At 33.6% G+C, this 72,089-nt stretch overlaps 4 protein-coding genes, 2 long non-coding RNA genes and 2 other non-coding genes across 9 annotated transcripts; 5 read left to right on the top strand and 3 right to left on the bottom strand.

The window, feature by feature from the left end:
• Positions 1 to 3,456: 3,456 nt before the first annotated feature.
• Positions 3,457 to 4,302, bottom strand: LOC136971629 (uncharacterized). Its single transcript, XM_067266107.1, has 5 exons — positions 4,200 to 4,302; positions 4,080 to 4,135; positions 3,906 to 4,001; positions 3,753 to 3,836; positions 3,457 to 3,638 (listed from the first exon to the last, which is right to left on the bottom strand). Exons 1-5 carry the CDS (start codon positions 4,288 to 4,290, stop codon positions 3,612 to 3,614), a joined length of 354 nt encoding a protein of 117 aa, XP_067122208.1. The 5' UTR covers positions 4,291 to 4,302; the 3' UTR covers positions 3,457 to 3,611.
• A 9,554-nt stretch (positions 4,303 to 13,856) lies between these two features.
• On the bottom strand, positions 13,857 to 14,884 carry LOC136971627 (uncharacterized). Its single transcript, XR_010880195.1, has 3 exons — positions 14,792 to 14,884; positions 14,386 to 14,433; positions 13,857 to 14,000 (listed from the first exon to the last, which is right to left on the bottom strand). It is a non-coding gene; the product is annotated as an uncharacterized lncRNA (long non-coding RNA).
• A 6,625-nt stretch (positions 14,885 to 21,509) lies between these two features.
• On the top strand, positions 21,510 to 22,527 carry LOC136971630 (uncharacterized). Its single transcript, XR_010880196.1, has 5 exons — positions 21,510 to 21,623; positions 21,673 to 21,735; positions 22,058 to 22,153; positions 22,220 to 22,303; positions 22,393 to 22,527. It is a non-coding gene; the product is annotated as an uncharacterized lncRNA (long non-coding RNA).
• Positions 22,528 to 30,252: 7,725 nt separating this feature from the next.
• Positions 30,253 to 32,915, top strand: LOC136971626 (defense protein l(2)34Fc-like). Its single transcript, XM_067266105.1, has 3 exons — positions 30,253 to 30,466; positions 32,416 to 32,623; positions 32,711 to 32,915. Exons 1-3 carry the CDS (start codon positions 30,256 to 30,258, stop codon positions 32,793 to 32,795), a joined length of 504 nt encoding a protein of 167 aa, XP_067122206.1. The 5' UTR covers positions 30,253 to 30,255; the 3' UTR covers positions 32,796 to 32,915.
• Positions 32,916 to 37,636: 4,721 nt separating this feature from the next.
• TRNAT-UGU (transfer RNA threonine (anticodon UGU)) lies at positions 37,637 to 37,710 on the top strand. The gene has a single exon. It is a non-coding gene; the product is annotated as a tRNA-Thr (tRNA).
• Positions 37,711 to 41,932: 4,222 nt separating this feature from the next.
• Positions 41,933 to 42,006, top strand: TRNAT-UGU (transfer RNA threonine (anticodon UGU)). The gene has a single exon. It is a non-coding gene; the product is annotated as a tRNA-Thr (tRNA).
• A 2,121-nt stretch (positions 42,007 to 44,127) lies between these two features.
• On the top strand, positions 44,128 to 63,200 carry LOC136971625 (uncharacterized). Of its 2 annotated transcripts, none has more exons than XM_067266104.1 (5): positions 44,128 to 44,241; positions 58,924 to 58,979; positions 62,613 to 62,708; positions 62,793 to 62,876; positions 62,956 to 63,200. In XM_067266104.1, exons 1-5 carry the CDS (start codon positions 44,154 to 44,156, stop codon positions 62,986 to 62,988), a joined length of 357 nt encoding a protein of 118 aa, XP_067122205.1. In that variant the 5' UTR covers positions 44,128 to 44,153; the 3' UTR covers positions 62,989 to 63,200. The 2 variants fall into 2 exon arrangements, with proteins under 2 accessions (XP_067122205.1, XP_067122204.1); XM_067266103.1 differs by lacking the exon at positions 44,128 to 44,241 and adding an exon at positions 58,677 to 58,860.
• Positions 63,201 to 69,823: 6,623 nt separating this feature from the next.
• LOC136971624 (paramyosin-like) lies at positions 69,824 to 71,981 on the bottom strand. The gene is made up of 11 exons (XM_067266102.1): positions 71,785 to 71,981; positions 71,594 to 71,671; positions 71,470 to 71,523; positions 71,039 to 71,179; positions 70,910 to 70,966; positions 70,798 to 70,831; positions 70,575 to 70,606; positions 70,254 to 70,499; positions 70,107 to 70,183; positions 69,958 to 70,032; positions 69,824 to 69,883 (listed from the first exon to the last, which is right to left on the bottom strand). Exons 1-9 carry the CDS (start codon positions 71,848 to 71,850, stop codon positions 70,109 to 70,111), a joined length of 783 nt encoding a protein of 260 aa, XP_067122203.1. The 5' UTR covers positions 71,851 to 71,981; the 3' UTR covers positions 69,824 to 69,883; positions 69,958 to 70,032; positions 70,107 to 70,108.
• Positions 71,982 to 72,089: the final 108 nt, after the last annotated feature.

Raw genomic sequence — 72,089 nt, 5'->3', positions numbered from 1 at the left:
ATCAATAAGAAATACGCGAATATGTTAAATTTATAAACGGTTTTAATAAAAGTAATTTAAAACTGATTCAAGTAAACGAAAATATAACTTCTAAAACATGAAATAATTAACAATTTTTGAGCTATCAACAATATCAAAATTGATGAGATTATGAAAAGTAATGATTGAAATTTTTAATGCATAAAAAATATTGTTATAGCTTCAGAAAAATAAAATAAAATAATGCAACAACGATTTTCTTAACCTTCCCGGCGGCATTCAAAACGGCGTGTTTGGTGCCATCTGTTGCAATATTTTATTTAAAAAGTTTTTATATTTTTTAATTATTATAAAATGGCAAAAGTCTTAACTTTGAGGGTAGGGATGGGTTTTATAAAAAATTGTAAATGCTAATAACGAGTAAAATTGACATTACGTCCGTCCCTACTCGAGACTGGACACACGATCCCCATCATCTCCCCACCCCTCGACCTTTAACTACCAAAAGTCAACAGCATCTGTGAGGACCCGAACGGGGGTCGACTAAAAGGGACGAAATTGGAGATTTACATTGTTTAATGGAAGTTTTTTTCGAGGTATTTAAACAATGGAAAAGAACGAATTCGAGAAACACGCGCCGCGAGAGGAATCAAGTTCTGTCGCGACGATGACCTCTCCCGCGCCCTCCATCGGGTTTCGAATTGGCACCAGCTGACAACGAGAGACCAATGGACGGGCGACTTGGGGAGAAAAAGATATAAAACGATCGTTTCTCAAATGCATCGGTTGGTTGGTCTTGTTTAGAGAAGTGCGTTTCCTCTATCGGACATGTGGTTTCCCGAAATATTAGGGGTACGGACCTCTCGGACTTTGTGGAAACATTGTCTACCGTGGAGTTCCTAGCCATCTCCAGATTCGTCGGTTCATCCAGGGATCGCCGTCGAGCCTTGTTCTACGCCCCGGGGCGTAGAACAAGGCTCGACGGCGGGTAGAACAATTTTTGATAAAAAAGGAGTTATTAAGCGGGAGTTATCGAATTGGTGAACAAAATTCCCCCCCCACACACATTAACATCCATAGCCTATATATGTACAGAAAAAACTCCAAACTTTTTCGCATTTCTCGACATTTTAAGATTTCCCGAGTTCAAAAATATAAAAATCTTCGGGGGGGGTCGTGTTTTCACCGATCGCCATACTTTCCCTCTTATATGTAACAGAGCTGGAAAAGTAAAATAAATGCATGTACGGAACGTAAACCCACTCCTTTACATTAATCCATGCGGGATGCACAATGCGGAAAATTTCTGAATGAATCAAAATATTTTAAAGGTTTTTATCGATATTTAAATTAATTAATTAGCGAAAAAACTAATCGAATAGTATTTATGGTAATTAAAAGTGTATAAGTGGCGTATATCCGATACACTTTGGCACAATTAGCCACTTTGTAAAATGTCGCTGGAATATTAGATATTCGACATTGTGTAGTTCAATATTACACTATATTACACTCTGTAAGGAACTGCCGTTACCCCCGAGCAATTCGATGCGTAATGGCGAAATAAGAGTATCAGATTGGCCGGAAATGTTAAAGACTCGATATTCGTTATTCCGATATTAAGAAATGGGCTAATAATGCCAGAATGTGTCGAGTGATTACAACCAGCGTTACCTCCAAACACGGTTTAAATATCGTCAAAACACGTAGGTCGGACAATCTGTAGAATTTTATGTCGGAGTGTGTCGGCTTCACCCTTTATAGCACAATATCGAAAATCAAATAGTCGAATCTCGCGACTATACTGGAGGGTATCCATCGCTTGATTGAAGAATTTTCGTCTCGTCGGCCAATATAGATCGCACTCCTCCGCTAAGAAGGGTTGGTCATCCACCACGTAAGTTAACAATAACACGTTTACTTCTTTACTGAAGTAAAGAAGCATCATTGTAATGAAATTGTGAGATCTGGAAATCCCCTTGACATAAAATTATAATAAATTATATCCGAATTAATAATTACCCCTTTCTTATATCCGGATATAATTCGAATATAATACTACTTATAATAAAATTGTTCCTTATATCGAATCGAAAATTTTCCTATTATAAACATCCTGCCTAAAAACTGTCCTGGATATAAACATCTGCCTAAAACGGTCCTGGACGAGAAAATATGCGTCCCCGGCCGTATAACTGTCAACTATCCATTGTTCTTACGCTGAGTACAGATCATCTTGCAACTTAAGTTTATAGTTAGCGCCCGAATTCGCCGTATTGTTTCCAATCCCGGGAACACCTATGGCCTAAGCACATGCACGTGACCAAATTTCCCAGCAAAAAGCTATATAAGATGCTTCCTTCCCCCCCTCTGGGGAGTCAATCATCGATTTAGATCGAGTCGCGATCTCGTCCATTTTTGTCCTTTGTGCCTAAGGGAATATTTTACGTTGTGCCTCAAGAGTTACCGATCCTTCCCTTCAAAAGAATTACCGATCCTTGTGACAGACAGAATATTGGAAATACTGCTTGTCTAAGAGGTATGGAACCCACTTATGTGAACTCTCTCTCTCCCTTCGCGTGATAGGGATATATAGCTTTTTATATGTCACCCCTTTTATGTCAGATTTTTGTAACGTATATTTTGTTTTCCATTAAATCGTTGTTATCCTGTTAAATGGTGTCTTGTTTGCTCGAATATTCGCTTATCGCCTTACCACGACTCCACCTTCCCTCCTACACTCGACCGGATAAAAAGTAGTCCCGTCCCTACGGGATCCCTACCGTCAAATAAGCCATCTCTGACTCGTGGGCAAGTCCCTCCGACTTGTTAGCCGAAATTAGACAGAGGTCAGACTTCGTCGTCCCTCCTCGGTACCCACAAAATAGTAAAATTTTATTCTACTTATATGAAATATCTGTATAACAATTCTCTAGTAGTAAACGTTATATTGTATATTTAACATTACAGATAAGAGAGTTGTTTTTAACGAGTTTTTTAAGTATAAGATCTGGAAGTAGGATATACGAATTTTAAAAATTGTTCGGTATAATCATTTTTTAAACCAATATAGCACTGAAGAAGGAATGAAAGTATACGTCGTTCCGAAATGCATACGTAACAGTAAATTAAGCGAATAAAGTCATTGTCGTTGGAAACCTATGGATGTTAGAAGTGCCGTATCGAAACACTCAAACTCTGAAAGTTTTCAGAGAAAAGAAAGTTTTTCTATTAACCGATCTATCAATTGAATCTAAAGATCGAAATCGGCTTTAAAAATATTTTACTTGTCTGATGTAGATAGGCTTATAGCGTTGTCCTTAATTAAACATTCCGTGTATTAGCGGATGACTATTTGAATTTGTGTCTCTTTGCCGATGTGAATGAATATATTAATAAATGTATAATTATAATTTCCTTTATTATGTTTACTTAAATACCGAACAATATTTTATAAAAAATATTCAAGACTTTGAATTAATACAGTGAAAAAGTTTATTTATTTTAAGCAACTCACATTATTTCGTTTAAAAAATGGCAACCGCTACCACGAGACATTTTTAAAGCCGATTATAATAATATAAAAAGCTGATACATTAATATACTGACGAAACTTTTCTGACCTGCACTTTTTACCTTTTCGCAGTGGCCAAGCATCGCTACATGAGAAACAAAATTCAATATACATAAAGATAAGTTTCACAGATAAGTTCTGAAAATATTCTGAAATTTTACAGACAAGTTTGGCAAAAAAATTACACGATATTTCTCACCTCAATAATAGGCAAAAAATTTGCATCATACTTTATTTCAGCCTCTAGAGCACGATCTCCACAATTTTTGAAAGTTTCAAATTCCTGAAAAACAAATACATCTTTAAATAAAAGTCAAAAATATAATTACGATTATCTAAAATTATAAATTACCTCATCAGTTATACTATTGCATAAATAGACACTCATATCATCTAAGGTATGAAACTTTTTTATCTGAAGTATGCAATTTCGAAATAATTTAAATCCCTAGAAATATCGAATTGAGATTAAATTATACGTTAATTTAATTGTGGTAAATTTTTATACAAAATATTTACAACTCACTATATCTATGTTATTTTCTATGGCACAGAAACGAAGTGCTGCTTGGTTTTCAGCGGCTGAAATTTGTATCAATTACTACTAATAAGTGTTAACAATTGTTACTATTATCGTGATACTCACCGCAGTAACTTTTTCTCAATCTTTCTATCAACTGGCCTTCTGTTGGCATCAAATATATCGCAACGAAAAATATCGTAATGCAAATTTTCATGATCGTCCAGCTTGTACTACACAAGTACAAATACTTTGGTCACTGCAGTCTTTTATATACAGTTCGCTATCTTGAATTATTCATCTCCCTAAAATTTATGAGCTCATAAATTCATGATCGAGCTGATAACCTTTATGAAGGTCACTCATAAAATTAAGGGTGGTAATTTACTTCAGAAATGAACTACACCATGCCATGAAAATGTAATGTAAGTTATTTGGCTTATATAGTAGGCATACAAATACGTAATATGTCTCAGTATATTATAAATATAAAGTATTTGTTATATAATATGAATGTGAGAATCCGCGGGGCGAGAATCTACGCTCTGCATTTTGCGAAGTCGAGACGGTTAGGCCGCTCCCGTAGTCAGAAGATAGGGTTTCAGTTAACGTTTACCTGACACCAGGCAAGAATATCCGCGTCATTTAAACAAATAACAAAAGATTAATGAGGAAAAATAAAAGTTGGCAAATTACAAAGAAACTAACATTTACCTAGGTCAATAAACTAGCTAATTACACCTACTGATGAGAGGTGGACTGATGGGGTGGACTAGACCAAAAGAACTTCGAGGGGAGTTCCCAAAAACGGGATGTTTATCCTATTTATTCTCGAATCTCCTCCAATGGAGCATTAATGTATTACACATGAGATTTAGAAGAGACTCGAAGTAGCAGATGTATTATCAACATGTGACATAAGATCTTGTCATGAGAACTTGACAAACAGAATGGAAGTTCTATTTCCCTCTTTCTATTAATTTCGAAAGTAACAGAATATTTTATGCTTTATTTTCCCAATGAAATAACTTTTTTTAATCGTTAAATAATTTGTATAATATCTAAATAAATCTTCCTTAATATGTGGGTAAAATAAGTTAACTGGTCTCCAGATTCTTATATTAATATAATATAAATATTAAACAAGCAACTCTTAAAGACAATCAAGATGTTTTTAATGTCTTGTAAACATGCAAATTAATTTTTACAGTTTACGTTTAAATAATTATTCTTTTTTCAATTTATTTTTTCAAGTATTATGCACCTATTATATTTGTCTGGTTGCTGTTATTTACTTATAAGTGTAAGGTTTGGTTTAATATAATGCATTAATAATAGACAGTCTGCATTTTAGTATTAATAAAAATCGTGTAATTTTTAAATGATTTAAATGGGAGTAAACTTCTAAAAAACTCTGGAAAAAACTACATCCCACTTAAACCCATCATACATTATCAGTTTCTCAATTGAGATTCTAAGTACGTAAGGTTAACAGTGCATTCACTTAGAAATTATAACATTTGAAATTCTGCATCGAATCATAAAATATAACAAAATATGATCGCGAATATCGAATTTTTGAAATTTATTTTATTAATCATTCCAGAGATATATAATTTTAGTTTCACACAAGAATTTAACACGAAAATATTATCTTTTAAATGAAAAGTAATATAATTTTTTATAATTAAATAATTTTATAAATAGAAAAAGAGAAAGAGATGTCAACGAGGCAGTTTGATTCGTTCATTGAAAAGAAACTTTAGTGGATTTTGGAGAAAAATATAGCATTGTCTCATATTCTGGTTATAAACTAAACATTTTATTAATATTTGGTAGGAAAAAACGTAAATTATAACATAACACATGAAAAACACGCAAACGCACTTTTAATCAATGTGCTGCTTAAATTAGTTATTCGTAAAAAATTAATTAACATTAAATTCATTAATATTACAGCATTAAATATTGTTGCTAGTATGAATACGTAAGTAATTGCGCCCGTGGGCGTACACAAATGAACACAAAAGTATTAATTTCTAATTTGCCATCATTGATAGTTTGTTAATAATGAACTTACACCGTACAGAATATATTACTCAATGTACATTTATAATAATATTTTAATATATACTCATTGGACCCCTCTTTCGGCATATTCTATTCGAGAATGAAAACGAATTTATATATTTTTCTATAAGGACGAAAGTTTTTAATCCAAAGTCTGTTAAATTCATTTTCCTCCATAAAATTGTTTTCACTAGAAAAATGATTTACCTACGCATAAAAGTTATGCGTAGGTATTAAACTTTGTAAAAAATTTATAACGAATGGGCGAGAATGTTACTACGCAATGATTTTAAATGCATATTCCACCCCGGTTTAAGCAGATTTTGACCTTAACCGCCATTTCACGCTTGCTTACAGTTTAATTCGTGTTTATCACCATCTCTCTCCTTCCTAAGGTCTTTCGTTCTTTGTTCGAGTGAAAAGACTTTTACTTTCCCGTCTGTTATGTGTATTTATTAATCGTTTGATGATTTCGAATTGATTATTGACATTATTAATTGTAATTTATATTTCTGTACTTTATTCAACGATTTACATAATTAATTAATTAATTAATTGTAAATTAAATTCTAATTTTAATCGAATGTGTTTTATTTTACCAATTAGATCTAACGTTGCTGGATTAAAATCGCTATTGAGCACTCGATGTTGCGGTAGTGAAACAAATTTCCAAATTGTCCAGCATAGTGCCGTAATACGATACTTTCAAAATTGAAAAGAACTGTGAAGTAGCCTAATTACTTAAAATATAAATTACGTAAACTACTTTTTACGTTATACTATTCAATTAAACCCAGAAGCAACACAGTCGCAGAAGAATTCAAATCAATTTAGGATTTCTACAAGATATTCTGTGGCAAAGCTTGGTGTTGGATCAATTCGAGAATTTCTAAATTTATCATTTCCGTATGAAATTTAATTGATGAATAATATAAATGTAATTACCAAGAAACGTCGTAACAATTGAATTGTTACTGTAAACTATTTTATTTCTGTAATAAAGTCCCTGGTTTGAATTGGCATAGAGTTATTTCAAAATCACTAGAAATTGCCACCTTTTAAATTGTGCCCAACTGGGTTTAATCGTCTAAATTTAACTCGTTGAATTAACCGTTGATTTTTAAGAGAAACCCTCGAATTGCGTGGCACGGCATTTGCCAATGCAAGCGAATCATTTACTTTTACGTTCGAGTCAATGGATACGTTTTGCTTTGCTAACCAGAAACGGGAATATATGAGCACGTTTGTTTGTTTAGTTATGGCAACGCAACACTTGGGCGATCTGCGCAGGGGGTGTCTTCCGGGAAGTCTTTTTAAGAATGGTCCCTATTTAGGCGTTACAGGCGTGGAGCAAACTCTGAAAATTTCACGTGGCCAGCCCGTCCGAGCGAAGCGCGAACCCACCATCGAACTCCAGTGTTGAGGGAACGAAAACTGCTTGATTACTGACGAGCCTAAATGAGTATGTATTTCAAATAGGACTAATCTTAGACAATGCAATTATTGTTTTTATATGAATGATTCTGCTTGGCGTTAGAGTAGCCACTTGTGGGTACTAAAGGGGGCGATGTGGCGTTAGACATGCTAGGAGGACCCCTGTGTACACAGCACAGAGGGTGTTACTAACCAAGAGGGCGGTAATTCAAAAAACAGTTGGAAAAGCACTGGTTTAGGCGGCGAAAGTTCGAATGTCGAGTTACGAAAGACATTTGCTAGCCGCTTCGAGGGGTGGGAAATCTATTCGATATTCTTGCATTCGAATATTTACGATCTAAGACACTAATAAAAATCGATATAGGGATTTGTCTTTTTTGTAATAGTTAGTAGGGGTAATTTTTTGAACTCTTGCTTTTTTCTATAAATAATTTATAAACAATTACATTTAAGCCACCACAAAGCTGTAAAGATCACAAATGACGTCATAAATTTCGGAATACCGAATATCTTCCTGTTATCTTACGAGTTATACCTTACGAGCATTCCGTTCTAAACATTACTGTATAAATTTTTACAGAGAAATCATTCGGACTATCTAAAGATTTAACTTCTTTTCATTTTTAACTAATGGTAATTACGAACAAAGAATTCGTAATTTGTAATTATGACCAGAAAATACCACTAAACGAGTCCGGCTATTAGCGCTATTTTACGCAGCGGCATATTTTAGAACTAATACTCGCTCGGGGTCTAGACCAATGGCGTAGCGTAGATGTCAGCCGCCCCCTTATTTATGTATCTCAAGTTAAAAGACCAAAATATACAGTAATTCTAAAGAACTTTTCGGCAAGAACAATCATCATTATTGTGTATTGTACAGGTTACAAATAAAAAAGTCATGTATATATGTTTTACAATATAATAATCACATTTATTACAAAAATTTTTACAAGATATTATTATTATTTATTGTGAAATTTTGTCGTCCCCTAAAAGTGCCGCCCAGGGAGGGCTGCCTCTGCCGGCGCTACGCTACGCCACTGGTCTAGACGCTTCTGTATTTTCATTGGCTGAACTAAAAATTCGCGACAACTTCATAAATGTTCAGCTGATTTTGTATTAAATTAACAAATCGGTTCATAGTTTCTAATTTCAAAATAGAAAATTCGATTGCTCGTAATGTATATATACATTAAGGATCTATCTAATAGGAAATACAGTTGTTACTCACCTTTTTCTAATTGCAAGTTTCAAACGGCACCAGACATGTCGCATCAAAATTTACGCGACTTGCTGTAAATCGTTTAATCGCTAATTAACGGAAAACAATGCAACGGATATTATTCGAATTTTGTATTGACGTAGACGAGCAGTAAACGAACCTACTCGTAGATGACATAAACATTCATTTTTGATTATATAGGCGATATTTGCACTGTAACAACATGCCCCTTGTGACAACAATCCCCGGTCTCCCCTACATCACAACTCTTGTTTTATGCACTGATAAAAATTTAAATTATTAAAAAAGTGCTAAAAATTTATATTGTTAAAAATTTTGCTACAAAAAATCCTGGTTAGTAATTTTTTGTAATAAATTTTTATAGGAAAGATAGTATTTGTTTTGAGTTTTAAGACACGAATTTAAGTTCTTTTGTCGGATACAATTTTCGACGCCACCTTAAATTAATACTTACACATAATAAAAGTATCGAAGTGTATCGAACTGCCAACATTTCGATACTTATATCGAGCGAAATATAATCCTGTTTAAGAGCTAATCAACGATAGCTAAAGTTTTCTAACTTACATTTTTAATATTACTTCCGTAGGATTAGTGTTGTTTTCAATCGAACTTCAAATATAAAAGGAAATTGTCAAATTGATTCGCCGTCCGTGACTTTCTTTCTCTAACATTTACTCACAAGGATTTTAGAACATATGAAAACACACGATTGTTTTGCAGCGTATATTCTAAGCAAAATTCACCACTATCCGAAAAGAATTATATATATATAACACTCAATAATCCCATAATTTACAATGTATAGTATAAACCCCATAACTCGGAGGACAGCAGATCGACTCATTGCTGCGATGATATTAAAATTAAATAAGATGCATAATTATTTTTTTTAAAGATTTAAATAGAAAATTAAAATAGCAAATTTTTATTGTCAACGAATAAATAAAAAATATATTTTTGCCTAAACCATGGTATTCTGAATAATAGCACTAAAAAAGAGATATTTCTTCCGAAAAAAATAGAGATTTCTGCAATAATTAATGAAACCATAATGACGGTAAGTAATTGTTCAGAAAAAAGATTTGAACAAAATGCTAATATTGTAGATATTTTACGGCCTTTCATAAAATTTGACAAAGATGTAAATTTAGAAGATGTCCACAAACACATTGCTTCTGATTTAGGTTTATCAGACCTTGATCTAGAATATTCAGAAATGACAGAAAATAGTTCGTAAAATTTTGAAAACAAATCCTTACAAGAAATTTTTTAACGTACTGTATTTGATAAATGTAAAAAGTTGTCCTACTCTATCGATTGTATTTGCAAGAATGCTGCTAAACCTCACTGTGCGAACGTTGAAAGGTTAATTAGTTGTAACATTATTTTAAAAACGTCAGACAGATCGTTATTACAAGTATTGACAGAATTCCTATCTATATATATAATCGAGACGAGTTGATAATAATAATGATGATAATAATAATAATAATCAGTGCAGAGCCCAAAGGGCAAGGAGTTGAAAGTTGAAATTTGGTACACAGTTAGGGTACGTCACGAGGACGCACACTAAGAAGGGATTTTTCGAAATTCCTCCCCACGGGGGAGAGGGACAGGATTAAGTCTTAACACTTCCATTGTTGATGGAAGTGTTAAGTAACAATGGAAGTGTTAAAAGAAAGCAACGTGCAAGACGCAGATGCGATTTTTTCGTTTTTGCAGGAAATCGAACATATTTTTAGACCATCTAACAATTCTCTAATTAGTCTAGAAACAGGGGGACCCAATTCTTGCATTCTGTAAAACGGGTAAGGTTGACTGTAACGTAATAATCTTAATCTTCACTACCGTTACTTTTGCCCGAGTAACGCCGGGCCTACCTGCTAGTACATATATTTATTATAATATTCCTTTGTTGGATAAATGGGATTCAAGACCTGCTATATCAAGTTGGATCATGGCAAAAGATCGTAGAGATAACAGTTGCCCAAAGGCTAAGAAACAAAACTGGTACAAAGGTATATTCGATTTTTCTGATATAGAATCGACCGAACAAAAGGAAAAATATAGTCAATGTGAACCAAAGAAGAAAAAACAACGCTGCTTTTGAATTTAATTTAAAAATGCATGCCAGAAATAATAAAACAAATAATTTTAATGCCATTTTGTTTCAATAAACCTGTATTGTTTTCATATTGGAATATAAAGGAGTTAATGAGAATGCAATGAGTTTTTCGTCAACAATTTAAAAAGTTTTTAAATTAAGTTTAGCTAATTGATTTTACTACTACCGAAATTCAGATTCATCACTGCCTGTTTCGGCTTTATCACTACCTTTTTCGTCACAATTACCACTTAGAGTATACTATGTTTTTTTTTTATTCTACGAAAAGAATATTTATATGCTGTATACAATGTTACAGATATTAAAAATCCTCTTTTTAACTATGTTCAATCAAACTGTAAGAAAGCAGATTCCATATAAATGTAATTTTTTGCAGATGCAAAAATTTACGTAAGATTAATTAAATGTTTTATTATTTTACAAAGATATTAACGAACATATCGGATATTTAACTCCCATTGACGTACATAGACGTCCAAACCCGAGATAACTCGGGCAAAATTCCATAGCGTTACAAAAAAACGGTACTTTGGGACCCGAAAAAATTTTTTTGATCTTTGGAATGTTTTCTGTCTCCAAATTTTTTGAAAAATTTTTACCCGCGCGAAAAAATTTTATTGCGATTTTAATTAACCTTTAATGATTTGCGATTAACGCTTAATTGTTTTTTTATGGGATTTTTTTATGGAACTTCATTCATCCTTCTAAACTTCTAGTGCGTTGATTTTACTTCGGAAAAGTTATTTAAAGCTATTTTCTGATGTCAAAAACAACATCCAATAGTTTTTTAATTTTTTTAATTAATAGATTTTTTTATAATTACGTTTAATTAGGTCGGGGGTCGGGAATTTCAATTAAAATCGTAATTAAAAAAAAAGTTTCGAAATATACCGCCATCTAGTATTCACTCTACTTTTTACCCTTCTCCTCCCGAGAATTTCATGAGAATGTCCCGCGAAACACGACACCAGCTGTTCTCAAGGTCATCCAGCTGTGTAAACAATGACTCATTGGTGTCAAGTTTCGCGCTAAGGCGAGAAAAAGGAAATTGTACTTTGAAGCTTTTTCTTCAAAATTAACACATTTCTTTCGTTTTTTTAGTTTTGATTATTTTTAATTATAATTTAATTATTAATTATGATTTTTTTTAAAATTAGCAGGGTCGGAAAGGAGTTAAATACAAAAAAAATGCATGGAAGAATGGGGGCACTATTTGAAGTAGGCAATATAGGCTCATTCGTTGACAAAGCGTTAGGTACCGAGGAGTAAAACGTGCCAACGTAACGAGTGAGTGCAATATTATACGAAAATGGTAATTTCCGGTAAAAGCAACAGTACAATTTAAAGCAACAGTACAATTTCTACGAAGTACTAAAGGTATTTCGTAGAACTTCCGCTTGTCTGGACGTAGACCACGCAAGCTAGGCCAGACGTATCTGAGGACAGACCATCCGCCGAAAAATTCCCAGAAAGTTGCTGACCCAGGATAGGACAACACCTTAACCGAGTCGGCCATCCGATCGTTAATAATTGCTTGATGACTATTTAATCATCATTTACAGTAATTAAGAATTTTTTAATGTAATTGGAAAATTAATTTTATTAATTAATTATAAACTACCGCTATGACAAAAATATCGACACACGATCGGATTGAAAATATCGATTACAAAATATTCAAAGTAATTTTATAATTAATGAAAGTTTTATTGGAAATACTTTAAACATAGTGACTTATTTTATTCTTCCCCTTTATTTTGTCTTTACTTTTGTTTTCTCTTTTTCTTCTCTCAGCATGCATTTCTACCATTAAAAAAGTTATAATTACAGTTTCAAATTAATTATCTAAATTTCGAAATTTTTAAATTTAATTTATTATTTTAATTTTGAATATATGTGATATAGATCAGTCATCTAAGACATCTGTTTAAAATCATATAAATTGTAGTGTATAAAATTTTATTGTATGATTATTCTAATAATCGTGTCGTGTGTTCACTGTTCCAAATAATACAATTAGTGATGGGACGATACCAAAATTTCTCTCGATTCTGGTTCCGATTTTTAAAATAATTTCTAAAGTTTATTTTTGTTCAAAAAAATTAACGATTTACATGACGAGCACGGTACATTCATTAATTAATAAATATCAGTTTAAGAATGGAAAACGATTGGGAAATCCAGAATCGATCTTTCGAAAGAAACCCGAAAATTCTCCATTTATATGTAGATACTCGTGATTTTTGTATATACTATAAAACAAATTTGTAATCTTATTTCGGATAAAGTTAATATTGCAACACTACCCTCAAAGAAATTACAGCTAATTCCGTTTTACTCAAAGAACTATCCCATTGCATCACTCAGGGTCGCCATCTTTGAAAATTGCTTGGTTAGCCTACGCCAGGGGTGGCGAACCTATGGCACGCGTGCCCAAAGTGGCACGTCGGAGAAATCATCTGGCACGTAATGTATCATATGATTCCTGTCTTTTTCAATCATCCTTTCTGTTTATCACCTGACCATCATTTTTTCAATCAGATTTTTTACATTTATTCGAATTAAAGCGTATTCTTTTAATTTCTTTAAATATCATTATTCGAAGGCTAAGACTTTGGCACGCGTTAACATCTTTAAAGCTCAGTATGCTTACAATATGGCACGCAGACTCCAAAAGGTTCGCCATTCCTGGCCTACGTGATGATCGGGGGAGGAGAAAGGTAAATAAGGAAATGCGCTTTTTTTCGTGCTTCTCGCAATCGATACATCCCGTAAATGTTTTAATTCTATCGCATTTAACATTGAACGAGGTTCTGCAAATGATGCAACGTATGCTTAACAAATATATCATCATCACGAGTTAACCAATTTTTGGCTTCATTCACTTGAGCCGTGAATGTCTAGATCAGGGGTGGCCAACACGTAGACTGCGGTCGACCGCAAAGGTTTTGAAAGTAGCCCGCGAAGGTAAAGTTGAACAATTTGCTTTCACTTAAATTAATGTTTAAAAATCTTAATTCGATAATTTATTCTTACAATAATAGACTATCTGTGCAATGTGTTTTATTTTATTATGTTACCTCCTAAGCCATGGAGGGCTTTGTCTGTTTTCCCCCAAAGGGACTGTTCATACGCGTTTTGTGTGTTGAGCACCAAGGCAAGTTAGCCGTTATGGGACTCCTAATGCCTCAAGTTATAGAGGCAGTCATTCTGTACACAAATATATGTTTGTAATTTGTATTCATTGATGTTATACAATTGGCTCTCGGGTGGCACATTGTAGTCTCATATTTCACACATTCCTGTCATTCTTTTCTTTTCTTCATTCTTCTAACTTCTATAACTCTTCATGTTTCTCTTTCCAAGACTACACTTATTGGTGGAGGCCTTCTAATCCTTTGGTAAATGTAAATGTAAATGTCTGTGCAACGTACCCATACTGTTTGTATTTATCCCGATGAACAATGCAAACGAATGTTAACCTTTAAATTAATTGTAGTCGCAATGCATGCGCATATAAATGGCAATCGCCAAATTTTGAAAAACTTGCTGCACTTATGCAATGTCAGATTTCGTCCAATTAAACATTTTTATTCATTTGCTTATTCACAGTGTATTTATTTTAAGTTAATAAGTATTTCATCTCAAAATATTAAAAAATTATAATTAACATTTTCTTTATTTGCTAAAATTTTTTTCTGTAATTATTTCTTTACATTGTAATTTTTTAAATTTAACAAATATTATTGTGCTTCATAAAATAAAAAAATATAATTATTTGTCTTCTTTATTTGCCATAATAGTTTTAGTTGAAATTCTTAATTATTTATTGAAATATACATGAACAATTTGAAAAATCCTAAAATTGTTTGCCCATATTCATAGTCGCCCGCAGACTATATTTTACCGAAAAAGTAGCTCCTAAGGGTTAAACCTGACCAGACTTATGAAAAGGGGACGTGCATTCATTTAAATAAATTAACGTGTTGCCGAAAATAGTATTTAACGTGTTTTCAAGTATTTTACCACTATAAGTGAACTTACTAAATATTAAAAATAATTTTATATAATATTTTTTCAATTAAAGTATAATTTTGTTTATATTTTAAATATAAACACTCTGACGACAGTTAAATATTTGTGTTGACCCTGGCGCCAGCCGGTCAAGCCGACTCTATACAGACCGGGAAGGCGCCCAATTTCCTCTAAAATGGGTACAATTAGAACTTGCGGGCGACATGTTTGTTCGATTTCTTTAATTAATATTACTTATTCTTTATATAAGATATATCGATTTATATTATTTTAGTTTTTTTACCTGAACTATTGGCAAAAAATTTCTATCCTTTTTAACTTCATTTTCTAAAATTGGTTCCATGCATGCTTTTGCTTTGGAAAATTCCTTTTAAATATATTAAAAATTAATGTAATTAAAAATGTAAGTGATAATCATTATTTTTAATTAAATAAACTACCTCTTTATTCATGTGCTTGCAGTAAAATTCTGTCATTTCGTCTAAAGTGTGAAGAAATTTAATCTCGCGGACACACTTTCGAAATAATTCTATAGCCTATTATATTATTTTCAATTATTTAAAAAATTATATAAAAATAATTAAAATTAAAACGTAACTTACACTCTCCATTTTATTTTCTATAATGCAATACCGCGTCATTTCTGGGTGTTTTAAAACTGAAAATATATTATTTATAACTTCTATGTCACATTATTTAGGCCTAAGTTCTATTAATACTTACCACAGTAAAGTTTAGTTAATTGTTCCACCAGACTTCCTTCAATAACGTAAAATGAGAGACAGAGAACGATAAAGGCGATTCCTTTCATATTGTTAATTTCAGTTTTCGATCTTCGGGTCGATGCTTACGTTTTTATATATTGTTAATAATGCCAGAGCTATTATATAAAGTTCTGCAAGATAAAATCATTGTAATTGATTATGACTAAAAATGAGATCAAGGTTTATAGTTTTGCCTTTCGAAAAGAGAAATTATTGTTTGCAACACAACGCACGTATAATTAATGAATTTTATCTCAGACATTCCAAGCATATTTTACAAAAACATTTTTTCACTTAATCTTTAAGAATTATTAACAAAATCGTTTTTATATCTCTAAATTTGTAACTAACATTGATATAAGTAAACAACGTTTGTTGTCAAATACAATCTTCGTCGTATTTAATTAAACACTAAGATATTCGAAAGTCGGATGAAACCGGTTCGTCTTGTACTGCGCAATGTCAGATACCTTCGTAATGCGATCAAGTGTTCTTAATTTTGATATAAAATTCTGTTTATTGCGGATAACAGTTTTCGAAACTCGTTCAATCCAGATAAGGTCAAATAAATTTGACCTAGGAGCGAGTAACCTAATTTTTGGTTCATAAAAACTTTTCAAAAAACCTGTCAGTCTGATACAGAACAGACAATCGACATTAAAATACTAATATATAATTCGATACGTTGTAAATTTTACGAATTTCGTTTTCCGTTATGATTTGCATAATAATCGCTTTTAATATTTTTAGTTTTTATTTATGCAACTTGATTATTTTTCTAGAATATGTTAGACCTACATAATTATAATAAGAACCGTTTACACAACTTATAAATAAGATATTTTACATAAAATATACTGTAAATAAAACAGTACTTTATTAAACTTTATCTTATTTATAATAGTACGTACGACGAAAGATAGAAAGAATGAGATGTAAAGAAATGTAATATACTGTATTTTCCTTTAATATTATATAATAACATGAAATTAAACATTTAATTAATTAAGAAATTTACTTTTTCAATAAAATTTGAAGTAATTAGAAATTAAAATATGTAATTCACGTTAGGATTTAATTACAGTCAAATCTTTAAACGGACCTTAACAAAAAATGGACGTTGTTTAAAAGTTATTTTGTATCCATGTTTGATAAAAAAAATTCCCGAAAAAGTGGTGGCATTTTAGAGGGGCCACTTTTGGAGTTTCCATTGTACAGTAATTATATTCCTAACAGTCTATTTGATTGGTGCATTTTACTAATTGGCATTGACGATATTTAAAATGTAACGACGATTTTTAATCGCCTCGGATTATTAATTATTATTGTTGTTGTTGTTGTTTTTTAACGAGAAAGGAAGAATAAGAAAACTTGACTGTACTTAATTAGAACAAGTGTGATTAAATAATTGTGACGAGATAATAGAAATTTAACTATTTTGAGGCGTTCATCTTCGAATTTGTCTGTGCACAGCATTTTTTACTACACCGTTATTTTTTGACACATGTCAATACATATGCTAATATTAAACATGAAATTATCGTTGTTTTGAAAACAACGTACTTAATAAAAGCTAATTATACTTTCTCGACTCTGTTATTTATAACGGAGGGAATGCACTGTGATGTTGCCTGTGTGGCATTTAAAATTGCCGGTGTGGCGCCATCTGTTATGATATTTTAATAAAAGAACTTTTTGTATTTTTCATTATTATAAAATCGCAAAAAGTTTAATTTTGAGGGTGGGGACGCATTTTATAGGATTGTAAATACTAACGACGAGTAAAATCGTCATTAAATTGACCCTACTCGAGATATGACGTTTATCTCCCCACTCCTCTACCTTTAACCACAAAATTTAATAGTATCAGTCCCCTGATACATAAACCTCCAAGCAAAAAATTCAGAAATTTTCGACGAAAAGCATGAGCTATTCAAATCGGTGCTATTAAATTTTGGAGTTTAAAGGTAGAGACAGTACGGAGATAGAGGTCGTGTGTCCTATCTCGAGTAGGGTCAGACTTAATGACGATTTTACTCGTTAGCATTTACAAGTTTTTATAAAACTCGTTTCTACCGTCAAAATTAAGCTTTCTGCCATTTTATAATAATCAAAAATATTAAATTTTTTTTAGTAAAATATCATAACAGATGGCGCCACACAAGTAGTTTTAAATATTGCCGTAAAAGTTAAGCAACTCGTCGCTGGATTTCTTAAAATGGAGAATTTCAAAATATGAAAAAATGGGATGGTTTCACATGAAATTTGGAAGTAGTTCCTCGGCTCCAAACTGAACAGAGACGAAGCAAGTCTTACTTTTTACGGCATTAAAGAGGGAGGCTGTAAGAAAATATTAGTTTTATTATTAAATTTTTTATTATTAGAACATTTTCGAGTTATCGGCTCGTAAAATCTTAGATTAAACACCCTTTATACGTATACAGGAAAGAGTTAAGTTTTCTGCTGCTCACCAAATTGTAATTCTAGTCACAACTGTCAGAGTTGGGACGACAAGTCACGGGAAAGGTCTGATTCGGGGTGTCCATCTGACGCCTTTTCGATTGTTTGCTCGGAGATTGTTGATAAATTTACAAGACTCGAACTCATAATTTAGTCCGTTAATTGCGATTTCTGTCATCTAAAACTTTTACGATCAAGCGCGATGTTTTTCTATCTATTAAACTGTCCCCCCTTACAAAGTTGTCTTCTTAGATTGACTATTTATGAGCACTCGAGTCAGAATTTCACCTATTTATGAGCTTTTGTGTCATAATTCTACCCTTCCGTTTGACATAGACGGATCGTTTTTAACACGTGTTTTGGCACGTGTTCCGACACTCGTTGTTTACATTTTGCGTCGCGATGTCTATATCAAGAGTTTTTTCCCCTCTCTCTATATATATATATATATATATTACACGATTTCGGATCTCGTCTTCTCGTCTGGAAATTCACAGTTTTGTCCTGGAATCTCGGGATTGTTGAAGTTCTTCTCCCCAGAATTCTGAATTTGATTGGTCCCGAATTTCTTTCGCCGCCTTCTGATTGGTTTCTGTCCCGTTTCTGGTTAAAATTAGACCACCAGATCTGCGCGGAAAAGTTCGATCTGCGTTAATCAGTTTAACACCTCCGTTCGACTTGCCATCTCCGTACGCCACCAGTGGCCAAGCGATTCCGTTCCTTAAACACTGGGAGTTCGGTCGTGGATTCGCGCTTCGCTCGGACGGGCTGGCCACGTGGAATTTTCCGGGTTTTTTCCAGCCCAGATTTCCCTTAAAACGACCTCCCGGAAGACATCACTTGGGCGATCGCCCAAGTGTAGTGTTGCATAGCTCAAACACATTGACTTGATCTGCAAGTGTCGGTCAAAGTTTAAAACTTTCGCACGTATCTTACGCTGTATTTTTTTCTTTTTTGACATCTAATAAATTTTGTTTTCAATACTTACAACGCTATAGTTTTTCTATAAGGAAATGTTACATTTTCTGGCACGTGATAGCCACGCACCTAACAGATAAAGGGGAACTCGTTTCTTATCTCAAAATTAGATTAATAATTAATACACAGTATTAGTCTTTGAATATATTAATTCTGGACGTTCGAAATTAGAATCGTTGGAAATAGAAGGTTTCACTGCATATTTGTCTTTTATTATATATCCATTACATGTTCAAATTTTGGAAAGGTTTGTTGAGATTTGCTTTCGTTATTTTCTAATTTTATTAAATTAAGAAATATTTAATAATCGAGCTATCTGCTAATGATAAAACGGCTAATATAACTAACAGAAAACTAGAGGTTTCGCACATGACTTGTTTCACCCACATTGTAAAAAGTGTACTTACTATTTGATGTTACCACCAAATTTTATTGAAAATCATAAACTTATTTTTTCTGTAAGAACCGATATTGATCATATACAAAGTTTGTATAGCAATAATCATTGGATTTGTTCACATTACGACAAAAAACACATTCGTATATACGATTCCATTAATTATAACAAAATATCAACGGAGTACAGAATATTCTTAGAGATTGTATCCGGAAATTAATATTGACATATCTTTGAGCTTTCGGAGAGTACAACAACAACGAAATGAAATCGACTGCGTTGTACTGTACATGCAATGGCATTTGCTATCTCATCTAAATAGCTATTAAATGCTAAGTGATTTGGCATCTGCTTTTAGTGCCAAATCACTTACCATTTAATAATAGTATAGTAATGCAGCCCGGTATAATTCGTCAATCGTTTGACTTTAGCAATCATTATGCAATTCGTGTCATTTCACCATTAACGTTAGAAGTAATGTTACGAATATCAAATTGGCTATAATTTTTAGTCATCGAATTTTATCGTTCTGATACAAGGATAATAAATATTTTTGGTTTCTTGCTTTATCTCTGCTGGCGTTGTGATCTTTTGTCACCTTAAGAACTCCCAGTTACATAGAATGATTTCAAAGATACGCGAGGACTTTACCAATTTCAGATAAAAATGTATTCAAGGTTATAGAGAAGTCCAAACCATAAACGAATCGAATTCACATCTACCCTTAATCTTATGATCTTTATTAATTTAAAATTGCATTATAACTACTTAAGAATGATAAAATTGCAATTATATATTTTCTTTTAGTGATAGTTTAATTTTTATGCTTTTTATTTAAAATCATTACTCTTTTTTCTATCTTCTCAAATCCAATTTTCATAAAATCCGCTTTAATAAGCTAAAAGTAAAGTTTACCGCAGAATCGAGTGTGCCGAGCTACACGCCTCTACTTCGATCTACTTTATAAGCTACTTTTAAAAGCTCGATTTCTATATCAGATAAGATATATTTGTGTCCAATGAAATTTGTTACATAATATGCTATTTTAGATATGTCTGATGAGCAATTTCTTATATTAAGTATTTCTTCACTTTTATAATCACTTAAATGTTTTTTTTTTGTTTTTTTTTTGACGAATAAACCGAAATGTTATGTCTATCGAATCCGTCGTTCACCCCACTAATTCTTGAATTCGGGTGAACGTCAGATCCTGCAGTTAAGAATAATGTTACCGATCTCCGCTCGGTAACATTATTCTTTTTCTATTGATAACGGAAGATAATCTACTCACAATCTGTTATTGTTATTCGTGACGTATTCGTTGCAAAGTCATTATTTCTGAAGACCGTTCGTGTCGTATGGATAAAACCATAGAACACCGATGCCTAGCCAACGGGCTGATCACCTGTAGATTTTCTGGGGGTATTTTTTTCGTGTTTTACCATTATATAACTCATTAGTTCCATACAACGGAAATAAATGTCTCATAAGCGATTTCATACATCAGTTTTCGAGAAAAATCGTTGTACGAGTTTCGTATTTCTTTCCTCTCATTAAAAACATTTCTAAAATTATCCCATCAAATCATACGGTGTTATCAATTTACAGAAACAGAATATACTGTAAATAAAACTTTGTTTTTCTCAAATTTGATTTAATATTGTAATAAAAATTATAAAAAAACCGAACAAAAAGTTGCCGAGAAGGGATAGCTTCAAACGTCTACAAGGTAAGTACGACGCTGACCACGATCCATAACAATGTAGCATTTATCTTCGATTAGTAAAATAATTAATTTATATTAATACATCGAGAAGAATTTACGAATCTCCATCCTGTAAACAGAAATTATCGAGATGGACCGATGAACTTTATGATAAAACGAAATTATATAGCCTCGTCATGTTACCACGACGAAGAGTATTAGGTAAGATTAGGTAGACAAACATGAAAACCTTTATTATTTTTGCCTGTTTTACTTTTGCGTTGTCCTTTGCCGAAAAGGAAAATACTGAAGATTTAACGAAAGTATATTGTTGTAAGTATAACAGCTATTTTTATACGTTAAATAATAATTTTAATGAAAGTTTTCATTGCACAGCGTCGTCGGAACAATTAAAGATACCTGTCTGGAAAACAGAGCAGATATGGTAAGTAAATTGTTATAACGTATATTGATCACTTTGTTTATTGGGTGACGGAGAATTTACTTAACTTAGAGATTGGAGAATTTGGGCGCCTTGTATCGAAAAGTATCGATACGGAGCGAGTGCATTAATTTTCTTCTTCTAATTGGCTTTTTCTTTCTTTATGTTATTATTTGTAAAATATGTGGAATATCTCAGGATGATTCCGAACCCACCGATCCCTAGATTACCTACCGATCCCGATATAATTTCCTAGATTATTGTATATCTTACGATATGACATCTGTAAATTTATATCGATATATTATCCACGCTTGTTTTCTAGGTCATAGACATATTTCGAAACTGTGTCAATAAAATTGTCTTTTATAACACCGTAGACGAAATGTCTGAGTTCATCTGTGGAAACCCAACTGACGAGGTAACATTTTTGAATCGAACTAGCGTTAAGTACGATGATTAATTGTTCGTTTTTTTAATTTTTAAGCAATATGCAGCATACAGAAGTTGCTTCGATTCCGGAGTGATGTCGCAAAATTTAAGTAATCCAAATTTTTTGACGATAATTAAGGTAATTTTTTAATTTTCTTCTCTATCTTTAAAATTTATTTTCATCCAAGTAAAAATTTATATTGAGAAGTATCTTATTTTTATTTACAGTCATGCTTATCCAGATATACGTAAAACGCATTTTAGCAACATCGATTCAGGTTTTACGGTGTTGGTTTCCTCTTAATTGTACTTTTATGGAAATTGCATGGAAACTTTATTAAAATTATTAAAATAAATCAAAAACTTTCCATTTAGTATTTCGAATTATTCTTATCTTCTGCCATCTTTCGAAACGTTTAAATTTGGATAAATTTCAGACAGTAACGATTATGATACATTTCACGAATTTCTAACACGGAAATTTAAAATAATAATGTAAAGATGCCGACAGGGGTGAGAAATGTCAAGACGGGCGAGAGGTCACGACAAGCGTGTTTGGGAATGGCCACAATCACTGAGACAGAGTTCCATCATTTCATCGTTTAATAAGACACATGAACATTCTTATACTAAATCAATTGAATTAAAAAAGTTCACAACTCCAAATGCTAGAAGTAAGTCTGCAATAACAGTCAGAAAGTTCAAGATATTTTCTCTGTTTCGGTATCGTCATCGAAGGAAACACCAAGATCGTCGATCCTAACGGTTTCCTTCGACGACTAGGTGAATTGGAAGAACACGGCAGATGGAGGCTGGTTTCGTCGATGTCTACAATTTTTCTCGGGGGAACCCTCACAGAAGCAGCCATGTCCGAGTTAAACAAACTGTATCCTGTAAACCTCGCGTTCTTGAATTCCGCGTTTATATAAGTTTCCCCCAAAGTCGCCGTTTAATTGGTCTTTATTCGTCACCCTGGTGCCAATCGACACCTGTCGAGGGGGCGCAAAAGAGGACAACTTCGCGACTAAATCCGACTCCTCTCTAACCACGTTTCCCTCGACTTTGATCTTTTCAACACCATTCTTCCTCTGTTTTAATATTTTAGAAAAAAAATCCTTTATTGTGCAAACGAGACCTTTAACTCCTCCCTTTCGTGTTATAAAAGGAGATTTTTAAGATCTCGTTAATACCTCCATTCGGACCTCCAAGTCGACGGAGGTCCGGGTCCTTACAATAATTAGCTGTTTTATCCAAGTTTTTCAGATAATGTTTTTAATGTTTTTAAACACAAACCGAGTAAGAAAGACTCTATTTCATTTTTGCTGTGTAATAAATTTCACAGGAGAAGAGAAAATATTTATAAGTAAATTGGATTGTTAAAATTGAAGCACCGATATCAGCAAAGAATTTTGTAAATAGTAATAAAACAGCTGAAACAACAATATAATCGAACTCTGATACAGTAACGGCGACCCCCAAACAACAAACTTTTTTTTTCATAGCAATTTATACAAAATAAACATTCCTCTTATCACCATCATTACATATATACTATATATCAGGGGTGGCCAACTTTTGTGCACATAAGATCTACTTTTTATCGTAAAAATGTGTCGCGATCGACTTGTTGTCATAGGCATAGTCTAAGTGGAAAGGGGGAAGTGTGAAATACACACTATGTTTATACACTGTTTCAGTACGAAGTGCACTCACTGCTTATGAGTCGAGTCATAACTGCATGCATATAGTTGCGTTCGGTTACAAATATAATACATTAAGTCAAGACATCGCTAGCGATCGACCAAAATTGGCTTGGCCATCGACCGGTCGATCGCGATCGACTTGTTGGCCACCCCTGCTATATATAACCCATGTATATAGTACTGTCTGCGCAGCACTTTACAGTTTACATATTTGAACACAGCATGTGATTTACGTTTCCGATTTTGACAAGTTTTACTGCCTTTAAAAAAAATGTAAATTCTTTTTTACATAAAACTATAACAACTTCTGTCGCTTTCGCTAAAGGCGACAACGTCGATTTCAATTACTCTGTATGTTCACAATAGTATATTCTTAGAAACTTTACTATTTAATTATAATGTTAGTGCTTTTATTAATTATTGCAACTGTGACAAACAGAAAGAAACTTTTAACACGTGAAAGTTAAGTATAATATAAAAAATCCAGCAACGACTTGCGGATTTCCCGACATTTAAAACTCAGGGTGGCGCCATCTGTTATCAAATTTTATTAAAAATATTTTTATATTTTTAATTATTATAAAATGGCAAAAAGCTTAATTTTTACGGTAGAGATGAGTTTTATTAAAATATGTTAAATGCTATTAAGTAGCTAAAATCATCATTCAATCCGACCCTACTCCAATTACGACATTCAACACCTACTCCCCACTCCACTCCCACTTTGTCAACCTTTACCAACGGCAATGTAGTAGCATCATTCCCCTTAATACACAAACCTCCCTGCAAAATTTCAGAAATTTTCCATGAAAAACACAGGAGTTATTAAGCTTCAAAGAGGGTGAACAAAATCGTGCCCTCCCAGAAACACAAACATTCATACATACAGAAACCCCAACGTTTTTGTATTTTCGGCGTTCTCCAAGGCCAAAAATTTAAAAATCTTGGGGATCATTTTATTTGACCAACGCTCATACTTTCTGTTACATATAACAGAGCCGGGAAAGCAAAACTTCACACAGTTCTCGAAACGATTTGTCAACGGGGAACTTTCTGCATTGAATGGTCCGTTTCGATGTAAAATCAGTCACTCTTTTCGAACTTCATAACTTGAAATATTATGTAATAAAAAAATTTTATAATATGCTGTACATCGTTCAATATATTATTTACATGCGGAATTTTTTGCATACAATACTCTGTTTTACGTACGCTACGTATAGGGCCTACAAGACGAAATGTCATTCATCTGATATTTCTTAAGGTATCGTAGGACAGTATTTGTGTACATTTGTTCACCAAATTTGTAATAAATACTTTTTATGACATTAAACTGTAACGTTTTGTTGAAAATACAGTCAAAGTTAGTGTCTAAAGTTCGATTTTCCACTCTTTCATTTAGTTTTATATTCGTGACTAGATGACGCTACTTGCTTACGTATTTTCTCAAAATGGTTACTTTCGGTATATTTTAATAAATAATATAAACTTCCGGAAAAGTAATGAATATCCTCCCGAACATTTTTCTTTCTACTCTTTTCCAGCATTTCGATCCCGACCTTGTTTATCAATCCTGGCTCAATGACGTACTTACAAAATTAAAATAGGCGATTTCAAATTTCTAGATTTTGTCACAATTTGTAGCATACAGCAGGATTTAGTATTAAGTTGTCTTTTCGAGTAATACTCCTAAACTGTTACAAGACAATAAATTTACGAGGGGTTGCGGAGGAGACCAGGAGAACGAGAGAAAGGGACGAGTAAGGGAAAAAAGTGAGGAAAGACTATAGTTGGTGACGGCGCGAAAGGGACAAAAGACAAAAAGACGTTACGAAAACGAGAACATTATCGTTCTATCAAGACGGGTACAAACGCTGGACGATTATTGTCCTTTCTAGTTCTATATTTCTATCACTATTCCTACATATAGACCATTGGTCATAGTCAAAGCAATGATACAATGCCCGTCAAAAAGTCAATATGAGATCACACAAGTGCACAAAGATATAATCAAAGATTACAAAGTTGTATTACAAAATACTAATGTTTCGAAGAACGTCCCATTCTCAAAAATCAAACATTTGGTATACAAAGATACTGGTGTCATGCATAGGACATTACTACAGAAACATTTCAGTCAGTAGCTTATCATAAAGTCTATAGTACTTATAGCAGAATACCCAAAAAATGTCGCATGCCAAAGTTATAAAAAATTGATGTTGACAAACAAAAGATAAAAAATGTAATATATGTCGATGATTTAAATAAACATTAAATGTAATTGTATAGGTGCCGAGGTGGCAACACGGGTTGAAAGGGTTGAGAGAGGGTGTGGCAAAAAAAACGGACAGCGATGTTGTAGCTCGAGGTAACCAGCTGGATGTAGAACTGTTTAGTATTAATAAAGAGTTATTCGTATTATATTATCTGGTCAGTTGAGTCGTTTATAATACATGGTGGCAGCGTAGAGGAAAATGTATCAGATCCCAGCGCCAGAAGCTTTTAATTTTCGTCCCGAAGATTGGAGAATATGGATAGGGTGTTTCGAACGATTTCGAACAGCATCTGGACTCCATAATAAAGAAGAAACTGACCAGGTAAATTCTTTAATTAATTTAATGGTACAGAAAGCCGAGGAAATTTTGGAGTCATTTAGTCTCCCAGAAGAGGATAGAAAGTGACTATTCAAAAGTTAAGGCGGCATTCGAAAAATACTTCCTCCCAACTAAAAATGTTATATACGAAAGATATAAATTCTATTCTCGAAGGTTTTCAAGAAGGTTTTAAGAAGAAGGAAAAACACTGGAGAATTTCGTGACTTCCTTATATAGTCTGGTTAAAATGTGTGATTTCCCTGCTTCGTTTCAAGACGAAATGATTAGGAACAGAATAGTTTGCGGCATTAGAGACAAAAAAGTTTCGGAACGTTTGCAACTAGAAACGGAAATAACTCTGGATAAAACAATATACACTGCGAGACAGGCTGAAACAGTGAAAAAGCAGCAAGAAGCTTTTAAGAACAATTCCGGGAATAACATAAATGCATTAGGTAAAACTGCACGTAGGAAGAACGTATTTTCGAAACCGGAAGCAAAGCCTTACGCCCTGGCAGTTCCACGAAAGGTACCATTGCCCTTGAGAGATAAGCTTAAGAAAACTTTGGACGATATGGTAAATAAGGAAATAATCGAGGCAGTAAATGAACCTGCAGAATGGTGTACTCCAATGGTTTTAGTTCCGAAGAAATCAGGCAAAATAAGAATTTGCGTCGATCTGTCTAATTTGAATGAGAACACGGAGAGAGAATACTTTCCAATGGCGTCGGTAGACTATACACTCAGCCAATTTCATAACGCGAAAATCTTTAGTATTCTTGATGCTAACACAGGGTTTTGGCAGATTGCATTGGATTCAGAATTATCTTATCTTGACAACATTTATAACATCCTTTGGGAGGTTCAGATTTAAACGGTTGCCGTTTGGAATTAAGTCGGCGCCTGAAATAGTTCAGAAAAGAATATGTGAAACAATACCAGAGGGCCCTGCAATTGTAGGACTAATGAATGAATTTTTGATATTTGGGACCACAGAAGAAGATCATGATAAACGTCTTCATGAAGTTCGTACACTTCAAAATGCAAGATGGATTCTAAATGCTGAAAAATGTCAGTTCCGAACGAAAGAAGTCAAGTTTCTCGGACATGTAATCTCGCATGCAGGTATAAAACCCAATCCCAAGAAAACAGAAGTAATAGCAAAGCTCACAAGACCTAGTTCTCTCACAAATCTGAAAAGATTTTTGGGCATGAGTGGATTTCTAAACAAATTCATACCATGGATGGCTGATGTTGCAAACCATCTGTACGAACTGTTAAAGAGTAATGTAGAATGGATATGGGGGCCAGCACAGAACACATCGTTCCAAGAGATCAAGAATCAGCTATGTCAAACTCCAGGTTTATCAATGTACGATCTACAGAAAGGAAGATATATTTCCTGTGACGCATTATCTTACAGTCTTGGCACTGTATTGTATCAGAGTAAAAGTGGTCACACGTCTCCAATTTGCTACGCATCTAGGACATTGTCGGATACCGAGAAACGGTACGCGCAAATTGAGAAGGAAGCTTTGGCAATTGTTTGGGCTTGCGAGAGGTTCCACGACTACATAATGGGCAAAGTTGTGAATACTGAAACAGACCACAAACCGCTGATACCAATTTTCATGTCGAAGGCTTTGGACAGTCTTACTCCAAGACTGCAACGAATGAAGCTACGAATGATGTGATACGATTGTATCATCATATACAAACCGGGAAAGTAGTTTATAATTGCAGATGCATTATCCCGTAGCACCATACCTGAACAGGGAAATGAATTGTCCGAGGAGATTGAGGCTTACGTTCAAAATATTATCGACACCTTTCCTGCATCTGATAAACGGTTAGCGGAAATCGTGTATCTATAAGAGAGAGAACCAATTTGCAAAATGTTGATGAGATACTGCAAAGAAGGTCGGCCAAAGAGATCAACACCATTAGAAAATGGCTACAGTCCAACAGAACTGCTAATGAGCCGAAGATTGAGAACATCCCTGCCATCAAGTAATCAACAATTGATACCTCGTTTAATTGATTTTAATTGATCTTAAGAAAGAAGGAAAAGGGGAAGGCAGATAAACAGAAAACCTATTTTGATCGACGCCACGGTGTAAAAACTCTTCCACGTTTGATGATAGGACAGCCAATCTGGGTGTCAGATATGCGAACATACGGAAAGGTGAAGAAAGCTCACCATACTCCACGATCTTACATTATCGAAACTCCGAGTGGCACGTTCCGCAGGAACAGAATACATTTACACCCATCGTCTATTTCCCAGACAATCTCCCAGGAAGACGAACCGCAGATCGTCGATGATGAGAAATCGACTGGATCGTCCAACCAGAATACTCCCGAGGAAGAAACTCCCAGGACGGAAAATGGGAATAAGGAAATTTATGAACCAACACCAGAAATCATTGAAAACTCCTCACCGGGTGAAGCGGACCTTCCCAGAACTCGTAGTTGCAGACCGGTACGAATCTCAAGACGGTATCTGGATTACCAGCAGTAAAAGGGGAGATGTAATATACGTTAATGATTTAAATAAACATTAAATGTAATTGTGTAGGTGCCGATGTGGCAACACGGGTTGAAAGGGTTGAGAGAGGGTGTGGCAAAAAACGGACAGCGATGTTGTAGCTCGAAGGAACCAGCTGGATGTAGACGTGTTTAGTTGTATTAATAAAGAGTTATTCGTATTATATTATCTGGTCAGTTGAGTCGTTTATAATACAAGAAATATCAAGTCTTTATACAAATATTTTCTCAATTATGGATAGGAATTTTTAGGAAATAGTTTTCAAAAGTAATATTCAAGTCTTTTGAATGATATACTGAGTCTATTATTGAAATGTTTATTTATTGGATTAAACTAATAAAAATAAAATAGTGTTATAATACAGTGATGTTATGAACTTGTTTTTTAAATAATTTATTAGAGAAAAGTATGCAATAAGCCATATCACTATAGGAGTTAAAACTAAAAATACAGTAGTAGGTCGTGATTCTAAAATCATTTTTTTCCTACACTCTGTCTCACATTTACGTAATAACACATGCACTAAACCTGGCAAAAAACATTCTGTAGATGCAGCTAATGAATAAAATATATTAAAAAGTCTCATGTTGTGTCTCTTACCATAAAAACGTCACCGATACTTGAAATTTGTAAAGAACCTGTGACGAAAAATTGGAAAAAGTGGAGTTAGAGCATTCGGAAGTGCTACATCATTTGTAATTAAATAAATTGCTAGAGTGAGTTTTTTTGATATTAGAAATAAATTATTTATAAAACCCTTCACCAATCAGTTTAAGAGTAATAGATTATAAGACTAATAAAAAGGTATAAGTTATACTGAAATAAGCAAACTGAATTTTAACGTAAGTTGTTAAATATTTCAATTAAATCCTTCAATTTTCGTGTTTAATTTTAAATCGCTGTTTGTATTTTTAATTTAGCTACTTAAAACATGCTAAGTATACTTAATTTTCTAAATTAAAATAATAATTTATGCGCATTTAAATATTTTAAGCCTATAAAATAATATATAGTCGTGTATATTATTATTTTTTCATTCTCGTCTGATGTTCTGCGACTTTTTTGAATGATTAAAAAAGTGATGTATTTGTATTCAAAAAATGACAAAGAAGAGATATTTCTTGTCACGTCAAAAGGAAATTGACCAATTAAAGGATAATTCATTTTTCTATCATTGGTTATTTCCAGGCAATATAATGGAAAATAGGACAGAAAAAACGGCAGACGAAGTGTGGCTGTAGGAACCATGACATCTTCTAGAGGTTTCATAATTTTCGTTTTTATTTTTTCTTGTTTAAATTTCACTTTATGCTTCCCTGACGGAGCACCAGCAGAAGCCTGCGATTCTCTTCTTCCGAGACATGCTGGAACATCTCCAAGTCCAGCTGAAGAATCACCTTACGTTTTTATCGCATCGGGTGATAAATATTCTTTCAATAATCCCGAACCCTTTACAAGTAAGCTTACTTTCACATTTTATAATTTATAAATTTTTACGACTTTTTATCAGAAATATTGAAGTTATATCTACTCTAGATTTTGCATCAGGATATTATCACAATTTTTTTAATGTAAGCACTAAATTACAGTTTAATACTTATTTTTAGATGCTAGCAGAAGCATTTATTAGCTTTTTATTTAGCTACATTATTACCGTAATGTTAATAGTAAGTTTACAGTACTAGTATTACATGTAGTTTATTATAATAATTTGAAGTTATTTTTTGTTAATTGCAAAATGCTATGTAGCTGATAAATATAATCAATAATTTATAAATTATGTTTTATTAAGTAAACATTAATGAAAATTAAAATATTCGAGCTAGATTTTTCTTTATTATTACATCTCAAATTATTAATTTATTGTATAAATAAAAATAATAAAGGAATTTACTAAAAAATATTATTTTAAATATAAAAACGTTTTCTTTCCTTTGCTGCTATTACTTAGGCTATATTGAAACAATTTTTTTTTTCATAATAGTATTACATTTCTCATTCTTTACTATGATATTTTCCATATTTTCTACAGTTTTAGTAAATTATGACTTGTATTAGTTAAGGATAATAGTTTTTCAGGCTTGAATAATTAACAATGTCTTCAATAACACATCTATTAATGTAAAAATAAATTTCTGGTAAACATTTTACAATGATCTTTATGATAATTTTTGCTTCGTTATTAAACAAGAATAATATTTATTTATTTTATTGATAATGAATACAATGTTCATTTTTAAAAATTAATTAAATAATTTACATTTATATTTTTAATTACAGAATAAATAATTTATAAAGTATGCATTTATTTATAGATAATTTATCTCACTACTAAGGCAAATTAAGGTGTAGCAAAAAAAACAAAAGCCTTTTTTTTTAACTAGAAAAAAAGAAATCGAACGTATAAATCGTAGTCTGCTGACAAGTATTTTTTTCGTACAGTTATTAATGAACATCTTCGGGCAAAGCTGTCAACTTAAATAAGAAAAATGAGATTAAATCTCGTATTAAAAGACGAATGTTATATTTACACAGAAGGTAAATAGTGCAATTTTATCATCTAGATAGAGAGAGGGAAAAAGGGCCTCTCATAACTAGGTCATTTTAACTTATTTAAAATAGGGTAGACCGTGTTTTGTTTGTCTTTACTGTTTTCCTTTTTGTTTCCTTTTTTTAAAAAAGTCTGGAAAAGTTTTTATGTTTTAATGTAAACTGAATTCCGAATTTTATATTCTGTGATGATTTATAGAAACATTTTAGAATTGTTTTAATTTATTTGGAAGTAATGAGTAGTAAATGCTGTTAATGGGAGCAGAAGTTTTTCGTTTAGAACAGGAATTTCAAACTCCGAGGATTGTAACCGCCAGAAGGATCACTATCTTAGAATCGATAAATTACTAGGAATTGTTGAGGGTCTATGAATAAATTTAGTTTTATTCTATTGGAAAATATATTAAAAAATACTAATGTCCTATAATTTCTGTATATTTAGAATTCAAAAATTGTAACGTACAACTTTGAATTTAAATTACTAAACATAAATTATTAGTTTTTATTTGATTTGATTTTTAATTTATTCTTATTTTATGCTAGTGTAGAAAGAGATAAGGGTATTAAATTCTAATTTAAGAAGGAAACCAAGAACAAACAGGCTTGAAACGTCTAGTAGAAACAAACAAAGTCTACTTATAACAAGTCTATTTTTTACTTAAATAAGTTAAATTTTCGAAGATTATATTATTTATATAAATGAAACAGTTTTATTCTACCTTTGTTTATTCTAACAATGATATACAGTACTTGTATATCGTTTAATATAGATGAAATAATACCCAATTACCTCTGACACTTCTGAACTGTGGTATTAGATGTTTACGAATTTTTACTTTCGAATTCCTCTATTCAGTACAGATCTACGGAGCTCCTTTCAAAGGATTTTTGGTAGCAGCTATCGATCCGTTGTCAGGAGAACGTATAGGAAACTGGATCAAAGGAAAAGGCACGGGAACTCTACCATGCGCTGCAATAACGCATTCGGATGGTAGAGACAAAACGCACGCCGTGTTATATTGGTTACCACCTAAGAATAAAATGGAAGGAAATGTCATTTTTATGTAAGTGTTTTCCTATTCAAATATGAATTTGAAAATTATTTTCAAATGTACAGTACAATATCGAATTGAAATTTTGTATTTTCATAGGGGCACAATACTTCAATCAAAGTCGTTGTACTATGCAGGACAGATTGCAAACATAGCTAAGGATGAAACTTACCAGACAGAATAACAATTCAGCCGATAATACCATCCAATTGTTTTCGATTTACTTTATTTTCTTTTCAACTTAATATGAGTAGAATTCTATAAATTTTCGATATATGTTTGGGTATTTAAAATCGACTGGGTGTTCTGGCACTGTACTGATTTCCTATTAAATTTAAATATTGATTACATTTGTTTTTCTTCTTTATTTTTATATTTTGAGCTTGTTCAATTAATGGGTAATTCAGAAAATGCCATATATATATTGTTTCTGGTTTAACATTTAATAAATATAATGCGGGCATCGAAAGGGACTTTCATATTCATGTCTAGAAAATGTAATTATATATCTTATATTTTATGTGCGACTTAATACTTATACATTTTTACTATATTATGTAATATCTTTCATACTAACCTACGTCCGCTCAATCGCGTGATTTTTCGTCATTTATACGAGAAGTTTGTCTATTCTTCCGAATTCAAAACTCTACGCCATTGTTATATTTGGGATAATATGTTTATCATTGCAAAACCTATTGTTTGTTTGTAAAGAAAAAGAATGGAATCGAAATACACAATTTCATATTTCCATAGCTTTTAAAAATATAACCTAAATATTTAAAATGCAAGTTTATATAAAGTATGAAAGACTATAATATTTATTAAATATATTCTCTAAATGTTGACTGCAGTATTATTTTTATGTACAGTACATACTTATTGCTATCGATTTAATTTATTTTTTATCATTATATTAATAACTAGCCAAAAATGTAATTAAATTCCTGAGTAGAAGCTTCTCAAATATGAATCTATATATATAATCGAGACGAGTTGATAATAATAATAATCAGCGCAGAGCTCAAACGGTTAGGAGTTGAAAGTTGAAATTTGGTACATAGTTAGGGTACGTCACGAGAACGCACACTAAGAAGGATTTTTCGAAATTCTTCCCCACGGGGGAGAGGGACAGGATTAAGTCTTAACACTTCAATCAACGATGGAAGTGTTACGTAACAATGAAAGTGTTAAGAGAAAGAGACGTGCAAGACGCAGATGCAGTTTTTTTTTTTTTCATTTTTGCGGAAAATTGAATATATTTTTAGACCTATGTAAAAACTCTGTAATTAGTCTGAAAACAGGGAGGACTCAATTTTTGCATTCTGTGAATACGGGTAAGGTTGACTATAACGTAATAATCTCAATATTCGCTAAAACGGTTAGGAGTTGAAAGTTGAAATTTGGTATACAGTTAGTGTACTGTACCAGATTTAAGTACCAAAGTGTTAAGTAACAATGGAGAACGAGAGAAAGCGACGTGCAAGATTTCCGGGCGCTTGAAAAAAAAAGAAAAAGAGTAATATGTTGGAACATATTCACATATAACACATTCGATTTTCAAATTTAAACAGATTAGTTCGGTTTTTGTCGACCTTTCTTATTTATGATATTCGATGAAAATCGCAAAATATAATCAGAACACGTCGTGAAAATCGAACAATATTAGAACATTCGATTTTCAAATTCTACCTTTCTTTAGAAATACTTAGTTCGTTGATGAAATTACTCTCTTTTTTTGTGACTATAATGTAATAATCTCAATCTTCGCTATCGTTACTTTTGCCCGAGCAACGCCGGGCTCACATGCTAGTAATACGTAAACCTGTATTAATTCTTTTTTAAATATATCTGGATAAAGTGATTTCTAGGTTACTTTATACTAGGAATAAACATAATGAAACGTTAACTATCACTTTCTGTTTTATTTTTAGCTCTTTACGTTCCTAACAGGGCCTTTTTTTCCATATCCATGGTTGGTTCGCTGTCCGAATCCAAACTCAATGGATACGATGGACACGAAACCACGTACTGCACAATGGAGCAGGCCGGGGTGCGAGTGACGAGGCTCGACTTAACTAGGACAGATCAACCCAGAATCTCTAAGGTTTGTCGACAGCTCGGATTCGATCCTGGTTCTCCGGAGAGGTATATTGAGGCATTAACCAATTCCAAATAACCGTCAAATTATTTAGGTTATTATTTAATTATTGATTTTCGAAAGGTCATCATATAAATTATTTACATTTTTATGAAAACAAAGTATTTTGCTTCATTATCAAACTGTTTTTTGTATATTTGTTCATCACGTATAGAGTAATCTTTACGGATAGTCCATTCAGATTTATTTAGTTTATCAGTCGTTTTAATATTTATTTTATTTTTGGAGAACAGCAAGCAATTTATTATTACACGTGATCAAATATAACGTAATTAATCATATAGTGTACATACAGCTAATGTTAATGTAGGCTATATATAAATAAAAACACTTTGTATTCATTTTAGTAGAAAAATTCCACTGTAATTATAGACTTTTTCCTTAATTTTTCTCTCAAATCCAGTAAAAGAAATTTCTATAAAAATATGACCAACTTAATTAACAACTGTTCATTAACCTGAAGCCCTTTCGGTATAAAAGTATGATTATGAAAGTGAAATATTACGTTATCTTTCGTTTCTGATTGTTTTTCATGAACACAATAAAACAAAATAAAAAGTAAATGTGTATATTTTTAAAAGCATTCACCTTGGATAATTGTTACACTTATTAAAAATTATAAGTAAAATTAAGTAAAGTATAAATTAAATAAAATTTTATAATAATACTTTATATCAGGGATGTCCAACCCGCGGCTCAAGAAAAGTTCCAATGCGGCCCAATAAACGTGTAATCAAAACCGACAATTTTATTTATTTACTTCAACGACATAAACTCAAAAAGAGAAGTTTCACAAACCTTAAACCTTTATACATATTTTATTTTTGAGTGGAAAGGAAATATTTTCAAATACTTGGAAATGTGTGAATGAGGAAGGAATACTAAATAAAGCTGGAGTTGTGACTCAAAGAATTATAGACCCAAATTCGGGGAAAGGAGAGAAAGGCCAAAAGATAAAAAGTGGCGAGAAAGGTTAAATAGACCTTCTGTTATGCAAATATTGACCCTTAATTTTCCAACCTTCCTCACTTCTTTATCTTTTGTCTTTTTTCTCTTTTCCCCGCATTTGGGTCTATAATCCTTTGAGTCCCAATTCCAGCTTTATTTAGTATTCCTACCAGCGTTGCAAGATTTGGCTACCCTTTTTTTAGTTTGACGTAAAAAATATCATTTGGCGCATTGGCTACTTTTTGGGCTACATATTGTTTATAAATATATTAGTTGAATAAAAATGCACTTTAAAATGGTGTTTTGTCGTTTTTTATTAATTAGAGACCCAAATAAAACAAATATTTATGTTTTTCAAATTAATGTTTGTTTGTTTCCTTTATATACAGACAAAACCTTGCCTGTGGATAACTTTTCTAGTGCATATGCTTGGATGCTACGCAAATGTAATTTTTGAACAATTGTTTAATTAAGTGGAATCGGGAATTAAACCGAAAAATCGACTTATTAGTAGACAATAGAAATGCAAACACAAACAATTTGTCAGTGTCATAGCTAGAGTCATTTGTGCTCATGGCAACATTTTGATTTCATGCTCATTAAACTTTCTATAACAGATACAGTACTGTATATTGAAATACAGTACTGAGAATCGCTTCACTGATTGCACCGTCTGAGGTTTGCTCGTCTAGAGTATGCATATTTAGCCAGGCAATAGCTACGGTGGTACAATTTGTCATAAAAAGCATCAAAAGAATGAAGCATCGAACACTACATCGTTAATTCAGCTACGTGACAAAGCTTTAGTGCGAACTTAAAACTCTGATTACCGCAAAACACTAAATTTGCTAATTATTGATAAAGTTAATAAATTCAAAATCAATTTAAGTGCAATTGCAAATAACATTTTTCTTCTCTATGCATTGCATTTGTTAACAATGTCTTAAACATACAACTCAGAATAAAACTATCAAAACTGTTTCAAAAAAAAAAAAAAAAAAAAAAAAAGGCTTTTCTAAAATAAATGCTACAACTCAAACATAGGAAAAACAGGCGATTACAATGACAATATCAAAAATTTCTCATAACGATTCTGCCGATTACTCCGAGAAAACGAAACAGACATCACCTCTTTAAACAAAACAGACTAAAAAATGGTTCACCGTCGATTATTTAAATAAAACAGATCAAAAAATTGATCGTCTTATAAAGCAATACTGAAAAACAAGCTTCGAAACAGCAATATTCCATAAAGAATTACATTTAAAAACGAACAAAAGCCAACAAAAGACAGAAAACATTGTATACATTTTTACGTAAAATTCAGGTTATTTTCATAATCATTGCAGAAATTAATAGAATAGACAAAATAGTGTATAAAAACAATAGTTTCTTACTAAAACATTGAGTAAAATTATATATCAATACATCATACCAAATTAAATTCGGGAAAAGATATCTTTCAACCTGTTTTTACACTGATTAACAATTTATTCTAATCAAGTCCAAAAGTCCAAAAATTTTAAATCGAAATTTACAAAATTCTGTAACATTTTACAAACCAAACTTCTTATAAGTACAATCGACTGTTAATGTACACAGAGAATGCCTTTTCCATAGATCAAACTCAAGTTCAGTACAATCGAATATTCTAGTTAATTTATCAACGAAATGTTAAGTCGTTCGGCCCTGTTCTCACGGCCGTTTGTCATCCAACTTGCATTGAAATGGAATGGAATCTGTAATGCTATTTCAATTACGAATTAGTCCAACCCATCAGACATCCACTACTCGACTTTCGCAATGGATGGCAAACCATATATGCTACTTATTATGGAGATAAACAGAGACGATAACATTTAGAAAATTCCATTCTGTTTACAAGAAAAGCATGCGGAAAGTAACAAGAGAACGAAGGCGCCGTAGCTTAGTTGGTTAAAGCGCCTGTCTTGTAAACAGGAGATCGCGAGTTCGAATCTCGTCGGTGCCTCGACTTCTTTTATTGTTTCTATTTGCTTTTTCGTTTCTTATTCTGGATGAAATCAACTTCGCTGTAACTGGAATGCTGTTTTATAAAATTTTCGCGAGAAAATTACATTTACTAGTCAATCTCAGTAGTCAGATTCTGGGCTGTAGATGAAAGCTGCCTGGCATATAGCGGCATCGAATTAACTTTGGATCCAGTATCTGTATCGAAAACTGTGTTCGATCAACATCGATGTTAACAAAACATTTCTCGAAAATTGTTATCTGTTGTTGTAAGCAATAGATAGATATGTGGAAATACAACATTACTTATTGATAAGTATGTTGTAAGGTGTGTTTCAAATTTATACGGACACGAAAAAATTAAAGTGAAACACAAATTTGCTGCATTAAGTGACAAATGTTTTATTAAAAATAATATGGATTTACATGTTTCTACACTGCAAAAGAAGAATTTTAATCAAACATTAACATTTTGTCACTGAAAATAATGTTTATGAAACTCTTATACAAAAAAACTGTTACATATTTATCCGGACAGGTTTCAAATTGCAAAGTTTTCTTACAATTTAATGGCCAATGTAACCACCATTTAACTTAATTACATTAAATACTCGATTAGGTATTGTTTCAATTAGATTCTGAAGGAATTCAATCTTAAGTTTATCCCAAGCATCTGAAATTGCTGCCTTCAAATCATGAATTGTGGAAAACTGCTTTCCATTGGCATAAACTGTACGAACCATCATCCCCCAAAGATTTTCTATCGGATTCAGGTCAGGGCTTCTAGCAAGCCATGTCATCAGATTAATATTTTTACGTTTAAACCACATTTTTGTTGATTTAGAGGCATGCATAGGGGCATTGTCTTGTTGAAAGATCCAATTTGGTCCACAAATATTTGGTCCAGCTTCCAATAAATGATCTTCAAGCATGCCTTGATACTTCTTTGAATTCATTCTTTGAGTTATAAATGCTAAATCTGTGGTTTCGTTGAATCCAAACGCACCCCACACCATTATTGATCCCCCACCCATTTGGCGTTTTGAAAAAATTTGTTTTTCGGTTCTTAAATCGTGCCAATAATACTTCCAACCGTCTGGACCATCTAAGTTGAATTTTTTTTCATCACTGAACAAAACTTCAATCCATTCTTCGGACCATGTCATGTGTTTTTGTGCCCAATCAAGTCTGTCACTTTTGTGCTTTAATGAAAGTGGTGGCATTACGGCTTTTTTTCTGAATTTTAACATTGGAGATGTATTTAAAACTCTCCACATTGTTGTGCTGTTACAAGGCAAGTCTAATTCTTTTTTTATTTTTCTTACTGATGTTTGTTTTGTGGAGCAAACCTTGATGATTTGTCTACAATCTCGAGGAGTAAGCTTGGGTTTTGGACCTGTCTTGAATTTTGATACATCCTTGCCACGTCTTTTTGATAAATAATCACCAACAGTTGATTTTGGACGATTTATATATGCTGCAATTTCTCTTATTGACTTGCCTTGTGATTTATAGGCATCAATCTTCCCTTTTCATAATCAGATAAATTCTTTGTTCTACCCATTTTAGAACGTTGAACAACATAAAGAATTTGTATTACAATTAGATATGTAAGCTAATTTGCATATTTCAATGCTCGAAACTAAACAATATTCTGTTTAAGTCATAAAATGAGTGCCTGTCCGGATAAATATGTAACAGTTTTTTTGTATAAGAGTTTCATAAACATTATTTTCAGTGACAAAATGTTAATGTTTGATTAAAATTCTTCTTTTGCAGTGTAGAAACATGTAAATCCATATTATTTTTAATAAAACATTTGTCACTTAATGCAGCAAATTTGTGTTTCACTTTAATTTTTTCGTGTCCGTATAAATTTGAAACACATCTTATTTCTACATATTCAGTATAAACATAACAAAAGACAGCACATATTAATAATTTATTAACGTTCTTTTTTTTATTATTATCTTCTTTTAAATTGATATATAATTTCATGTTCATTATTATTATTATTATTCACACATTATATTTATAGTGGTTCTATCGAATTTTGTGTTTATTGATTATCAGAACTCGACCGGAATTGTTTTAAAAGAAAGTATCTACAATAATTACAATTTTCGGTGAGTTAACGTGCGCCAAAATGAACTTTTCTTAATGTTTACGTATTTATTTTTGCTATGAACTTTGTAATTCTATTACTGTGAATCTGTTAGTTATTATCTGTTTTATGTATTTTATGCTATTTAAACGGTCATGGTATCGGTAGCTGAAACTTCATATTTACAGCGACTTGAAGATAATGATAAAAGTCGTATAAGTGAGAAAAGTTATATAAAAAAGAGATTGATCAACTTGAATGAAAATTTTTAAAAATATAACTGACTATTTCAGTATTGATTATCACAGCTAAGGTCACTATTTCTTTTAAATTACCCGAAGTCACCTGAAATGAATGTGCATATTCAAATCATGCTGCAAAGATGGGCTTGGGGACCAATGTACAGTATTGTAATTTTCTTTATGTTAAAATCCCCATAGGGCAGAAACTGGAAGTACGGGTATTTTGGAAATTTCGTATGACGTTACCACTCGTTTTTTCTAAACGTATAGCCAGCAGCCATTCTCTTTCTAGAAACGGATATTATTATGTTTAGTATGATAATCCCTTTTTATGATTGACAATCACGACGGTAATGTGAGGGAAAAATACGTTAGTCTGAAACATTTGTAGCGAAGTAGAACCGACAGATTAAGAAGGAGAAGATGGAAAACTGCCGTATGGTCTGTGGTGTGCCAATATTTCGCAGCAGCGCGCCACTAGTGATAAGGTAGTAAAACGTGCAAGACACTTCTGAGGAAACTGGACGAAATTGCTGTGGCTTTCCTCTTAATAGATTTTTAAACGAATAAACAGTAATTATCAAAAAATATAATTAAAACATGCCAAGACAAAATTCATACTTTACAATATTAAATTCACAGAAGCAATCACAAAACCTTTGTGTCTTCTTTTAACGTCCTTTTCACACTCGGGAAATAACTGTCTACATATTTTACATATTTTACATATACAGTTTTACATATTGAGGCGGAAGAGTGGCCTACAAAAGAAGGTCGACTCCGCCGTAAAGACAGTTATTTCCCGAGTGTGAAAACGACGTTAAAAGAAGACACAAAGGTTTTGCGATTGCTTCTGTGAATTTAATATTGTAAATTATGAATTTTGTCCTGGCATGTTTTAATTATAATTTTTGTAAATTAAATTTAATGATTGTGCCAAAACCCTTGGAGATATTTTTAACCGTGTTTTACATATTGAAGCGGAAGAGTGGCCTACAAAAGAAGGTCGACTCCGCCGTAAAGACAGTTATTTCCCGAGTGTGAAAAGGACGTTAAAAGAAGACACAAAGGTTTTGTGATTGCTTCTGTGAATTTAATACTGTAAAGTAATTATCAAGTTAATATTGTCGCCCGCTCCCGAAATGATCAATTAATTTAGATGAAATGCAATAGATGTAGTAACACATAGAATACAACTTCATTTAAAATTTGCAAATTTTTCATATTTTTAAATACTCTATATATATGAATTATATTACACTTACTATATGATTAGAAAAAGTCTAAAAATTTAAAAATACATTCATTTTTATATTCAATAAACTATATATATGTACTGTACAGTATATTGCAAATTTGATGTACGGAAAAAGATTTGTACTCAAAATCATCAGCTTCTATAGGTAGGCCTATAGGTAATTGTAGTTGTTTTGCGTATTTCATTCGTTAAGAGCAATTTTTTAGATTATTTTTACTATAAATTTCCAAAAAGCTCTTCTGGATATTTATCCCGAAAAAAATGAAATAAAGATAATAAAGTACCGTACAGTACGTACGCAAGTCGTGTTAAAATGAAAGTTACTGGTTATTACATTTTTCAGAAAAGCAATGAATGACAAAGTTCAGTTTGTTTAGCGCTTCACAACGTCATAGAAATTATCCCATTTTTAACCTTTCGGCTTTTTCGTTATTCTTTCATTGGCCGAAGAGCTAGTTCATAGAAAAACACGTGATCGAGTGACGTAGGCATTAGCATTAGTTCACTTCCATGTTGTGTGCAGATATCCAGGAGTATGAAGATAAACAGAAGACGATAACATTTAGAAAATTCCATTCTGTTTACAAGAAAAGCATGCGGAAAGTAATAAAAGATCGAAGGCGCCGTAGCTTAGTTGGTTAAAGCGCCTGTCTTGTAAACAGGAGATCGCGAGTTCGAATCTCGTCGGTGCCTCGACTTCTTTTATTGTTTCTATTTGCTTTTTCGTTTCTTATTCTGGATGAAATTGCTGTGGCTTTCCTCTTAATGGATCTTTTATCCATTACGAGTTGTAACGGTCATTGTAAGTTTGCTACCAGGTCGGCCAACTTACATTAATAGAGATTTTACTCGTTATTAGCACTAACAAATTTTATAAAACTCGTATCTACCCTGGAAATTAGGCTGTTTGTCATTTTTTAATAACTAATAATATAAACTGTTATCATTTTTCGAGTTTTTCATCTTTTCTTTTTTTTTAATCTAAGAGAATTGAGAGAGTTGTTCAACTGAGATTCGCTCAAATGAGAGATTTTATACATTATCTCTTATAGGCTTCAACCAGGACCAGTGAAAAACGTCTAATTGAGAGAATCGCTTAAATGAAAGGTGTATAAGTGAGAGGTTATTGTATTATTAACATAAACGACGTCGTCTGTGTCTGTATGTGAATTCCTTAACATTTTTCAAAACCCCCATATGACCCATAAAAATCATATAAGACAGAGACGAAAAAAAAATACTATTAATGTAAAACACGACTCAATAAATGTAAGCAAACATCCTCTAGTAGAGATGGACCTATGACAAGGCGCTCGTATGTAAGCAATTAGAACATAGAAAATTTTGTAAAGGGGAAAAGTTAATAATAAAAAGGAACATCGCGTCAGGTCGTTAAAATTGTAAAGCGTCATAGATTAGACAAAAATGAAATGAAATATGAGCGCAGGTTTCAAAGTTCCATCAGCACCTTCTGTCTAGAGTTAACGGCTGGTGTCAGGTAGATTCTCCGAAGCGGACCTTTCTCGTGATCCGAACAGGTCTTTTCTTTCGCTTAGTGACAGACGAGGGACCAATCGGGAAGCCGGAAAAAGAGAGGTGCAGCCAATCAAAATGCATAAAAAGGGGAGATAATATCAATCTCCGATCTTCAAGGACACGACGCACACAGTTAGTGAAGTTTGGAAGCACGGAGACGCTGTGTGTCAATGTACAGTACGTAAGACGCAGTTTTCTGTCTTTGTGCTCACCCTGAAACCTGTGTCGCCGAAGCCAACCAACAGCGCCTCACCATCTGCCTTAAGAACTGATTAATATCATTGCCCCGAAGCCACCTTCGATGGGCGAACAAGATACAGTATCGACGCCCAGGACATCGGGACAACGCGATTGTTTTAAGGAAAACTATTTTTCTCCCTAGTGTAAGTTTATTTCGTGTTAAAATAAAACGGGTTTTTTGTTAGACACTTGTCTTCTTTGTCTCCTCCGCCATACCCACATGCAAAAGAACCCTAGATCATCCTGACGCGGGATTAAACGATCCTCCCCTAAAAGTCGAGAAACTTACACTGGTGGCCGAGAAGTGGGATTTTAAGCTCCCAATCTCTACCAGGTCGGCCAACTTACATTAGTAGAGATTTTACTCGTTATTAGCACTAACAAATTTTATAAAACTCGTATCTACCCTGGAAATTAGGCTGTTTGTCATTTTTTAATAACTAATAATATAAAAAGTTTTTAAATAAATTTTAGTGACAGATTATTTGTTACGATATGTTATAACACGCGTAAATTTAGATGTTTTTGTTGAAAAAGTTACTTAACTCGTTGCTGAATTTTTGCATTGCTTGACAGTTTTTACATTTGAAGTAAACTTAAGATAAAATAATAACCTTTGAAAAAAATCAGCTATAATGAATTTTTACTTTTATTTTCATTAATTATAATTATATAACTTTTCTTGTTTATATTATATCAAATACGACTAATATAACCTCTACGAGAAACCTGAACATCAAGTCACAGATATCTGTCTTTCAATTAAAATGAAAATACGATATTTTACACAAAAGTAACTCTTTTAAATATTTTATTAGTTGCTTTAACGATTTATTGCAATGTCTCAAAAATAGATTAGTTATCTTTTAAAATACGCAATGAAGTTGGCGAGGTATAGTTAGCCAATATTCTCTTTTATTTCCTTATCGAATATAAATCTGAAAACCTGTCGAGACCATCAAGGTCGACATTTCAATTAAAAATCAGCTTTGCCAATATACGTATTTAAAGTCCTTTATTAATAAACTGTTTAAACCTTAATTGACACAGAGGAGAGCGATATCATGAAGGCTTTGATACTCGTAATTGCTATCTCTTGTTTCGCACTTTTAGATGCTCAGCCTACTCCAAAGGCACACCCACAATATTGCGGTAAGTAAAATTACAAATAGTAATAGGTAAATCAGATAATTTCTCATAAAAAGCACTTTTCAGCTTTGAAAAAACCCGATGTTGCGCGATTTTGCTTGATGGAGAACAGAGCAACTGTTGTAAGTACTTCTAGTTTAGTAAAATTTTCAAGTTTAATTATAGTGTATAATTCGAAACAGTCTTCCGAATAAATAGCTACTAGTTAATTTTTTTTTATTTTTTGTAAACTTGCAGTTTTTAATTAACATTAATTCATTATGTGTATATATACATACATACAGTACATACATACAAGAAAGACTTCGGGCGTACACGAGGTGTTTAGCCGGCGGAAAAGAGGGAAAGTGAAAGGGGATGGGAAGGAGGGAGAGGAGATAGATAGTAGAGAAAGGTAAGATCCCTCTGAACGGCGTACGTATGGCTACAGTACCTTCTATATTTGATGTCGGCGTGCACTTTTCAGGCTGCATGGCCGTAGTCCCTCGAAGGGTCTAAAAACAACCTGAGTGTAGTGAACATCAATAATGAGTGCCACTACGAATAACTAAGTGTAGAAGTTAGTACCAAGTGACTGTTATTAGGAAGACTACTTAATACTAATAAATCTGAACGCGATCGCGAATCTTAATACTACTTAACAGCCGGACAGACAGCGCGAAGAGCAAACGAACACAAAGACAAACTAGACAAGACGAATAGACCAACAGAAGACGAACCAGCAAGGCCCAAATTCTTTTTTTTGCTTTTTATATTTTATTTTTTTAAACATTAACTTACTCACTAACTACAGTAACCTATCATAACCTAACCGGAAACCAAGCTGAGTCCCTAATTTAACTTACAACTAGGACTAACTTAAACTAACCGAATTTACACTGAAAAAGAAGATGGAAAATAGGAATTAAAATTATAAACTTGAAAGGCAGCTATATACCGACAGATGAAACAAAGCAAGGGAAAGCTAACTGCCATCCGTGCCCCCGGAGTGAGCGCTCTCAAGAGCCCCAGAAAGGGATATGAATGCGAGTAGATGATGAAACATTGTACATGTCTGAATGACATAGTGCGGGTTGCAAGGCCAGTTGTACCCTTCAAGAATAGCAGCTCTCATTAAACTATCCCTAATGTGATTGTATCTATTGCAGCGAAAAACTAAGTGAAGTAATGTTTGGTCCTCCTGAATACCACATGGAGGACTCGGTATGTGCATATATACCGGGACATAATATAAAAATAAGTTTTCACTCTAAAAATTAGAAAAAATTTTATACATGACTAAATAAATTCGAATATATTTTGTAGACAAGTCAAAATTAATGCTGTTTCTCATTATGACTGACTGAATAGACAGGATAAATCTTATAATCGACTTGTGAGAACAACTAATGTTCAAATGAAATGGTGGAAAAGTCTTCTCAGTCTTTTTCACCATCCCATTTCAATATTCACCAATATTGGCTACCTAAACATTAAATTAACGTGAAACTATTTACTTGTTAAAATCCTTTTTTTATTGTTTTATTTTTAACATTTTCTTTTAAAAACAAGAACATAAAAATAACAAATGGCAAATCAATTTTTAAAAAGGTGTTTAATTCGGTTGTGTTGAGTGGTGTTACGAACTGGCTAAAGTGACCTTCAGTTTTCAGAAAGTTGGCCTCGTTCTTATTTCAAAAAACAATTTTTGCTTTTTTCTACTAGTTGACTAGTTTTCTTTCGAACAGTGTAAATGTTTTCCATATACATTAGATGATTTCTTCAAGAATTTCAGATCTGTAACGTTTTCATAACATTGCGAATTTCGAACTGCCATTCGCTAAATTTCCTCTGTAACACAAAATGGTCGATGCTCGTTATTACTTTCTATACACGAAAACGAATATTTTAAAAGCTCTTTAACACAATTTTGTTTTATACTTGTTGAATTTTTTGGATAATTTAATTTTGTTTACATATTTCTAATATTGGCAGCGTATTTTCTTCTTGTTTCTTTTTTTTGCAGTTGGCATATATTGCTAATTCTTTTAGCTCTTTCTTAATTATTGATCTATCAACACGTTTCTGGAGAAAAACTGTTATAAACGTCACAAAAATTATTAATATGTTTATAAGAAATATACATGTATATAATTTTCATATATTTAATACACTTCGCCAACGCATTCGGACAGAGCAGTCATACAATCGATGCTAAATTCAGGTCAAAAAAATTATGAGTTCTTTACTTAAGATCATCTCGAATATTAAATATATTCAAAATTGCTTGTTCAACGCAAACCAACGTCACTGAATGCGTACATTTAATTTTCTCGTTATATATAGCCTATAACTATCAACTCTTCTCATTGATCTGAACTTATAAAACTAGGCTTTTTTATTGGACCGTTTTCACACGAATGTTGTCTTAGTTCTTCTCTGGATGTCAAAATTTAATCAGTAGTTGTAAATTAAATGAAACCGCTTTAAAAACTTATCAGAAAAGTTATATTTGCAATCTATAAAAATAGCGAACACGTGAGTTCGTGCCTGAGTTCGGGAGGCTGGATATATGGAGTTTTTCGGTTTTTTTATGCGTTTAATGTTATTCAAGTATTTTGTATGTATGCCATTTTAACACAGCAAATGTCATTTTAAGACATTTTTATAAAAGCATTTGTATCTTCATCTTGGAAGAAGACCAATAATCCATTGTTAAGTTGTAAAAAACGGGCATAGTTGTTTATCCTGGAATAACCATCTTACTTTAGTATGTTACTTTAGCTAACATTTGTACAGTTCCCATAAATATTCAATTTATTTAAAACGGCGTGTTTTTTAGTGATCTTCACTCGATGTAATTTAACATATTTAAATTTCTATGTATATCCTGTCTACTTGGACCTTGTTTATTAATAGGACTTAATATACTGGTGAGGTTTCTAATTAGCAAAGAGAGGAAATCTTATTCAAAAGTCAAAACAAAATATCTTTATTCCCAGCTGATATTTTGTTTTCACTTATGACTAAGATCTCCTCTATTTGCTGATCAGAAACTAGAATAATGTCTATTAATAAACAAGGTCCAAGTAGACAGGATATACATAGAAACTTAAGAGTAAGGATATAAAGACAAATAGAATTAACATATTTATAAGCTTGGTCTAGTACAGGTTTTAACGTAGCCGACAACTTATTGTTTTTGAAACTAGGAATTCTCTGTGCAAAACACATTGCTTAGATATGATATTTGAGTTTCTAGTTTTTGCAAGAGTAACAAGAGCTGGTCACTCCAAAATGCAAGTTGCATCTTGTCTGCGTTGTAAACTGCGAATTTACGCTAAAGTTCGTCCAACTATAGTTTCAACTAGTGTGTGGTTTCACAATTTCTCGGAATATTTGTAACAAGTTGGCGCAACACGGTTAAGAACCACTTATTTACAATGAATGATAATTTAAATAGTAATAAGCGATCTGGTTGGTTATAAAAATTTACCAGCGATAAATTAAATATTCAGTGTGATTCTTACCCTTATCATGCGATTCGATTACAGCAGCGATTCCCAAACATGGAGAGTCGACTCCAGGAACCAGGAAGTAAAAATTTCGTTACAATTTTCAAAATAACATTTGTGTGATCTCACAATCACCGATATAAAACACACACAAACTAGAAAGACTTACTAATATAAGCGACGAAATGAGGGTATATATATATCATCATATTAGACCCGATATTGATAAAACCTGCAAATGCCGACAATGATCATGAGTATTTTTGTTATTAAAATCTTAGCGACTTTGCTTTTACGCAAATTTTTCTTCTATGCAAAAGTGGTTCGTGATTTCAGAAAGGTCAAGAACTACTGATCTAAGCGAAAAGCAATACTTTCGGATCAGGTTCTCGCATTCTTTAATTTTTGTGAAGTTCATTTGTGAAGTCCATGTGCGTGTATTATTGTTTTTATGTCGCCTTTATTGGTTTGACGAATATCGTACATCTCTGAATGTTATCTTATTTTATTTATTAAATTTCCTGGAAAAAAGTTATTTTACTGTTCTCAGTTTCCCTACATTTTACACTTTTATATCAATCTCTGATTAGTCACAACTCCAAAGCTGAATGCTCCGATTCGACTACAGATATTTAACTTTTTAAATCTGTCCTACCGGAGTATCTTGTCGTTTTGCCTACTGCGCAACTCGCTTTTGAACTGGTGAAAATGTATAAACCTATAGATGTAAATAGTCTTCTAACTTTATTGAAAAAAACAGGGCGACGAGAAGAAGAGAAAGACAAAACTGTTGTCCTGTGCCTGAGCATATAGAGTCCGAAACCGTTTAATAAAATTTTAATTATAGTCTGTAGAAAATGATTTTATGTAATTTAGAGTGTATAATGAAAGGCCCTAGTCAAGAGTCGTCCATCCCTTGCAGCTGCACAATAAAACCTTTCAATCACAAAGCTTTCTTACTGACGAATTCTGCTTCTGTGCTCGACAGAGCAGCACTTTGTTGTTTCCTACTGCACCAGCTTAATGCTTTCCTGCTAAGGTAGGCTATACACACACTCCATTAGGGATTTGCGATTGGTTGGATCACTTCTCAAGACTGCATCTGTGTAGCCTCGAAGAGTTGTTTTTTAGGCTCGAAACGTTTCTTATAATCAAGTGTCTTTCTAAGATAAAGAAGAACGCGTTTAGCCCTCCATTGTGTATCCGTCGTTAAATTGGCTAAAGTCGATGAAAATGCTACATCGGATCTGGTTGTGCTTGCTAAATAAAGCGTTGACTTACCAATTGTCTGTACGACACATTATTTCTTTCGTTATCTCTTATATGACGTTTAAATTTAATTCTCGGTTCTGTCCGTGCCGAGAATTAAATTTAAACCTGTTTTAGCAGGCAAACTTTATCGGAAAGCATTGGTTTTTTTTTCCTGGGAAATATATTTTTCCTCGAGATGTCCACTCAGCATTTTTAACTCATGTGCATTTTTAACGTCTGAATAATATGCGCTCCATCCTCAATACGTTGCCAAAGCAAGTACACTTTCATTGTTACAGGTAAAAAACCGATGTATATTTAATATTTACAAATTATTGGCATCCTCTCTCTACGAGACGTGCTTTATACTCAATTAGATTTCTGTCGTTCTCTCTTTTTCGTTTAAAGACCCATTTTGAGGTAATAGTGTGCCACTTTGGTGAACGATCAACAATTTCCCACGTTTGTTTTTCTTCTCAATTCTGGAGCTTTCTTTGCTTTCCTCTATTTTCCTGCTTCTTTTTCATTCAGTTACTCATGAAATGTCTTAAGTTCTTCACTTTCAGTTATGCTTAATTTGCACGTTGTTTCATTATAACACGGCACGGTTGGTCGTTTGTCTTTCCTCGTTTTAGCCGACCTTTCCGAACTTGCCGAATAGCTTCTTGATACTCTGTATCTCTATGATCTTGAACTTCTAGATTAATGTTGGCTTCAGCTTCAATCTTACTTTCTTGCTCTATTTCTGAACTGCGAAAGCTCCAATTTATCGGAATAAGTAGTTTTCCGTAAATGTCTGTCTCTTTTAATCTGAATAAAAATTAATTTTGGTAGACTATCACACAGACATCAGGTTAGGTACTTCTTTTATAATATTTCCATATGCATTTCGGGCTTATTTAATTTCTACGCCCTTCCCAATGAAATTCTCTTTATTATAAAAATTTTCCGTAATATTCATATGATACTTCTGGTTCTGTTTCCACAAGCCATGGCCATATATCGGATAATATTAAAATTATTTTCTTAAATACGACAGTAAAATTCACAAAGATACAATTTTATTTAAGAAAATCTTTTTAATATTATCCGATATATGGCCATGGTTTGTGGAAACAGAACCAGAAGTATCATATGAATGTAACGGAAAATTTTTATAATAAAGAGAATTTCATTGAGAAGGGCGTAGAAATTAAATAAGCCCGAAATGCATATGGAAATATTATAAAAGAAGTACCTAACCTGATGTCTGTGTGATAATCTACCGAAATTATTTTTTATTCGAATTAAAGACAAGCATTTAATGAAATATATAAAACGGCTACCATATTTGATATTTGTCCGAATAAGTAGGAAAATATAGAAACATTTATTGGTGGAGAATTTTTAAGTGGAAAAAATTTAGTTTTCTGTTGGATTCCGGTTAAAAGTAGCAATATACTTCCATCAAAATTTCATATTACGTATTCTTATAACAAATAATTAAGAGAGAAACGTTCATATTTCATAAGAATGTAAGATACTTCTTTTGTTAATCGTGCAAAATTGCATATCGTTGCAAATTAATGATATTTACCGCAACTGCGCCATGCGTGTTAAGTATCACGATACCTTCGACGAGTTGACGGAATACATGTGCACAGATACCAACAGCGAGGTAAATCTACCAGCAATGTACCGATACGAGAAATGATATGCCGATAGATGCATATTCTTTAATTCCTGTTAATTCTTCTTAAAGGAATTTGCGACTTTTGACAAATGTATGAACCCTGCTATAGACGCCGAAGTTAATTAAGGCAAATCCGAACCTTAAAAACATCCTTCATGTACGTCTCTAGAAATAAATATATAGCTTATAATACATTTCTATAAATATATTTAAACTAATGATTTTTTATAATAATTTTAAAAATGTATAAAGAAGGCAGCAGACATGCAATGAAATCCTCCGGACTATAAAATCAGGATATAAAAAATGAAGTAGACTCTCGATTTAGCGAACTAATTGTGATGGAATGCCCGCTATTGTCGAAAGCCGGTTAAATCAAAAGTGTTTCCAAAGCATTTATTAATAACGAACTTCCAACGTACAAGATGTATCAAAATGCCATTTCAATGTATAAATATGAATAGAATAAAATTATAAATTTACTGTACGCCACATAGAGTAATTTCTACTCATTGACCCAATGTTTTAGCGTCCTCTATTGGCGAATAAAAAGTTTATAGTTTTTTTTTTTTTTAACAGAAATATTTCGTTTGTTAAATCTAGGGATTACTGTATTTACTTTCAGAAGGAACTGGACAAACGGCAGTTTTCACGTATTCTACATTAAGCAATATAAAAGAGTAATTATGCTTACTAATCTTTATTCGTTAAATTCTCTTATATTTTAATTACTTTCATTGTTTCAGAAATATAAACTAAAAGATTTTGTGTATAATTAATTACTAATGTAAAAATTGTAAAAACTTTATTTAGAAATAAATTTTATTTCGCCGATACAAAGTGTACGTTTTCATTGGACATCCGAAACAAATGTATGAAGTTTCAACAGAACAGTTTCCCATTTGCATCGATTTTATCAAGGGGAAAACAGCTGTAAAAGCTTTTCAAAATATACTTCGAAGTTTTTGCTAAATTTAAATAAAGGAAAAGTAAACAAAAACTTTATGAACTGATGGCTGAAGTAGAAAAGGCGCGAGTCTGCACTGAAGTATCCGGATTCGAATTCTGATAGAACCTTCAAAATTTTCAAAGTGGTTTAACTCAGATACTGTTCCTCGCCAGTCGGCCGTCTCACGGCTGTAGTTGACCGATGACGAGGGATAGAATGATCAAAGACTTGGTCATTCTATCCCTCAAAACTTCCTGAAACATAAAGGCATTAGGCACGAGAAGACAGCCTGCTACCCATAAGAACAGAACGGCATTGCAGAGAGAAGAAATAGAACACTAGTGGAACTGGGAAGATGCATGCTACTCCAAGCAGGATTGAGAGAATGCTTTTGGGTAGTAGCTGTATATACCGCATTATGTATTAGAAATAGATGTCCAATATAGTGGTAAAGTGCTTATGTTAGGACTTTTGTCCGTCTGTCAGATTTCCACGCGTATGCTCGATGACTTCACTTTCGTTACCTAAGTGTTATGTTCCGTTCAATCCATTTCTTGCTAATGTCCACGCGCATGCGCAAGAACTATTTGATTCCAAGAATTTATAAAATTTATTTTAAACAAAATTAATATTTGATTCACTTTTGTGGAGCGTGCTATAAGGTCGGTTTGACCACGCTTGTTTTATTTAAATTTCAAGCAATTTCAATTGTTTTATGAATGAAAATATCATTCGAATATAAAATAAAAATTTTACAAACATTGATGATTGTTAATACTGTGTGTGTATGTGTGTGTGTTTGTCCTTCATGCATTACCACACCATTTATCCGATTGCCATGAAACTTTGAGAAGTTGTTTAATACATTCCCGCGAAGGTTTGTGGCATATGTGAAGATCCCCATTTCCCCCCTTTCAAAAATATATTTATATATGGATTAAGGCTTTTATGTCCAATAGATGGCGCTAACTTCAGACGACCTAAGTTTGCTTTTCTGTGAGGCATTATGCTTTTCTGTGAGAATGGACCTAAGCAGATCATTTTCTACCTATCTATATAAATAAAATATGACGTTTGTTTGTTCCTACAGATTCCTTTGAAATTTTGACAAAACGTTGCATTCGAATACGCACGTGTTTTTATATAATATACATGTCGAAATTCTCCCTACGGGGGAAGATGGACGGGATTAAGGCTTACCGTGAAGAACTCGGCTTCTATTTATACTATTTTACATGCGGTTTTTTGCGTTTTTAATTGCGTTTTAATAGGTGACGTCAACAGAATATACACTAAAAAGGGATTTTTCGATATTCCCCAGCGGGGAAAGGGACAGGATTAAGGCTTACCGTGAAGAACTCGGCTTCTATTTATACTATTTTAGATGCGGTTTCTTGCGTTTTTAATTGCGTTTTAATAGGGGACGTCAACAGAATATACACTAAAAAGGGATTTTTCGATATTCCCCAGCGGGGAAAGGGACAGGATTAAGGCTTACCGTGAAGAACTCGGCTTCTATTTATACTATTTTAGATGCGGTTTCTTGCGTTTTTAATTGCGTTTTAATAGGGGACGTCAACAGAATATACACTAAAAAGGGATTTTTCGATATTCCCCAGCGGGGAAAGGGACAGGATTAAGGCTTACTGTGAAGAACTCGGCTTCTATTTATACTATTTTAGATGCGGTTTCTTGCGTTTTTAATTGCGTTTTAATAGGGGACGTCAACAGAATATACACTAAAAAGGGATTTTTCGATATTCGCCAGCGGGGAAAGGGACAGGATTAAGGCTTACCGTGAAGAACTCGGCTTCTATTTATACTATTTTACATGCGGTTTTTTGCGTTTTTAATTGCGTTTTAATAGGTGACGTCAACAGAATATACACTAAAAAGGGATTTTTTGAAATTCCCCCCATGGGGGAAGTGTTACCACATTTATAATAGATACATTTTGAGCCACAACAACGCGTGGCCGGGTCAGCTAGTATAAAATAAAAATTTTACAAACATTGATGATTGTTAATACTTCACATAAATAATTACTGTCGGTTGCTTTTCAGTTTTCTCCTAATTCATAAAATTGGGAAACAAAAGTGAATTTTGTTTCCCAACGTTTACAACGTGCAGGATCTTTCGGAAGAACTTTCGTCAAAAATTCTTTCTCGCTACGATTTGTGCAGACGAAAGCGACACATCCAGTCATACTCTAAGAATTATTAAAATAAAAATAAATTAAACTAAAAAATAAGTTTTTATTTAACTAACAAATATCAGCATATAGCAACTGGCATAAAACTGAAAAACTTAAGATTAATATAAACAAACAGTATATTGTCATTCGAAATATTGTCTATATATTCTTCATATCACTGACCTTTGATTAATTTTAATTTGTTTGCAGACAACGAACGAGATACGATAAAGTTCATCCACGAAGCTTTCGTTCGGATCTGGCTAACACGTTGTTTGAAAGAATAATGCAGCTTGAGGTCACGTGATCACAAACTGCCAATAGAAAAGCGTTCCTTATAGGCTCTGTATTGAACAGTAACGCGGAAAGAAGACCGAACAGCAAATTTAGCTTACCGTTTCCGTCGTTCGTTTTGCTTGTGAGTCCACGGGGCCTAAAGAGTTAAGTACGGGCTTATACAAGATACTAAGTTGGCTATTAAGATATTTTTAATTAAAAATTTAACATATAACGTTACTTATTTTATTCAATTTCGTTAAATTGTAATTGTAAGTAACAGCAGTGTAATTGTAATAGGCATATCATACATCAACATCGTAATTTATATTAATTTATCAATTTATATTTGTTTTGATATATCCTTATTCCAATATTCATTTCGGATCTACCGGCTCCTGTTCAGTCCGCTTTTCTTATAAATTTACATACATCAAAATTAAACTTTAGACTGACATTTGTACTAAACTGAATATAAAAAAGTTTCACCAATTCATTTAAGATTTTACATTATTATCGTTTCTTCACAATTTTCACTATCTGATAATTTAAAATGCAAATTAAAAGTCTAACGTTATAGCTTTTAACTTCATTTTTATGTTCTTATACTTCGTTTTCATTATCATTAAAACTAAGAAAATATAATGTTAACAGTTGCAATAATATCTTAAATGGTAAAAACTTACTAAAAGGTAAAGTTATATTTGTGTAATTTCTTTAACACCTACAAATAATTATGCATTTTCTATAATCGCATCCAGTAATGTTAAGATTGAAAAATATATTTATTTTTAAGATGTATTTTTCAGAAAAGGCGAAGAAACAGATTCAATTTGTAAAGAATGTCAACGTCAAAGAATTTTTATGTTCGATGTGTTTTTTAATACCTTATACAAGAACTGACATGAAATTTTCAACGTTTTTAGACAAATCTCTACGCTTTCTCTTTGTTTCTGCCACCATCCAAATGGTTTTTATACGTATAAAGTGCTCTATAAACCACTAACCTAACTCAACACATCACAAAATTAAACTAGGAAAGTCGCAACAGAAATGCTTATCCCAAGGGCACGCTTCAGAAAAAGATCAACATACGTATTTTGTAAGAATGCTTTTACGTATTTTCGTGCACTTACAGTACGTAAAATATAAAAGGTACGCTTCGGTTAGAAGAAAGTCTTGAAGAAAAGGTCTATTTATTACGAGTTTTGTACTGGTTTTTATTGTTTATCCTCAAGCATAATTATCGTAATTGATAAAAAAGTAGACAGTTGAGTATAATAGGCGGATCATTTTTAACTAACATTATATAGAATGTTTTGGGACCGACCGACTACGATAACGATAGCCGAATTATAACATTGTTTGCGATTATAATAACCGGATTCCACTATGTTTGCGTTTAAGTAATAAATATTTTTAAATAGAAAAATATATAGTGTATAACTAACAATATTAGGACATATTAAAATTGTATGAATTTAAGAATGTGTAAATTTGATTTTGCAGATTCACTCATTTATTTTATGTAGACCTAATGTAGAGAACCCGATCTGAATCAGTGGATTCCGCTCCGTCAGTTCGTCACACAAAACTAAAACAGTCAAATATTTCTACACACAAAAGAAAACTTTATTTCACTCTCAGGGACCACCGCTTCACCCTTCCTCTCTCTACCGTGTCCCTAACTTTTCTCTCCTCCCTCTTCTCGCCTTTTTTCTCCCTTCGGTTTTATGACCCTTTGTCTATATTTCTTATAACCCTTTATTACCGCGTGCAAATGGTTTGCACCTGGACCGAGAAAACCGCAACTGAGAGAGGACGAGGAGGTTCGATATCACTACATCACTACACCTGTAATATTCTAAATTGTTTCGTAAGCTACGGCACTTTTACTTCATAATAAAACCCGAACGTGGTTACCATCTTACTCACTAAACATTGAGGTTTATCCGTAATGACCACGTTTGAACATCTTATTACATCAACAAGCGTGGACAACTGTATATTTTACTGGTATTAAACTTATAAACTATGAAGCATAAGATACCATGGTGGCTTTGTTTTCGACCATGCAAAATCGCACTACGTCATGACATTTTACAGCTGAAAAAAAATGTTAACGTAAGCATTTCATCCTATTTAAATTCTTATTTTGAAATTTCACCTACTGCAATATAGATCGCGTGCATTTGGCGTAGGTTGAGCCCTTAAGGAAACAAAATAAAAGAATTATCAACGATTTCATAATTTCTGTCTACGCAAACAATGGCGTACAAATACATATGAAAAAAATTCGAATACCAGTTATTAACGATTAGCGACCTTCAACAGGTATATTGGAGAGATTTATTTTCAATTAAAATCTTAACCTTAGTCGACTAGTTTATTATCTGATTTACTGTCGATTTGAATAATGGCCAAATCTAGTGAATTTTATACATTTTTATTATCCGAATTTATGTACTTAATTCCTAATGAAAATTAACAAGTTATTCCAAAAAATATTTTTAAGGAGAAAATCTAGCAAATATAGAAAACTGTATTTACCGGAGGAATCAGAAGAAATGCTATCAGTAACAAATCGAAATTCATTAAGTCTTAGAACGTAAGAAAATACTGATTAAATATTATAAAATGCATTTACGAATCGGAGACATCATTCTTTGTCTGACACTCCTGCTGTCTAGTTCTAGTACGAATCGAGGCTTATTATATAGGACCTGTTGTAGCAAAATCAAATGAATTTCCAATGACAGATTCATATACGAAGATTCTTTTCGCGTATAAATAATGTGCGAAATTTCAGCATTAGTCTAACGAAAACCCAGATTCCACTTTATTTTAACAATTCGGCTCTCGGGACAAATCTTTTAAGTTTAAAAACTATTCTTTAGAAAAGCATGAAGTTTAAAATGCAATTAAAGTGTTTATTTAAGGACAAAATTATTTTTACTAAAACTACATTCGTGTCATTGCATTATGACTAAATTACGAAATTTTATGGTCGACAATTAAATTAAAAATACTGAAAAAAGATTTTATTGCTCAGCATGTATCTAAATTGAAAAAAAAAATTGGTTTTCTCTACGACTTTATCATTAAATATCATTTTGTATTATTAAATATACTTTTGAAAAAATTTAAAGGTTTCCAATTATTGAAATTTAAAATTTTTATAATCAAAAATTATAAACATTAAAAATATTTAAAAAATAAAATCGTATTTAACAATATAAATAGTATTAACACAAGTTAATGTATGTACGCATTTCTTTTAATGTGCATTTTATGTGTAAAATAACATAAATTTGCTTTTGTGGTAATATTATATTAAAATTTGCTGTAGAATTTTTTAGCATTAATAATGATAAGTATCGAAAAGGGCGTGGAATTAATTCTATTTGGAAAATGTCCATGAGACATAATTTTAATTAGCAGAAAGAGGTCACTCGCCAAAACATAGTTAATTTTATAAACAAACTTAAAAATGATTAGAATTTCTAACGATTGAATAAATGGTAAATGTAAATTTATTTACTTTATAAATTTCTCCATTAATTACGAATTTATTAAAGTAACGATTCAAAGAATCAGCATAGAAAGTAACGAAGAATTTTTTTCTAGCAGTTATATATAACAGCCGAAAAGTATGGCGGTCGGTCGAAAAATCACCCCAATTTTACCCGATATTTACATTTTTGGACTCGGATAACCTTAAATGTCGCGAAATGTAAAAAATTCGGGTTTTTTTTACGTATGTATGGCTATTTGTGTGTTTGTGTGTGTGGAACGATTTTGTTGACCCAATTTGAGCTTAATAACTTGCAAATTTTTGAAATTTTGTTCGGAACTTGAAATATTAGGGGCATTGATGCTATTAAATTTTGCTAGTTAAAGGTCGAGGAGTGGAAAGATAGATGGGGTCATGCGTCGTATCTCGAGTAGGATCGGAGTTAGTAGATATTTGACTCGTTATTAGCACTAACAAATTTTTATAAAACTCGTATCTACCCTGGAAATTAGGCTGTTTGTCATTTTTTAATAACTAATAATATAAAAAGTTTTTAAATAAATTTTAGTGACAGATTATTTGTTACGATATGTTATAACACGCGTAAATTTAGATGTTTTTGCTGAAAAAGTTACTTAACTCGTTGCTGAATTTTTGCATTGCTTGACAGTTTTTACATTTGAAGTAAACTAAAGATAAAATAATAACCTTTGAAAAAAATCAGCTATAATGAATTTTTACTTTTATTTCCATTAATTATAATTATATAACTTTTCTTGTTTATATTATATCAAATACGACTAATATAACCTCTACGAGAAACCTGAACATCAAGTCACAGATATCTGTCTTTCAATTAAAATGAAAATACGATATTTTACACAAAAGTAACTCTTTTAAATATTTTATTAGTTGCTTTAACGATTTATTGCAATGTCTCAAAAATAGATTAGTTATCTTTTAAAATACGCAATGAAGTTGGCGAGGTATAGTTAGCCAATATTCTCTTTTATTTCCTTATCGAATATAAATCTGAAAACCTGTCGAGACCATCAAGGTCGACATTTCAATTAAAAATCAGCTTTGCCAATATACGTATTTAAAGTCCTTTATTAATAAACTGTTTAAACCTTAATTGACATAGAGAGAGAACAATTCGAAAGGAAATACTTTGAAGCGAAATCATGAAGGCTTCGATACTCCTAATTGCTTTCTCTTGTTTCGCATTTTTAAATGCTCAACCTACTCCAAATATACACAAGCAATATTGCGGTGAGTAAAATTTAAAATAGTAATAGTTAAATTGGTTAATTTCTTATATAAAGCATTTTTCAGCTGTGAAAAGACACGATGTAGTGCGATCTTGCTTGATGGAGAACAGAGCAACAGTAGTAAGTACTTCTAGTTTAGTAAAATTTTCAAGTTTAATTATAGTTTATAATTCGAAACAGTCTTCCAAACAAATAGCTACTAGTTAATTTTTTTTATATTTATTGTAAACTTGCCGTTTTTAATTAACATTAATTCATTATGTCCATATATACCGGGACATAATATGAAAATAACTTTTCACTCTGAAAATTAGAAAATATTTTATACATGACTAAATAAAATCGAATATATTTTGTAAACGAGTCAATATTAATGCTGTTTCTCATTACGACTGACTGAATAGACAGGATAGATCTTATAATCGAGTTGTGAGAACAAATAATGTTCAAATGAGATGGTAGAAAAGTCATCTCAGACTTTTTTCAACATCCCATTTCAATATTCACCAATATTGGCTACCTAAACATTAAATTAACGTGAAACTATTTATTTGTTAAAATCCTTTTTTTATTGTTTTATTTTTAACATTTTCTTTTAAAAACAAGAACATAAAAATAACAAATGGCAAATCAATTTTTAAAAAGGTGTTTAATTCGGTTGTGTTGAGTGGTGTTACGAACTGGCTAAAGTGACCTTCAGTTTTCAGAAAGTTGGCCTCGTTCTCATTTCAAAAAACCACTTTTGCTTTTTTCTACTAGTTGACTAGTTTTCTTTCGAACAGTGTAAAAGGTTTTCCATATACATTGGAAGATTTCTTCAAGAATTTCAGATCTGTAACGTTTTCATAACATTGCGAATTTCGAACTGCCATTCGCTAAATTTCCTCTGTAACACAAAATGGTCGATGCTCGTTATTACTTTCTATACACGAAAACGAATATTTTAAAAGCTCTTTAACACAATTTTGTTTTATACTTGTTGAATTTTTTGGATAATTTAATTTTGTTTACATATTTCTAATATTGGCAGCGTATTTTCTTCTTGTTTCTTTTTTTTGCAGTTGGCATATATTGCTAATTCTTTTAGCTCCTTCTTAATTATTGATCTATCAACACGTTTCTGGAGAAAAACTGTTATAAACGTCACAAAAATTATTAATATGTTTATAAGAAATATACATGTATATAATTTTCATACATTTAATACACTTCGCCAACGCATTCGGACAGAGCAGTCATACAATCGATGCTAAATTCAGGCCAAAAAATTATGAGTTCTTTACTTAAGATCATCTCGAATATTAAATATATTCAAAATTGCTTGTTCAACGCAAACCAACGTCACTGAATGCGTACATTTAATTTTCTCGTTATATATAGCCTATAACTATCAACTCTTCTCATTGATCTGAACTTATAAAACTAGGCTTTTTTATTGGACCGTTTTCACACGAATGTTGTCTTAGTTCTTCTCTGGATGTCAAAATTTAATCAGTAGCTGTAAATTAAATGAAACCGATTTAAAAACTTACCAGAAAAGTTATATTTGCAATCTATAAAAACAGCGAACACGTGAGTTCGTGCCTGAGTTCGGAGGGCTGGAAACATGGAGTTTTTCGGTTTTTTATACGTTTAATGTTATTCAAGTATTTCGTATATGTGCCATTTTCAAACAGCAGATATCATTTTTAAGACATTTTTATAAAAGCATTTGTATCTTCATCTTGGAAGAAGACCAATAATCCATTCTTAAGTTGTAAAAAACGGGCATAGTTGTTTATCCCGGAATAACCATCTTACTTTAGTACGCAAAAGCCAGGATTTGTACAGTTCCCATAAATATTCAATTTAAAACGGCGTGTTTTTTAATGATCATCACTCAAAGTAATTTAACATATTTAAATTTCTATGTATACCCTGTCTATGTATTTTATGTAATTTAGAGTGTATAATGAAAGGCCCTAGTCAAGAGTCGTCCATCCCTTGCAGCTGCACAATAAAACCTTTCAATCACAAAGCTTTCTTACTGACGAATTCTGCTTCTGTGCTCGACAGAGCAGCACTTTGTTGTTTCCTACTGCACCAGCTTAATGCTTTCCTGCTAAGGTAGGCTATACACACACTCCATTAGGGATTTGCGATTGGTTGGATCACTTCTCAAGACTGCATCTGTGTAGCCTCGAAGAGTTGTTTTTTAGGCTCGAAACGTTTCTTATAATCAAGTGTCTTTCTAAGATAAAGAAGAACGCGTTTAGCCCTCCATTGTGTATCCGTCGTTAAATTGGCTAAAGTGCGTGACAGAAAATGCTATATCGGATCTGCTTGTGCTTGCTAGATAAAGCGTTGATTAACCAATTGTCTGTACGACACATCATTTCTTTCGTTATCTTTTATATGACGTTTAAATTTAACTCTCGGTTATGTCGGTGCCGATGCAGGTCTTGCATTTATCATTCAATAACATCCAACATTTCTTCAATCAGTCGTCGCTGAGATAGCTCAATCGTTTCCTTACGTTCGCCTTTTGCTAATAGAATATTTTTCGCCTCTCCAAGACCTTTGACCACAAATGTCCCCGTTTATCTTGTCAAAAATCATTCGTATTTATTTTCCTTGACAACGGGGTTTGGAACGTCAGTGGATTCATGCTCGACGTTCCAAACCCCATTCTCAATCTTCTAGGCTTACAGGAAGACGGCGCTGAATGTCCGAAGTTCACGTTTTCCGATGAAAACGTCGGCCGCAACCTCGCAATTAACAATATATCATAGACCCGTTTGTCCATTATCAGTTGTCTGTTTGCGTCAATGTAAACGCACGGCGCCTGGAGTAGACCAATTGATCTGAAAAACAAGTCCATTCTCTTATTCCACCGCCGACCTCCCTGCTCGAATCCGTACAATGTCTTTTTAGCAGGCAAACGTTATCGGATAGCATTGGTTTTTCTCTCCTGGGTAATACATTTTTCTCGAGATGTCCATTCAGATATGCATTTTTAAAGACAGAATAATATGCGCTCCATCCTCAATACGATGCCAAAGCAAGTACACTTTCATTGTTACAGGTAAAAAACCTCTGTATATTCAATATTTACCAATTATTGGCATCCTCCTTCTACGAGACGTGCTCTTTACTCAATTAGGTTTCTGTCGTTTTCTCTTTTTCGTTTAAATACCTATTTTGAGGTAATAGTGTGGCACTTTGGTGAACGATCAACAATTTTCCACGTTTGTTCTTGTAAATTCTGGAGCTTTCTTTGCTTTCCTCTATTTTCCTGCTTCTTTTTCATTTATTTCCTCGTGCAATGTCTTAAGTTCTCCACTTTGAGTTATGCTTAATTTGCACGTTGTTTCATTATAACACGGCACGGTTGGTTGTTTGTCTTTCCTCGTTTTAGCCGACCTTTCCGAACTTGCCGAATAGCTTCTTGATACTCTGTATCTCTATGATCTTGAACTTCTAGATTAATGTTGGCTTCAGCTTCAATCTTACTTTCTTGCTCTATTTCTGAACTGTGAAAGCGCCAATTAATCCGAATAATTAGGAAAATATAGAAACATTTATTGGCGGAGAATTTTTAAGTGGAAAAAATTTAGTTTTCTGTTGGATTCCGGTTAAAAGTAGCATTATACCTCTATCAAAATTTCATATTACATATTTTTATTAAAAAATAATTAAGAAAGAATCGTTCATATTTCATAAGAATGTAAGATACTTCTTTTGCTAATCGTGCAAAATTGCATATCGTTGCAGATCGTCGATATTTTCCGCAACTGCGCCATGCGTGCTAAGTATCACGATACCTTGGACGAGTTGACAGAATACATGTGCAGAGATACCAACAGCCAGGTAAATCTACCAGCAATGTACCGATACGAGAAATGACATGCCGATAAATGCATGTGTTTTAATTCCTGTTAATTCTTCTTAAAGGAATTTGCGACTTTTGAAAAATGTATGGACCCTTTTATAGACGCCGAAGCTGAGGCAAATCCGAACCTTAAAAACATCGCTCATGTATGTCTCTAGAAATAAATAACTTATAATTCATCTTTATAAATATATTTAAACTAATGATTTTTTATAATAATTTTAGAAATGTATAAAGAAGGCAGCAGACATGCAATGAAATCCTCCGGACTATAAAACCAAGATATAAAAAATACAGTAGACTCTCGATTTAACGAACTAATTGTGATGGAATGCCCGCATTGTCGAAAGCCGGTTAAATCAAAAGTGTTTCCAAAGCCTTTATTAATAACGAACTTACAACGTACAAGATGTATCAAAATGTATTTCAATGTATAAATAGGAATAAAATAAAATTATAAGTTTACTGTACACGCACGCTACATTGAGTAATTTCTACTCATCGACCCAACGTTTTAGCGTGCTATATTGGCGAATAAAAAGTTTATAATTTGTTTTTTTTTTTAACAGAAATATTTCGCCCGTTAAATCTAGGGATTACTGTATTTAGTTTCAGAAGGAACTGGACAAACGGCAGTTTTCACGTATTCTACATTAAGCAATATAAAAGAGTAATTGTGCTTACTAATCTTTATTCGTTAAATTCTCTTATATTTTAATTACTTTCATTGTTTCATAAATATAAACTAAAAGATTTTGTGTATAATTAATTACTAATGTAAAAATTGTAAAAACTTTATTTAGAAATAAATTTTATTTCACCGATACAAAGTGTAAGTTTCCGTTGGACATCGGAAACAAATGTATGAAGTTTCAACAAACAGTTGCTCATTCGCATCGATTTTATCAAGGGAAAAACAGCTGTAAAATGGTTTTAAAATTTTAACAGCATCCTGGACCAAATGGGACTCATATCCAGATAGTGCGTCAGGACCACCGACAACGGTTTGTAATGCTAACGTTACTGAACCTTTTATGTCAAGGAACCTGTTTAGCATTAAATAGGTTGAATTCCATCTTGTTTCCACATTTTGAATCAGTTTCAGTTCAATACTGCCCAATTTCGATTGCTCTTTCCGTAAAGCTGATGCTGAATTACTACTTTTATGGAAGTAAGAAACAATGGCCTTTACTTTTCTAATAACTTGCTGTAACTCTGGGTGGGACATCTCTAATTGAATTAGCAATTTAAAAACCATCGATCATCAATGTTTTTAAACAATCGTAAACACGATCAATCGACGTATAAAACCATCGATGACCGTGCCATCGATGCCATCGTACAGCACTAATAGCAATACCCATCGATATCTATCGATACTTTTATCAAAACATCGATAGTATCGATACTATCGGTTATCGGATTTAGAATCGATTGCTAACGTTTTAATGTAACTTGGACATGAAAAAAGGATAGATAGTAAACAATCGGATTTAATGTATTTAATAAACAAACAAACTATACAATTAAAAAGCAATTTTTTAGAAATATTAAATAGTTTACATTCCTTGGCTCTAATCAGCTTATTTTTGCAGAGATAATGTCTCCGGTGTCGGGAAGTAAAGTACCACAAATGTCCGATAGAGGTACTACAAATACAGCCATATTTGTGATGAATTGTTTTCGGATGATCGAAATAAGGATATTTACTGTTATTGACTCAATATTGAAACAGCTGGGAATTTGGAGGCTCGATAGATCGTTCGATATACTGCCATAAAGCAATAATTGGATCCTCTGTTGAATTATTTGTATTTGGTGAATGTATACTTCTTAAAAAATCAAAAAGATCGGATGCACTATTTAGACTCATCACTTTATTTTCTTGTTCGTTTTCAAGATCGGATGATTCATCATCCATTGAAGTTGAATGTATTTGCTAGTTCATTTGTTATTGCTTTCGAAAAATGTATATAGTTCTCCTTAAGTCGAAAAGAGGGGCTCAAGAGCCCAGCATTTCTACTTAAGTATCTAGAATCTAAAATTGTTGAAATGCCACATATAGTTCGTGTTTAAATTTAATCACTGCAATAACTTTTTACCGCATTCTGTAGCAACGAAATTTTCTAGTGTCTTTAACTTGACGTAAATTCGACGAAGAATTGAAACGATTGAGCATGTTTTAACGTCCTGTGCATATCGACCGAGACGCTGTTAGTTGCTTTTTCAAAAAGTTCCAAACAAATTAAAACTTTCTTTTAAAATTACAATTTCTTCGGTTGTCGGTGTCAAGGAAGATTTTGGTGATGAAATAAGGGCGAGTCATTACATAATGTTTTATTTCCAATAATCTTCTTATCATATTTAAATAACTGTTCCAATGGATCCAGTGGGTATCAAGGTGATAGCTTCTGGCTCCTTATTTAATGATGGCCGAGAAACGAAGTTCGAGCGTAAGAGCTCGAACCGTTTGAACCGTGCCATGGAAACTCCAGTGTCTGATATTATCGAAGCGATAATTTTGACAAACTGCGCCAAAAGACATGTGGTGACTCGTCCTACTTTACGTGTATACTTTTTGAATTTAAACGTCAAAATTTCTATTGTGCTTCGACGTGTGCGATTCCGGAGTTTCTTTCGCAACGTCCTTCTATAAAGGCTGGAAGACAATTTCTCCGGGTGCCGGCACTAGAGAGGCAGTTGCGGCCGTCGTTTTCAGCCCAAAACGTGAACGTCGGACGTTCGAGCGCCGCCATCTGGCAATTCTAGAAGGTTGATAATGGCGCTCGCTACATCTAGCATGGCGAGTAGAAGATCGATTTAAACCTCATTTTTTGTGTCTTGGGTTAAAATTATTACGTAGTTTATTGAATTAATGATTATTTAAGCATTTATGAATAATACTGCAAAGAAACAGACGATTTTAATCCAGAAATTATTTAATTATTAAATTTTTTTGCAAGTGATGCGAAGTACCTATAGAATTTACATATACAGTATTTGTCTTTATAATAGCTTATCATAATTCTGTAGAAGTAGGTTTGTTCTTCCACTGCATCTTCTACCATCAACAGCGTAATAGGTTTTAAATTTTCTAAAAATAATTTTTCGAGCTGCTTTCGGATTTACATAGCCACTACTTCCCTCGACAAAAGTATGAGCTAGTTTTATCGTACGGTAGGAGACACGGCGCTAATTAAAAATAATTATTTAGTGTTATTAAACATCCTATAAACACTTTAAAATAGTTTAATTTGTTTATTTACCTTCGCCGGTAATATTCGTCGTTGTTAATTAAATGTGTCCGCCATTTTTCGACAATATCCCATGAGTCAGTGCGAGACGTGAACATCGCGCACTGACTCATGGGATATTGTTGTGAAAGTGCGCCGCAAAGTATTTTACTTGGAGTTCAAACGTCAAACGTGTACTTTTGCTCGTCGTACAAGTTTAACGTTTGAACTTCCGCCGCAACCTTTCTATTATCGCGGTACGTCAAAAAGTGGAAATATAAACGGTTTGTGTCTTGACATCTTGATAATTAAAATAGTGGAGTCCGAATTTGTTTCAAAAGAAAAATTCTTTTTCGCCATCTAATAAAGTATCTACCACTAATTTACTTTAATAGGAATATCAAATTTCTCCGACAAAAGCGGATACTCCGCTCATTACATTGGCGAATAAATTTTCGTTTTCTTCAAAGTATTATTCATTACGTAAACAGAAAATGCCCCGTAAAATTGTTGCTCGACTGCCATGGTCCGAATTAATTTTGTACCGTTCCTAACGTCCCAATTACGAAGCCCGGGTGGCCGAGCGGTCAAGGTGGCAGCCTACCGCTCTGGGGGACCCGGGATCGAATCCGAACGGGTCGAATAATCCCCAGGAATTTTTCGGGGGGTGGTCCGTTCGGATATGTCGGGCCCCGTCCCTCACCACCCGGTCACCCCATTGTGGGCCTGGCCGAACCCATAATGGGCTTACTAAAAGAGGCCCTCTTAGTGCCCACAGGGCGGAAAGAGTTAAAAAATAAAAAAAATAAAAAAAACGTCCCAATTACAATAAACGCCAATGATTTTGTATTAAATGTAATTTAGTTGTTATTCTTTTCTTTCACACCGAAATAAAATTATATTATTATTTATTAATTCGTGCCGTGTCGATTTTCGGTAATTGCCCTGATACAATTTAAATCTAATCTGACACGGAAGGAACCGACAGAATCTATTCGTAGACAAACCGACAGTTGGGTACGATTGTATTTAAATATTTTTAAAATAAATTTAAAGGTAAACGTAATTTCGGTTAATTTTTACGTTTTCGAAAAGAATTTGCTGAGTTTAAGAATGGGCGGATTCCGGTCTGGCATCGGAAGTGGAAGCAATCCAAATTTTAAAAATATCATCCGGGTATAAAAAATAATAATACGCTCGTAGATTGTTAATTAAATTAATACACTTTACTTTTGTTTTAATTTTAGAAGCGTATAACCAATACTAAATTGCATTCTGCTTAGAATTAAAAATAACACAAATTGGAAGAAATGGAATTCAATAAAATCCGGGGTCACGTTTAGCCTTGACTCTTTCCGTTCCGCCATAAATGGATGCGATCTTCGCCAGTCAGATCCGTTGGTGGTGAGGAGACGGCGGAGAAAAATAAATTACTAGACGTTTCTTTAATTTAAATTTTATTATATTTTACAAATTTTGTTTATTTTTTGTTCTTTTCCATTCGGAAAACACACCAAAAAATTTTTTTGCCGAAATACAGTAGTTTGGAGTGAAGCGGTAGACCTAGGAGTAATCTTCCACGCCGATCTCCATTGGCGTGATTCTCCTACGTTTTATAAACGTTAAATTTAGTTTTATTTCGGACATTTGCTACTTTTTGAATATTTATAAATGAAAGTACGAGGCCGTCATTTCAATAATAAAACCTATTCACGTTTTTGACCTAGGATATTTATGTGGACTTTCCGACCTTCGACTATCCGCGGGCCTTTTTACCTAACCCGTGGCGGGTACCCGACTTATTCGCCACGAACCGTCCCCAAAAATTTCCGGGATTTTCTCCACCCGCCGCATTCCCTTCCATAGCCTCGGGCCCGCTGTTTAAGTGCCTGGGCCCAGAGTATAGCATTCCGACGGTTACGACCCGGAATCCGATTGGAATCGGAAACATTTGGCGGGCCGTACGTTGCGGTTCGTCCCTTCTGGTCAGGAAAAGAGATCCCGCAGCGCCCGTAAGGCGGAAAGTGCCAAAAATAAACCTATAGCAGTGGTAAGTTCTCACCCGCGGACAGGCGATTTCCCATTATTTTCGTTACGGCCAAGAGAACCTCCCACGAATCTTCCTACGTGACGGCAGGCCGAAGATGGTAGAATTCTAGTTTAACGAGAAATTTTTACCATAATGCTGGTTTTAAAATCTTCGTCCAAACTTAAAAAACGCCGCACTCACCCGTCGGTGTTCTTTGAAACGATTTGTTTCGGGTCGACGATTCGTCCGCATTTACTAAAAACGGTTGGCGGTAGACTTTTCACCACTCTATAAATAAGGAATTTCCATATAAATTGTAAATGTAAATACTTTTAAATAAATTTATACTCATGGAAAATCGTACGAATTTTGCAGTCTTCTAGTCGACACTCCGCAAGACACGCATTTGGTTTCGGTGCTGGTGTAAAAAGAAAAGTTTCGTTAATGTGGTAGTCTTAACTGCCCGGTGTTAATTACAGTTACGCGAAGGACAAAATGATTAAAAGTAAATTAACCCGGACCGCCGAATTAAGAAACGTCCCGTCGTGCGGTACGTAACTTAAACCCGGTAAATTTGGTTATTACGCATTACGCACCACGGAAATTACGCATTGGTTATCGTCGTACTAACGCCGACGTAGGCAGTTCCTGGACTTAATACGGTTATTTACCCCAAAAATGCTAGGGCAAATTTTCCGAATATCTCGGTTTCTGACAAGTTTTTAAGAATTTTATTTTGCAATCCGAAGATTTATCGAATAGGATATAAATAAAAGCAGGAAACGGCGTAAAGTACCAACGTTTATCCACGTTACGGGAAGGAAAAACGGCAAATATTTTCGCAACGTTCCTTTATTGGTCCGACAAAATCTCGGCCACGTTGCCGTCGACGGCAAAAGGTTGATATCGTTTATTAAAAGCTTAACGGATCTTGCGATAAAGAAAAAAAACGTATAATAAGAATAAACCGGGTAAATCCTATTTGTATGGCCACGCGCCCGACCGAGAAGAGAACCCGAGATGAGTACAAAGAAATATATTTTGATGCGTGAGGTAATCCTCATCCTCCGTAATCTTGTGCCAATACGACCATCGAGACTGCCCCGGGAAACGAGGGACGCGATCCCGGCCGGTCACTCCCAAACTTCTGGGCGAGCGGTGTGTCCCGCAGCCTGTACGTAAATTCGGTCCCTCACCCCGTCGCTCCGTAACACTAGAAAATGACCCTCAGCGCTGACGGTAGGAAAGGAATTTTTAAAAAGTCGTGTCCTGGGTCACGTAGGCCAGATCCATAACTGGAGTGGCCGGGTGGTCGGAAACCGGGCTCCAGCACCCATCAAAATTTGTGTAGCGGTCGACCCGGATTCCGTCTCGGGCCCCGAAGCTGCAGGACGCCTTACCGCCCGGGCCAATAGTTTACACCCTGTCATTTGTTACGTGTTAGCAATTCGATTAATTAATATTCAAAGGCAGATTATTTTTGACCGAAAATAAAATTAAAAAAAACGAAAATTAGCCGGAAGTAAAGAATCGCACCGGGTTGCAGCGGGCATCTGGGTTTCGATTTGCACGACGTATCCAAGTTGTTTGAGTTTGAAAGTCAGATCCTTCAATCTTCTGTGAACGCTTTCCGTTAAGGTTTCGATATCGATTCGATGAACTTTATTATCGAGTTCGTCCGATATCCTTCTCACCTCCTTATCCAGATTTTCTTTCTAAATCCAATTCAAATATTAAACCTCTGTTCTAAACATCAATAAACGAATATTTCGCATCTCACAATGTAGTCGACGTCCTCCTCCAGCCTTTTCAATTTACACCAATGTTCTCCCGTCACTTTCTCGTATTCCGTCCTGTCCACCTTCACTTCTACCACTTTATTCTCCGCTTTCTATAGTTAAATAACGTAAAAAATTAATAAAAATCGTAATTTCGTATAAAAATTTTGCCGGGAATGGAAATTACTCGCGATAGGGCGGCTTCTACTTCGGATTTATTCACTTTACTGGCTTTTAAGATGGCGATGGCCCGGTCCAGGTCCTAAAAATGCAAGAAATTCTCCAGTTAGAGCTACGTACAGTACTTATAAGTCGGTGGTAGGCGGGCCGACTAACGTTTAAGGCGCCGAGCTGTCGACAGTGATCTCTAACTGTCTAATTCTTTTCTGCATGTCGTAGAAATCCTCTTTATCCTACAAAATGGACATAAAATTAAGTCCGAGCAGAAACGAATCTTTTGCCGGAGCATTCCCCCCTTCGCACCTGGGGAGCGAATCCTTTTTCGTTAGCTTCGACCAATATATCGAGGATTTCCTTTTGTTTAGCGCCGTCTTCTTCCAATCTTTGAAATTTTTCCGTTACGATTTTGCCGTTTTCGATAATATTTCTGACGTTTATTCTCAGATTGGTCACCTGTTCCGACATTCTGGCGTCTTCCTCGGTTTCCGTTTCGAATTCTCTTTGAAATTTCTCTTTGACGGGTCGCATTTCGTCCACGAAGTTCCGAAACTGAAACGACGGATGTTTCGTTTTTAGCGTTGGGTCAAAGTTACGACTTACGTCGTCCAAACAATAGATTCTTACCATTTCTCTTAAGGCGGGAAAGTCCACTTCCTCTGAAACGAAAGTCGTTTGTAAAATGTAACCGGTCGGCCGAACTTACAAGCCGATAGAAGGGCCAGTAGGCCTCCCGAGCTCGATTTTTTGCCGGCGCTCGGACCCCCCTCCCCCGACCGAATCCGAGGCGGGTATGACTCGGGTGGGTGGGGGCAGAGCGGATAGCGAGAATAGAGGAAAGAGAGGTTACCTGGACTTTTATGGCGGTAGAGGCCGGTGTTATCCTGTCGACGGAAAAATTTTAAGAAGTATTAAAAGAAATGGTTAATATACGCAATTATTTTAATGGCGGAGTCGTTTACTTCTAAGAAGCCGGTTTTTTCCTTTAACGTTTCGGTCTCTGCCAGCAATCGATTGACCTAGAGGTGAACAACGGAGTCAGACAAACTTCCCGGAAGAAAGAAAATAACAACCGTGTTTTTATTACATACTCTTTCTTCCACTCCGGCCGAAACTTGGTGGAGTTCTTTAATTTCTAAATCCAGCTGGGCCAACTTCCCGTCCACTTCCTTCTTAAAGTCCACAAATTCTTCTCCGGTCACCGCCGATTTCAGTTTGGCTTCCGTTTCGTTCTGTTCCGGTTTATTTTTAAACTTATCGTATATTAATCGTCACGCGTCGGATCGATATTCCAGACCTGTGTTATTTATACCATTTTATAAGGTATAAAATGAACAAGGCACTGGGAGCTCGAGACCCGAATCCCTTGGCCGACGGATTTAGCTACGGCCATTCTATCGATAGAAATTTCGAAAGACGAAACTCGATAGCCTAATTCGCCGTTTAAATTTTCTAAGTTTCAAGCGCGTAAAGTCTTTACGACCAAGCAGTTAAGCGGGGCGTTATTAGAGGGAGAACTTACCGCGAATTCCGATAGGCGACGGACCATCTTGCTCAGGCCGCGAGTAACGCCGTCCTGTAAAAAACGTCGTAACTTTAAATATTTTGTGTGGACCAGCGGAGAAAAGAATTAAACAGCGGCCGACCCGCGTCATCTTTTCCTTTTCCAAGTCTCTCCTTTGAGCGTCGACAATTCGGGCGTGGACACCCAGGACGTTTATCACCTGCCGAAAGTACATTCGTATTAGAAACACGCCACCCCCCGTCGGGTGATTAGTTTCCCGCAATTTTGTCCGCCACTTTTTTAGCTCGGGCCTAAATTTACGGAAGGTCTCACCTTACGCAAACCGTCCTGGACGGCCTCTAGGCGCCGGGAGAGGTAGGCGGTTTTCCACATTTCCATCGCTCTCCGTTTAATTCCCGTACAACCGGATTCGGATCCGGCGGAAACCGAAGATTCCTTTTCCCGCTGCCGGCGATGGCTCTCTCTAACGGAGGAGTCGTCCGTCCCCCACTCTCCGCTCCCGTCCGAACTTTCTTTCCCGGTGGTGGCGCTCTCAGCCCCTTCCGGGACGGACTGGCTTCATCCCACCCGGCCGGACCCGGGTGCTTTTCCTGCCCTCTCTCCCATTCGTCCTCTTC

This window comes from Centruroides vittatus, unplaced genomic scaffold (assembly GCF_030686945.1).
Source record: "Centruroides vittatus isolate TY-2023 unplaced genomic scaffold, ASM3068694v2 contig_2647, whole genome shotgun sequence".
Classification (NCBI taxonomy): domain Eukaryota; kingdom Metazoa; phylum Arthropoda; class Arachnida; order Scorpiones; family Buthidae; genus Centruroides; species Centruroides vittatus.
The sequence above is the reverse complement of the archived record's forward strand: the minus strand, read 5'-3'. Positions and strand labels throughout refer to the sequence as shown.

Coding starts and splice junctions, on each gene's coding strand:
- LOC136971624 (XM_067266102.1), bottom strand. CDS start 71,850: ATGGAAATGTGGAAAACCGCCTACCTCTCCCGGCGCCTAGAGGCCGTC. Junction 71,524..71,593: donor AAAAGGAAAAGATGACGCGG/GTCGGCCGCTGT, acceptor CGTTTTTTACAG/GACGGCGTTACTCGCGGCCT. Junction 71,180..71,469: donor GTCGCCTATCGGAATTCGCG/GTAAGTTCTCCC, acceptor AAACCGGAACAG/AACGAAACGGAAGCCAAACT.
- LOC136971629 (XM_067266107.1), bottom strand. CDS start 4,290: ATGAAAATTTGCATTACGATATTTTTCGTTGCGATATATTTGATGCCA. Junction 4,002..4,079: donor TAGAAAATAACATAGATATA/GTGAGTTGTAAA, acceptor CGATATTTCTAG/GGATTTAAATTATTTCGAAA. Junction 3,837..3,905: donor GCAATAGTATAACTGATGAG/GTAATTTATAAT, acceptor TTTGTTTTTCAG/GAATTTGAAACTTTCAAAAA.
- LOC136971625 (XM_067266104.1), top strand. CDS start 44,154: ATGAAGGCTTTGATACTCGTAATTGCTATCTCTTGTTTCGCACTTTTA. Junction 62,709..62,792: donor GCAGAGATACCAACAGCCAG/GTAAATCTACCA, acceptor TTCTTCTTAAAG/GAATTTGCGACTTTTGAAAA. Junction 62,877..62,955: donor ACCTTAAAAACATCGCTCAT/GTATGTCTCTAG, acceptor TAATAATTTTAG/AAATGTATAAAGAAGGCAGC.
- LOC136971626 (XM_067266105.1), top strand. CDS start 30,256: ATGACATCTTCTAGAGGTTTCATAATTTTCGTTTTTATTTTTTCTTGT. Junction 30,467..32,415: donor TAATCCCGAACCCTTTACAA/GTAAGCTTACTT, acceptor TCCTCTATTCAG/TACAGATCTACGGAGCTCCT. Junction 32,624..32,710: donor GAAGGAAATGTCATTTTTAT/GTAAGTGTTTTC, acceptor GTATTTTCATAG/GGGCACAATACTTCAATCAA.